At 41.7% G+C, this 72089-nt stretch overlaps 1 protein-coding gene across 5 annotated transcripts; it reads right to left on the bottom strand.

The window, feature by feature from the left end:
• Positions 1–44407: 44407 nt before the first annotated feature.
• On the bottom strand, positions 44408–50354 carry cirbpb (cold inducible RNA binding protein b). Of its 5 annotated transcripts, none has more exons than XM_060941389.1 (7): positions 50268–50354; positions 47562–47661; positions 47371–47477; positions 47183–47291; positions 46887–47088; positions 46559–46620; positions 44408–44481 (listed from the first exon to the last, which is right to left on the bottom strand). In XM_060941389.1, the coding sequence occupies exons 2-7, from the start codon at positions 47659–47661 to the stop codon at positions 44477–44479; spliced, it is 585 nt and encodes a 194-aa protein (XP_060797372.1). In that variant the 5' UTR covers positions 50268–50354; the 3' UTR covers positions 44408–44476. The 5 variants fall into 5 exon arrangements, with proteins under 5 accessions (XP_060797372.1, XP_060797374.1, XP_060797373.1 ...); XM_060941391.1 differs by having other exon boundaries at positions 44462–44481; positions 46559–46578; XM_060941390.1 differs by lacking the exon at positions 44408–44481 and adding an exon at positions 45344–46212 and having other exon boundaries at positions 46559–46578.
• Positions 50355–72089: the final 21735 nt, after the last annotated feature.

Below are 72089 nucleotides of genomic sequence, written 5' to 3' on the forward strand. Positions count from 1 at the left end.
TCGTCTCATTATCTCTAGTCACTTTATCCTGTTCTACAGGGTCGCGGGCAAGCTGGAGCCTATCCCAGCTGACTACGGGCGAAAGGCGGGGTACACCCTGGACAAGTCGCCAGGTCATCACAGGGCTGACACATAAACACAGACAACCATTCACACCTACGGTCAATTTAGAGTCACCAGTTAACCTAACCTGCATGTCTTTGGACTGTGGGGGAAACCGGAGCACCCGGAGGAAACCCACGCGGACACGGGGAGAACATGCAAACTCCACACAGAAAGGCCCTCGCCGGCCACGGGGCTCGAACCTGGACCTTCTTGCTGTGAGGCGACAGTGCTAACCACTACACCACCGTGCCGCCCACCAGATTATTATCTCAGAGTAAAAGTATCTATAGTGTCTATAACAAGACAAAATTATTTAGTGCACTAGTTTTGACTGAATAAATTTTTTTTCATGTTTTATTTATTTTCATGTCAGTTGTAATAGAGACATAAATATATAAACTATTGCTTAAAGAGGTGTAGTGGTTAGCACTGTTGCCTCACAGCAAGAAGGTCCTGGGTTTGAGCCCCGTGGCCGACGAGGGCCTTTCTGTGTGGAGCTTGCATGTTCTCCCCGTGTCCGCGTGGGTTTCCTCCGGGTGCTCCGGTTTCCCCCACAGTCCAAAGACATGCAGGTTAGGTTAACTGGTGCCTCTAAATTGACCGTAGGTGTGAATGTGAATGGTTGTCTGTGTCTATGTGTCAGCCCTGTGATGACCTGGCGACTTGTCCAGGGTGTACCCCGCCTCTCACCCGTAGTCAGCTGGGATAGGCTCCAGCTTGCCTGCGACCCTGTAGGACAGGATAAAGCAGCTAGAGATAATGAGATGAGACTAGAAAACAAACTGTACTTCTCTTTGCTTAATTAAAGAACATCTGTTTGGGCGATAATAGTGTATTTATATTCTTTACTTTAATTATATGGTTTTGAATATTTATTGTTTAATTATTCCAAACTGTAGACATATTGAGCAAAAATCTGTCTGGAGAAACCCACTTTTATTTTTGCATTTTGGGAAAATGTGGGCATTAATGAGACCTGCATTTTACTCTAGACATTCTGGCTGAGCTCATTTTTCATCCAACTGAGACTGATGTAAAACCAATCCTTTCTCTCCTACAGAGAGAGCCTCCTAAAATTTCACTGTATGTCAGGACGTCCCTGCACCTGCCACTCCATTCAGGTTAATTCTGAACGTGCATGCCATCACAGGAATGATGTGCTCAGCCCAAATTACACCACAGCATGTGTTGGGCTTCTAAAAGTGGAAGTGCAGCTGACAAATGCCTACAGTCTGTTACATTGTGGTGAGTGTAAAAGATGGATTAAGAAACAGGACAATAGGGAGCACAAAGTATACCTCATTTTAATGATTCCCACATTTCCTGCAGTTAAGTAATAATGGTGAATTTACATACAGTCTTTTTTAGTTCATCTGTTTGGTATGAGGCTTAACTGTTCCTTTTACAGCTGCAAGAAAAACATTGTGAACCCTTTGGCATTACCAGGATTTATGCACTACTTACGAATGAAATGTAGTTTTATCCTCTACTGAGTTCAATGACAAACACCTCTCACTTGACAGACACTTGTTTTTTTTTAATGAATAGACCATTTGAACATTCAAAGTCTAGGTTTTTTAAAAATGTACATGAACTTCTGGGTTAACAACTTCTCCACAAGATAGAGAGTTCATATTATTGAGATGAAACTGGAGAGAGTCGCCCAATTAAAAAAAAAAAACAGCACAAATACAAATTACTGAAACATGTCAATCATGCCCCATCAAACATTTTTCAAATGACATTATATCTTTCAAAGGACATTTAACAGTTAATAAATAAAAGGGTCAACATACTTTTTTCTGTATGTTAACTGAACTGTGAATGTTACAGTGCCTTGCAAAAATATTCATCCCCCTTGGTGTTTGTCCTGTTTTGCTGCATTACAAGCTGGAATTAAAATGGATTTTTGGGGGGTTAGCACCATTTGATTTACACAACATGCCTACCACTTTAAAGGTGCACTTTTTTTTTTAATTGTAAGACAAACAATAATTAAGATGAAAAAACAGAAATCTGGAGTGTGCATAAGTAATCCTGTATACTGTATAGCAATGTGTTTGATATCAATCATTTTTTTTTACATCTTACCTAAATTATACAAATGCTTTATACACTACCGTTCAAAAGTTTGGGGTCACTTTGAAATGTCCTTATTTTTGAAAGAAAAGCACTGTTCTTTTCAATGAAGATCACTTTAAACTAATCAGAAATCCACTCTATACATTGCTAATGTGGTAAATGACTATTCTAGCTGCAAATGTCTGGTTTCTGGTTCAATATCTCCATAGGTGTATTGAGGTATTTCACTCACGTGACCAAGTCATGTGATGCTGCCATTTTGGATGGCACGGCTCGAATCAGTTTGAATGCAAGGAAGGCGACAAACGAAAAACATAAAAGAAAAAGGAGCGAGATGCAGAAAACACCTTCACTATCCAGCGACGTAGGGCATTTACAGGGCGAGCAGAGGGAGAGGTATTTGCAAAAATTGAGGTTAGCAGGCTTAGAGAACGACGTTTACCTGCTTCCACCAGGATTGTTCACTGACGTACGGAAGTACACGAAGCCCTCGTCTTTACCTGACTTCGGCCCACATGATCTGTATACCTATGTCGTTAAAAACCCATCGCCATACACAGGTATTGATCTGAAAGCGTATGAGTTTGGATGCCTACAAATATTTTGTGTCAGGCTGGGTAACATGCCTACATCAGCGGGTCGTCCCTGGAGCCGGTGGTCGCCATCTTATTACAGCTAAGGTTTGTTCACATTTTCATTTACTTTCAGTCCTCAGGATAAACAAAATGTTATTAAATGTCATTAAAATAACTTCTTAGTCTGTTGAGACATGGCCCGTTATAAATTTGCTGTTACCAGGCAATGACTAAGAACTGTATTATTAGGGTCGGTGTAGTTGTAGCAGTGTACTAGCAGTACACTAGCTGTACTAGCTGTTAGCAGTAGCTAATGTCAACAACATCATAGCTGGTATGTTACTGTAGCAATGTTTACGTTCAATCATTTGGATGACTGTTAAAACCTTTCAGTCTCAAGTTTTTCCTTTACTGGATTTACTAGTTTACTAGGCTAGCGCGCGCGCGCGCTTGCCGGCTGGGAGCCTGGCTAGCGCGCGCGCGCTTGCCGGCCGGGAGCCTGGCTAGCGCGCGCGCTAGCTCAGTAAACTAGTAAATCCAGTAAAGGAAAAACTTGAGACCGAAAGGTTTTAACATACCAGCTACTGTTGTTGACATTAGCTAGCTTGCCGTCCAAAATGTCGGACACCGGGGTGTCACGTGACCCTGTGACGTCAGGTGAAATACCTCAATAGAGGCCCATTTCCAGCAACTCTCACTCCAGTGTTCTAATGGTACAATGTGTTTGCTCATTGCCTCAGAAGGCTAATGGATGATTAGAAAACCCTTGTACAATCATGTTAGCACAGCTGAAAACAGTTGAGCTCTTTAGAGAAGCTATAAAACTGACCTTCCTTTGAGCAGATTGAGTTTCTGGAGTATCACATTTGTGGGGTCGATTAAATGCTCAAAATGGCCAGAAAAATGTCTTGACTATATTTTCTATTCATTTTACAACTTATGGTGGTAAATAAAAGTGTGACTTTTCATGGAAAACACAAAATTGTCTGGGTGACCCCAAACTTTTGAACGGTAGTGTATAGTCCCTGTATGAAACTAATGTTAATCTTTTGCATTTCGTTTAATGATGGTGATAATACCACATTTGGGTTTTGGCTTAAAAAAAATCACATACTTCACTTCCCTTTAAGAATGTTTCAGGATGTTCTGGAAACTTCTGTCATGGTTGCAGCAATAACATTATCTGGATTTTTGCCTGGACATATGCTCCTCCTGACATTGTCAATTCACAAACAAGGCCCGAGGCCCTCTGACAATTATTGGCAACGTGCTAACATCTTAAATGGTTGTTAAACTTTAATGAAAATAATAGTTATAAGTTTTTTCTTTTATCCTGGACAAATTCTTAATCTTAGTCATGACTCCAGATTTTTAGGTGTTTTTGACCTTCAGCAGAACCCCTATGCATAATGACTTTAGCAAATGGATTTGTGAAATCTCCATTTCCTTTCTGGGTAGTTTAATTTCACTCACATTTTCTAGGCTGCTTTTACTGGACTGTGGTTGTCAAGATAAATAACACCTATCACTGCTCTCATGCAGTGAATAGGCCATTACAGTAAACTGCCACTTAACAATGCACATCATGTAAGTCAAACTCAATCTGAATTTCGTCTACACTCACTATGCTGAGTATGTGAGTAAATATTATTAACATCCACTGGTTAAATAATAATTGGACATTTTTTACATTTTCACTTTAGATTTATTTTTGGTTCTGTATTTAATCAAATACAACCCCAATTCAAAAATAAACAAACAAACTTGGGACTCTGTGTAAAACATAAATAAAAAGTGTTGCCAGGCAAAACAAACCTCACCCGGTAGCACTTATGATGAATATGAAGGAAGATATCGTGAAAAAATGATTTTGACCTTTTTGGTGGCCTTGACCTTGATTTTGACCTTGTGTGTGAACATACTTGGCCAATAAACATGGTTCTGATTCTGATTCTCATTCACACACTGTACTGCTCTCAGCCAATCAGAACACATCTGAATGAACATGAAGGAAGATATCACAAAAAAAATTATTTTGACCTTTTTGGTGACCTTGACTGGATGACCATCAAAATGTTGGAGGTTCTATTTGAGACCAATGCCCATCTATCCTGAAAGTTTCATGAAGATTGGTCCAGCCGTTTTCCCGTAACATCATTAACAAACAAACAAACAAACAAACAAACAAATAAATAAATAAATAAATAAACACCGAAAACAATACCTCGCCCCCTAGTGGACTCCATCCTAGGCGAGGTAAAAACAGAATGTGATGATTTGCAGATCATGGAACCCCGACATTTTATTGAAAATAGTACAATGACAACATATCAAATGTTGAAACTAAGAAATTTTATTGTTTTTTGAAAAATGCTAGTGCATCTCAAACAATTAGAATATCGTGAAAAAGTTCATTTTTAAATAATTTAATTCAAAAAGATAAACTTTCATATATTCTATATGAATAAAAGTGAAATATTTCAAGCCTTTTTTTATTTTGATGACTATGGCTTATAGCTCATGAAAATCAGAAATCCAGTATCTCAAATTATTAGAATATTCCCTAAGATCAATCAAAAAAGCATTTACAATACAGAAATGTCCAACTTCTGAAAAGTATGTTCATTTATACACTCAGTACTTGGTTGGGGCTCCTTTACCATGAATTACTGCATCAATGCGGTGTGGCATGGAGGTGATCAGCCTGTGGCACTGCTGAGGTGTTATTGAAGCCCATGTTGCTTTAATAATGGCCTTCAGCTCGTCTGTATTTTTGGGTCAGGCATTTCTTATCTTCTTCTTGACAATACCTCATAGATTCTCTCTGGGGTTCAGGTCAGGCTGGCCAATCAAGCACAGGAATATCATGGTCAGCAAACCATTTGGTATTAGTTTTGGCACTGTGGGCAGGTGCTAAGTCCTGCTGGAAAAGGAAATTGGCATCTCCATAAATCTTGTCAGCAGATGGAAGCATGAAGTGCTCTAAAATCTCCTGGTAGATGGTTGCGTTGACATTGGACTTGATAAAACTCAGTGGGCCAACACCAGCAGATGACATGGCACTCCAAATTATCACAGACTGCAGAAACTTCACACTGGATTTCAAATACCTTGGATTCTGTGCCTCTCCACCTCAGACTTTCAGACCTTGATTTCCAAATAAAGTGCAAAATTTACTTTAATCTGTAAAGAGGACTTTGGACCACTGAGCAACAGTCCAGTTCTTTCTCTCTTTAGCCCAGGTAAGACACTTCTGACATTGTCTCTGGTTCAGGAGTGGCTTGATATTAGGAATGTGACAGTCATAGCCCCTTTCCTGAAGAAATCTGTGTGGTAGCTCTTAATGCACTGACACCAGGCTCAGTCCACTCCTTGTGACACTCTCCCAAGTTCTTGAATCGACTTTTCTTGACAATCCTCTCAAAGTTGCAGTCATCCCTGTTGCTTGTGCACCCTTTCCAGCCAGTCTTTTCAGCAATGACCTTCTGTGGCTTACTGTCTTTGTGGAGGATGTTGATGATCGTCTTCTGGACCAGCCTTTCTCAACCGGGGTGCCGTGGCACCCTGGGGTGCCGTTTGACTTCGTTAGGGGTGGCATCAAAAAATTATATATTCTAATATTGAAATAAATAAAATGGATTAAAATTCCAAAAAATGATAGTTACACTAATGCAGATCATTGCCGCCTCATGTATCATCAAAATTTGTCTCATGGCCCCCTTTCCCATGTCACAACATCACTGCCGGGGTCAGCGTGACTGCGTATATTTTATATGGGGTGCCTTGAGAATTTGCATACTTCTGAACAGTGCCGTGACTGAAAAAGGTTGAGAAACGCTGTTCTGGACAACTGTCAAGCCAGCAGTCTTCCCTATGACTGACTGTAGCTGTATGTACTGTACTAGACCAATAAATATTTATACTGTTTTAGTCAAACTCGAAATGAAATATTCCAATATTTTGAGATGTTTTATTTTTTTAACGGTGTTGACCATAATTATCAAAATTAAAATAAAAAAACTTGAAACATTTTAGTTTACATATAATGAGTCTAGAATATATTAAATTTTCACTTTCATAAAAAATGATCAAAAATATAGAACTTTTTCATGATACTCTAATTGTTTTAATTGCCCAGGCGCAAAGTCACATGGAGGGATCTGTGGCGCCTGGAGCCCTATCGCATCTCCTTCCTCTTGCGGCCTGTTTATGACACCCTCTCCTCCCCAGTACATCTGTACACATGGGGGCTAAGAGAGGATCCGCTTTGTAAGCTGTGCGGCCAGAGGGGGACCTTGGCCCATATACTGTCTGGGTGCAAAACATCTTTAACCCAGGGGCGGTATAGGTGGCGCCACGACAAAGTACTCCTCTCATTGGCTGACACCATAGAGCGGGAGAGGGTCAAGAAGAGACCAGCCCACACAACCGCACAGAGAGCCATCACCTTCCTTAAGGAAGGAGCTAGGCCCACTAAAAGGAAAAGACCCAGCATTCTTCACACCACAAGCTCCTGGGAGATGAGGGTGGATCTTGGGAGGAGGCTGCAGTTTTCTGAGGTGGTACAAACAACCCTACGACCTGACATAGTGCTGTGGTCAACCAAGGACCAGAAGATAATCCTGGTTGAACTGACAGTCCCATGGGAGAAGGGCTGCGAGGAGGCCCATGAAAGGAAGGCTGCAAAATACCAACAGCTGGCCCAAGACTGCTGAGACAGAGGCTGGCAGGCGTGGGTTTTCCCTGTAGAGATAGGGTGCAGGGGCTTTCCAGCAAGGTCTGTATGGAGTTTCCTTTCTGCCATAGGGATGGATGAGCAGAGTAAAGGCCAATTTATGCTGACAACGCAGTCCTCGCAGATGGCGTCGCAGATGGCGTCTGCGTAGCCCCCCCCTTCGCAGACGCTCTGCGCACACCTCCCAAAAATTGTGACCACCGCAGAAGCCTCGCAGACAGCGTCGCAGACAAGAGGGCTCTGATTGGTCCACTCTACATCCGCTGTACACGCACTTCCGCGTCCCTACTTTCCCGGTTTGGTTTGTTTTCACTACCGCCATTTTTAAAACACAAGCGAAGATGGAGCAGCACGAAGAGTGGTTGATCGAGGAAGCGAGGAAGTACGTACATCTATATGACTCCAGTTCTAGTCATTATAAGTAACCGGAGGATAAACACTCCACTGACCACACCCACCAACTACTCCTAGTGATTTCGCGACTTCGCGCCCCCTTGCGTTGTGGCGGTGAATAACATCGCGCACGCCTATTACTCCCCGCTCAACAATAAATTACAACTGTCTGCGAAAAGCTATCTGCGAAAGCCTTGTCGCAAGAGCATGCAGAGGCCCTAAGAAGCAAGCAGCTTGCCGGATGGGGGAGGAGGCGGAACGTGCCTCATGCTGGATTTGGAGCAAGAGAGAGGAGGGAAGCTGGAAGCCAGGGGCAGATGGGCAGTGAGCTGGCCACTCACTGCAGGCCCACCAACTGGAGGGTGTTGTGGTTGAGGGCCGAAACACCCAGTGAAGGTTGGACACCACCTGATGACATCTGCCCCTGGCCCAAGGCTACAGCTACCTGCTAAGGTAGCTGAGGAAGGCACCCTTAAGTGTATTCAACAAGTTTGAGATGCACTAGTATATGCTCATTTTGAATTTGATGCCAGCAACACATTTAAAAAAAAGTGGGGACAGGGGTATTTTTACTATGGAAGCGTAATGCTGCCATACCAGGAAAAAAAAAATCAGCATCATCTAATAACATGAAAAGTTTATTGTTATACTGATGCATTTCTCACATTATAACAATATATTTTCACGTTATTATGTGAAATATTTCACGTTATAACGTGATAATTTGGTATCATGTTATAACAACTAAGTTTTAATGTTATAATTTCTATAGTAACTATTCATTCCCAGGGACTTGGTGGATATTCCACGTAATCTAAATATAATCTAATAATAAATAGACTTGAAAAATTGTTTCAAAAAAGAAAAACTGGATCTCCAGTTGATCCACAACTCTGTGACAAAATTATTGAAATGCTTAAAAACAAATTTCCTCAAAGAAGGATAGGAAGGGATTTGGATATTTCACCCTCTACAGTGGATAATATCTTTAAATGATTCAAGGAATCTGGAGGAATTTTGGTGCATAAAAGGCAAGGGTGCAAGCCAAAGCTGAACACTCATGATCTCCGATCCCTCAGACAGCATCAAGAACCGTCATTCATCTATAACCACATGACCTGATTAAAAAACTTGACCTTGATCCCTGTCAGCTGTCCAATTATAGGCCAATATCAAACCTCCCCTTTATCTCCAAGATCCTTGAAAAAGCTGTGGCACAGCAGTTATGCTCATATTTACATAGGAATAACATCCATGAAATGTATCAGTCAGGATGTCTGTGAAGATTCTTAGTCATCTACAGTAGGTCATAGTAAACTGTGGGTGGTAAAAGAGAGCAACTGGACTTGCTTGAAGATTCTTGAAGACGTTTCACCTCTCATCCGAAAGGCTTCTTCAGTTCTGTCTGACTCAGGCCCTGTCCACACGGCAACGGATTCAGGTGAATCTGATACAACTGTTTATCGTTTCGGCCTGGCGTCCACACGGCACCGGCGTTTTGGGTGCCCCAAAACACAATCTTTTGAGAACGGGTTCCAGAGTGGAAAGATCTGGCAACGTTGCCGTTGCGAAGTCGTCTGGATGAGTAGAACGGATTTGTTTACGATGATGTCACAACCACATGACTGTGAGTGCTTCACGCCGGGTAGAAGTGTAACGAACTCGACGCGAGTTGTCAACAAATCCTATAACTTGGTTCATGAAACGCGCTTACAAAATATTTTCACTGTGAATATTTATTGTGTAATGGTGCAAAGTGAGAGAGAGAGAGAGAGAGAGAGAGAGAGAGAGAGAGAATAGCCCTTAGGGCAGAGTCAATCCCGCCAGCAAAAATAGGGAAAAAAAGGAGCGATCTCACCTCTTCAGATGTTGGTTTAAGTCCTACAATACATTCCTCAAAAAGGGCGTAGAAGAACAAATTAATCCATCAACGTGTAGCATTCAATTTATTCCGGACCATTAAAGACGCCGCCTTCCGCGTAGAATCATACGTCATCCTCGCCGCCATATTGGATGGGTCAAAGCGGAGAATAAAGATGCCTCATTCATGTGCTGTGTTTAACTGTACCAACAGGTTTACTGTCCAAACGAGATCACATGGGATTACCTTTCACAGGTGAGACTGGAAAAATACTTTTCATTGTATTTGGTCATTATAATGTAATTTTACGAACAGATTTTCCTGACTTTGTAAGTCTTGCGCATAATAGTTTATGCGCATGCGTCCTTACTTCTTCTATTGTTCTGTCTCAGAAGGGACCGTCTTACAGCGCCCCTAGAGGTGTGGCATGTGTATTGCATCGTTTTCAGCAAGCGTTGCGTTGCCATATGGACCTGATATTTTACTGATCGTTGCCCATGTGGACACGATATTTTTTTAAATAACATCTCGTTGCCGTTGTCGTGTGGATGTAGCCTAATAGGGATTATCAGGTATTTATCCTCTCATGGATGAAAAGCTCATCTAAGGTGTCGTTGAGTCATCCTGTTGGTGTGGGTCACTGGTGGCTGGGTGTGAACGGCCTCGAGAGTCGTTAGGGTGATCAATGGATTGCCTGTTAAGGTGATCAATGGAATGCTGATTCTCTCTGTCCTGTGAGTCACTGAAAACCCAGCTGTTTTCAGTGACTCACAGGGAACTGAATGCACACCAAAACCCAGCTGTTTTCAGTGACTCACAAGAGGACAGAGAGAATCAGCATTCCATTGATTACCTTAACAGGCAATCCATTGATCACCCTAACGACTCTCGAGGCTGTTCACACCCAGCCACCAGTGACCCACACCAACAAGATGACTCAACGACACCTTAGATGAGCTTTTCATCCATGAGAGGATAAATACCTGATACTCCCTATTAGTCAGACAGAATTGAAGAAGCCTTTCGGATGAGAGGTGAAACGTCTTCAAGAATCTTCAAGCAAGTCCAGTTGCTCTCTTTTACCACCCACAGTTTATCAGTCAGGATTTAGACCTAATCATAGCACAGAGACAGCTCTGGTTAAAGTAGTAAACGATCTACTGTTGGCATCTGATCAGGGCTGTGTCTCGCTACTTGTGTTGCTTGACCTTAGTGCAGCATTTGATACCATTGATCATTTCATTCTTCTGGATAGACTAGAAAATGTTGTGGGAGTTAAGGGAACGGCCCTCTCCTGGCTCAGCTCTTATTTAGCTGATCGTTATCAGTATGTTCATAAATGGTGATATTTCTAGACGTAGTTCATGCTTTCGTTACCTCCAGATTGGATTATTGTAATGCCTTACTGTCTGGATGTTCCAATAAGTGCATAAACAAGCTCCAGTTAGTTCAAAATGCAGCAGCAAGAGTCCTTACTAGAACTAGAAAATATGACCACATCACCCCTGTCTTATCCACACTGCATTGGCTCCCAATCAAATTTCGTATTGATTATAAAATACTACTATTGACCTTTAAAGCACTAAATGGTCTCGCACCACAGTACCTGAGTGAACTTCTGCTCCTCTATGACCCGCCACGCCTACTTAGATCAAAAGGTGCAGGCTATCTGCTGGTACCTCGTATAGTGAAGGCTACATCAGGGGGCAGAGCCTTTTCTTACAAAGCCCCACAGTTATGGAACAGCCTTCCAAGTAATGTTTGGGAATCAGACACAGTCTCAGCGTTTAAGTCTCGGCTGAAAACATATCTGTTTAGTCAAGCCTTTTGTTAATGGTGTTTATGAGGTAAAGGTGTAGATCTGGAGGGTCCTCAGACATAGAGTGTTTTGGTAAACTGGTATGTATGAATGCTGTCAGTCCCCACTCGCTTGCTCACTCAAGTTTGTTGATGGTGTAGTGGCTGGCTGCTTTATGTCCTGGGGCTCCCTCATGCCTGTGTTACCTTCTGGCTCTCCCTTTTTAGTTATGCTGTCATAGTTAGTTGCCGGAGTCCCTGCTTGTACTCAGTGCAATATGTATACTGTTACTACTTATTCAGGTGACATTGGGCATACCTAACAACCCGTATTTTCTCTCCCTCTCTCTCCCTCTCTCCCCCCATCCCCCCAAATCTGTCCCTCTGAGTTACATGGAGTCAACAGGAAATCTTTTGGTGGAGAGGGTGGAGACCTCGACTGGCTCTTGTAGCCTACAGGGAATCGGCCGTCAGACATTCTGTCACATGTCCCAGACCCGGTGAAATGTAACTGAATTGTCTTGGCCAGCCCTAAGGGTCCCATCTGCATCCCATCATTGCTGAGGAGTGTGCTCCCATCACCCAATCAAGCATCCAGCCAGAGCAGGTCATGATATTTTTTAACCATATTAACATGCCATTGTTGTGTTTTATGCCTGATGTCAAGACTCTCGTCTCTGCGAGCCTACCACACAGACTTAATACTTGTGTCATTTTTAGGGCATACCTAACAACCTGTGTTTTCTCTCCCTCTCCCCCCCCAAAAAAAAAAAAATCTGTCCCTCTGAGTTACATGTCGGTCCTGGGATCGAGATGCTGACCTCTTCTGCTCCTTGGACCTGCTTGATCCATCCTGGTGCCCTGTGTCTGGTTGGAGTCTCATCACATCGCTCCTGTGGAGGATGGCCCCATGAGGACAGTTGAAAGTTACACCTGGAGGACGCTCTGGACTCTTACTGTCAAGTGTATGTGAGCATCAGGGTTTCCCACACTTGAAAGGGAAGGACTTGGACACAGGATTCCACTCTTCTTGTATTTTATTGGTTTTCAGTGGAACTGACGTTAGAATCAGAAGTAGAATCAGAGGTAGAATCAGAAGTAGAAGCTAGAAGCTTGGAGCTTGAAGCCGAAGTTAGAAGGTGAAAAACCTTTAAAAACATACAAACAAAATAAATGTATGAATAAATGCTTGTTTTTCTACAACAAAGCATGTATGAATAAATGCTTGTTTTTCTATAACAAAACCCAAGTTAATTAGGCAACAATATATAAATATTTATGTATAAGGTAAATTAGGTATATTTTAACCATTTTTAATGATTCAGGTAATATGTTGCTGAACAAATATAAATGAACAGAAAAACAGTTTTAAACTAAGAACCATTTTAACCATTAGCCCTTTCACAGGCAGTTTGTTCACTTTAACTGAAGATCTTTTACTACACGCCACTGAGAAAGGAAGTTTAAACCAATCACATTAAACCAATCACAGGTAAGGAACAAACATTTCTCATGCCCACGGATTACTGCGAGCGCAGCGTTTGCATATAAAAAAGTTCAGTGGGTTTACCGGTAGCCTTTTTTGTCCTTTTTTCCCTGATGTGCTGTAAAGTTTGTGTTAGTAGCGAAGTTCTCTTTGCAACTGCTGCGCTGCTGCTTCGTTACAAACTGAATGCCAATTCTGCCTAGCGTTCTAGAACGACCGCTGCCCTGCTATTGGCTGCCCTGCTAACTAGCGTTGTGATTGGCTGCCTGTTCAGCGCAGCGTGCGCGCGCTGGTAGCGCAGCGATTCAGCGTAGCAGGAAGTGGCGGAGGCAGCTGTCAATCATGTGAGCCTGCGTTCAGGCACTCCTTGTGGCAGGTCGCCGCAACACCTCCCACTCGATCTTGGTGTGGCGCGACACGGGAAGATCGCACCCATCAGGCGAGCTGGTCTCTGCTGACTTGTTCCTCCACTGGGAGGAGGACAATGAGGCGTCGCACATCCCGATGCAGTGTGGTACCCTGTGGGTCCCAGGACTTTTCGGTTGGCTTTGGAGTCTTCACTTGAGCACGTCCACCTAGGGGGACTTTCACATGGACATCCCGGACAATGCCTTTGGAGTCTGCGTTCACGCTGACCACTCTTGCAAGCTTGGATTGCCCCCTCAGTGCGTTTTGGTTGCAGAGCCACACTATGTCTCCGACGGCAACGTTCCTTTTTGCAGTGTGCCACTTGCTGCGGATGAACAGGTTCGGACCTGCAAGTTGGCTCCAGGACCTCCAGAAGTGGCTAACTTGTGTTTGCATTTCTCGCAGTCTCTTGAAGGGGTAGGTGGTGTAGTCTACTGTTTTGAAGTCTCCAGTTTGTGTGGCTCGGCCAAGCAACAGTGTGTTTGGGGTTACGTAGTTGATGCGGTCCTCACGGCTCTGAACTCTGGCATCGATTGGCCTTTCGTTGGCAAGGTTAGCAGCTAGCTTAAGCACTGTCAGGAACTCACTGAAGGTAAGGCCTCCTCCGCCACCGAGGCTTTGCAGAGCTCTTTTGGTGACCTTGACAGCAACTTCGGCCGCACCGTTCCGGTGGGGTGAGTCAGCTGGAAGGATTTTCCACGTCCAGCAGGTACCGTTTTTGGCAGCATACTCTTCAAGTGATTCTTTGTTCAGTTGTCTCAGGTAAGTATACATTTCTTCCAGGACAGGTTTCGCTCCAATGAAGTTTGTTCCAGGATCGGACCAGATCTTCTGCGGATGACCACGGATTGAGGTGAACCTCTGGTAAGCAAGGAGGAAGCTCTCTGTTGTTAGAGTGTTTGCCAGTTCGACATGGATGGCTCGGCTTGACATGCAGCAGAATAGTACGCCCCATACTTTCATGCTTGCTCTCCTTCTGACGTCATCCTTCACTTGATATGGTCCGAACAGGTCGACGGATGTGAACTGGAATGGCGTAGCTGGATTGACACGCTCTTCAGGTAAGTCACCCATGATTTGCTGACAGGTTCTTGCTCTTTCCTTCTTGCAGATGATGCAGTTGTCGACAACTTTTTGGGCCAGAATTCTTCCTCTGATCACCCAGGCTCTCTTTCGCATCCGCAGCAGAGTTCCTGCCACTCCGTCATGTCCCTCACTGTGTGCTTCACGGGCCAGGAGAGTGGAGACCCAGGCTTGGTATGGTAGCAGGGGAACAGCATTATGGTCCTCTTTGAAGGCCTGTATCCGCCCTCCACACATCAGGATCCTAGTTACTTGGTCTTTGTATACAACAAGCCTGTCAGTAGTTGTATTTGGGAAGTTCACACCTTCTTGCGCTGCCAGACATAGTTTCAGGAACACGTTTTTCCTTTCGTTGACAGTGATGACGCCAGATGAAGGTATTGCCTCCCACTTTGCTTCATCTCCCCTCTTGGTGTGCAAGAACTTCTTAGCCGCCCTCCAAATCCATGCAACCGTCCCGACCAGCCGTCTTAGACTGCTGAAGCGCCTTTCGTCCAATAGATTTTGGACTGCTGCTACTGTTGGTGGCGGGTTTCTGGACTTGGATTGTGCTTCGTCCTGGACTGCAATTGGGCTTTGTGTCTTCAGCTGACTTCGGGTGAGTACAGCAGTGAATGTTTTCTTCTGCATTTTTATGACGTTGTCTCTTGCCTGTGCAGCAACATCTTTCGCTGACTTTTTTGGCCACTCACTCTCAGGAAGCTGAAGGAACTGCGGACCTGACTGCCACTTGGATTTCTCGATTAGGTCATCAGGACTGGCCCCTCGGGTGATAATATCTGCAATGTTCTCGGCACCTGGAATCCACCACCAATCTCGGATGTCAGTGCTGCTCTGGATCTCACCAACTCTGTTTGCGTAGAAGGTTTGGTATCCATAACTTTCACGCTGTATGGCACCCAAGATGGTCTGGCTGTCGACTAGATGATACCACCTCTTGACCTCGATTCGGCAGTGCTTTTGGAAGTAATTCTTCAGCCGTGCTGCAAAGACTGCTCCGCACACTTCTGCTTTCACAGGGTCACCTTTATGGTCAAGGGGGGTTTGTTCTCTCACTTGTTCTTTCAACAAGTCCTGGCCGAGGTGCATTTTCTTCTTCTTCTTGGAGAAGTTCACTGCAACCATGACATGTAACTTGTCATCGTCGACGGTGTAGCCGAGGCCCAGGGCTTTGTTATCCTCTTCGGTGAGTTGGTTTGGCAGGATCATGGTGTTTGACTCGATCTTCTCACCTCTCGACTCGCTCCTCCCACTTTGATCCGAGTAGATCCAGGGCTTCATGAAGAACCCTCCTGCTCGAAGGATCTGCTCAATGTTGGATGTGAGGCATTTCAGGTGGTCGAGGTTGTTGTGGGAAGTCAATATGTCATCGACATGGGCATCCTCTTCGAGGACACGTCTCTCCTCTTTGAAGTGGTTGAATGAAGGCAGGCTGGCAGTCTCTCGCATGGCAACTTGGGCTATGCAACCAGCAGGTTTGTCTCCAATGACAGCTGCAGTGCGCATGGATCTTGCAAAGTGAGTCTTGGAGTTGTGGGCCGTTAAGGTGACTTCTTCAAAGAGGTCCGGGTGTGTGCCTCCAATGGTCTTGCCAAGCGGGCCGTCCCAGAGCACCAAGTCACCGACGGAACGAACCTTCTGGGGTACCAGCTGCCCTTCTTTGTGGCTGATGAGGAGTTGGATCTCCTTTGGTCTTGCCAGATCTTCCAGGGAGATGTCTGAGAAGATTCTCTGCAGTTTTTTCGCCGGGACATGTCTGTGGACTTCCGCTATTTTGTCAAGTCCATAGCAGATGAGTTGGTGTGCTTTGATTGTCCCTCTTGGGGTGCTGACTCGTATCTTCAGCAAATAGCGCTTGGTTGCAACAGACACCTTCATCCCTCCAACGCCATGAACCTCCAGCGTAACGTCTTCACTTCTCAGGTTCAACTTGCTTGCAGCTTTGTGCGTTATGTAGTTTGTGTCTGATGCCAGGTCGATGAGGGTCCCGACACTCTGTCCGTCATTAGCAGTGACATTGAGCAGCATTAGGATGACTGGGTACTCGGTGAGGCAGTGTTCATCTAGAAGACCTCTCTCAGCAGCGCTGGAGTTGAATGCCCTGGACGCTATGTTGCAGAAGGCATCTCGACACTGTTGTGCCAGCTCTGGTGTGAGTTTGGAGAGGAACTGCTCCTGGGTTTCAGTGAGTCTTCTGCCCTCAGCCCTCACTGGACAGAACTTGGGTGTTCTTTGGGACTGGGGTCTGGTAACTGGACAGAGGAGGAAGTGGTGTTGGTCTTTGCATTCTGGATTCCCGCACAGGTAAGTGGTTTTCTTGCAGCTTTCACCAGTGTGGACTTCGAGGCATCTTTTGCAGGCACCGAGTTGTTGTGCTGCATCCCTCTTCTCCGATGGCTTTAGGTTGGTTCTAAACTTTCTGCAGAAGTACAGTTTTCTCCTGTGCTTTGGGTCACCACAGACGATGCAGCCTGCTGCGTCGCCGTTGGATGACACTGCCGGACTGTTGGTTGCTTGTGTTCTGGCTTGCTTCAGGAACTTGGTCCTGTCCTTGGCAGGTTCAACACCATCTTTCAGTTGGTCAAGTTGCTCATATATGGCTTCCTGTGACTTTAGGTAAGCCAGCAGCTTGTCAAAGCGGTTGTGATGGTCCACAGCGTTACTCACGTCAGCAGCATAGGTGAGCCAGTCTTTCTTTAAAGTTTCTGGAAGCTTGCCCTCAATGGATTTGGTCACAATGGGGTTCTTTATGGCCTCGGCATTGTCCAGTTCATTTAAGTCGTAGAGGGCTTTTTCCACTGTTTGGATGAGCTCGATGACTCTTCTTAGCTGGCCGGCTTTGACTGCAGGAGTTGCTTGTAGATCTTCAATGATCTCGAGAGCAATGTTGGCTTGGTTCCCAAACCGGTTATCCAGGACTCTGAAGATTTCGTTTGAGGAGCTGTAGGTCGACAGGTGTAGGTTTTCGGCCACCTTTTCATCGATGCTGTCGAGCAGCTGGAATTTCTTGACCTCTCTAGACCCTGTCGGTTCACCCTGCTTCTGTAGAGCTTCCCACTCCTTCTTCCACCTGTAGTAACTTCGCTGGTTGCCAGCAAACTTTGGAAGGGCTGTGGCTTTCAGCTTTATTGCTGGCACTGGAGCTGTACGGTGGACAGTGGGCTCTTCAGATTCTGTCTTGATTTTTGCAGCTTTGATGAAGGCGGCCTTGCGCGACACCAGCTGGGGAAGTTGCACTTCGAGCTCTGTCATGCGGTGATCAAAGTCTCTTTGCTCTGCAGCGGGAGCCCAGCGGTTCCAGTCATGGTGCGCTTCTTTTGCCTTCAGCACCAACGTCTCAAAGTGCTTCAGCATGAACTCATATGCCTCCAGAGTCACGTCGAGCTGGGCAGAGGAGACATTCTTGCAGTCAGCTTCAGCGATGTATAGAGCAAGGGGCAGCTCTTTCTCCCCATACGATTCCCAGAGTGTTTGTTGAATTAGGAGCTTTGCTTCTTTAATCCTCTGCTTACAGTATGCCTCTATCTTCTCCAGGTCGGCTTTCTTCTCGGCGCCCAGGTCCTCTACAGCGGCTGCGGCTGCTTCTGCCATGTAGGCGGCCTCAATCTCTTCATTCGCCTCCATGAGTCTCGAGCTTTCTGCTGTAAGCTTGTTGAAGTTTTGCTTTAGCTCCTCCACAGTCATCTCCGAGTGTGTTCTCGCAATGCAGTTAGCAAGACGGGAGAAAAGTCTTTTGGCTGTGGTTCGCTCTGTTTTCAGTTCTTCTAATGACTTCGCCATTTCGTTTCTTTTTTCCAGATGACTTCAAGCTTTATCCTCCAGGCCCCCAGGTGAAGTGTCTTCCCTCTCTGTTGGGTTGTGGCACGAATGGAGTCTTGCTTCTTGGTCACTGGTTTCGGTTTGATGCACTGGTGCAGCGGTGATTCACTGGCAGTCGTCTGGCAGTCGTCAGTTTCCACTGGTGCAACGGTTTTTCACTGTCAAGTGTATGTGAGCATCAGGGTTTCCCACACTTGAAAGGGAAGGACTTGGACACAGGATTCCACTCTTCTTGTGTGGGAAACCCTGATGCTCACATACACTTGACAGTGAAAAACCGTTGCACCAGTGGAAACTGACGACTGCCAGACGACTGCCAGTGAATCACCGCTGCACCAGTGCATCAAACCGAAACCAGTGACCAAGAAGCAAGACTCCATTCGTGCCACAACCCAACAGAGAGGGAAGACACTTCACCTGGGAAAAAAGGACAAGAAAGGCTACCGGTTTTTCACTGTCAAGTGTATGTGAGCATCAGGGTTTCCCACACTTGAAAGGGAAGGACTTGGACACAGGATTCCACTCTTCTTGTATTTTATTGGTTTTCAGTGGAACTGACGTTAGAATCAGAAGTAGAATCAGAGGTAGAATCAGAAGTAGAAGCTAGAAGCTTGGAGCTTGAAGCCGAAGTTAGAAGGTGAAAAACCTTTAAAAACATACAAACAAAATAAATGTATGAATAAATGCTTGTTTTTCTACAACAAAGCATGTATGAATAAATGCTTGTTTTTCTATAACAAAACCCAAGTTAATTAGGCAACAATATATAAATATTTATGTATAAGGTAAATTAGGTATATTTTAACCATTTTTAATGATTCAGGTAATATGTTGCTGAACAAATATAAATGAACAGAAAAACAGTTTTAAACTAAGAACCATTTTAACCATTAGCCCTTTCACAGGCAGTTTGTTCACTTTAACTGAAGATCTTTTACTACACGCCACTGAGAAAGGAAGTTTAAACCAATCACATTAAACCAATCACAGGTAAGGAACAAACATTTCTCATGCCCACGGATTACTGCGAGCGCAGCGTTTGCATATAAAAAAGTTCAGTGGGTTTACCGGTAGCCTTTTTTGTCCTTTTTTCCCTGATGTGCTGTAAAGTTTGTGTTAGTAGCGAAGTTCTCTTTGCAACTGCTGCGCTGCTGCTTCGTTACAAACTGAATGCCAATTCTGCCTAGCGTTCTAGAACGACCGCTGCCCTGCTATTGGCTGCCCTGCTAACTAGCATTGTGATTGGCTGCCTGTTCAGCGCAGCGTGCGCGCGCTGGTAGCGCAGCGATTCAGCGTAGCAGGAAGTGGCGGAGGCAGCTGTCAATCATGTGAGCCTGCGTTCAGGCACTCCTTGTGGCAGGTCGCCGCAACACTTACAGTAATGCTTTTATGGCTAAGGACTACAGTTGACTTGCTAACTTTAGGACTGCAGTTGTCATGAACAGTTTTGCACTCAAGTTTCCATCAATGAAGAGTTACAACATCAACGAAACTGTCTTCGTGTTAAAACTGTTAATATTATAGTCATGCTGTCTGTTGTTGCCCAAATGAGGATGGGTTCCCTTTTGAGTCTGGTTCCTCTCGAGGTTTCTTCCTCATGTCGTCTGAGGGAGTTTTTCCTTGCCATCATCACCACAGGCTTGCTCATTGGGGATAGATTAGGGATAAAATTAGCTCATGTTTTAAGTCGGTCAAATTCTGTAAAGCTGCTTTGCGACAATGTTTATTGTTAAAAGCGCTATACAAATAAACTTGACTTGACTTGACCTCAGGCTTACTTTGGCAAATCTTTGTTAAGCACTACTATACAGAATTACATCCACAAATGGAAGTTAAATCTTTACTGTGCAAAAAGGAAGCCTTATGTTAACTGTGTCCAGAAGCACCGTCGGCTTCTCTGGGCTCAGAAGCATCTGGAATGGACCATCACACAGTGGAAATATGTATTGTGGTCAGACGAATCAGAATTCCAGGTCTTTTGTTGTAAGAAATGGATGCCGTATGCTCCGGATCAAGGATGAAAAGGGCCATCCAGACTGTTACCAGCAACAAATCCAAAAGTAAGAGTCTGTCATGGTATGGGGTTGTGTCAGTGCCCTTGCCAAAGGTAACTTACACTTTTGTGATGGCAGCATTCATGCTGAAAAGTACATTGAGATTTTTCAGCAACATATGCTGCCTTCAAGAGAACATCTTTTCCAGTGATATTTCAACAAGACAATGCAAAGCCACATTCTGCACACATTAAAAAGGCATGGCTACTGAAGAGAATGCCTGTCCCCAATAGAGGATGTGTGGTGAATTTCATTCATTCATTCATTCATTTTCTATACTGCTTATGCATTGCAGGCTGTGGGGAAGCTGGAGCCAAGCCCAGCTAACATCAGGCAAGAGGCGGGTACATCCTGGACAGGTCACTAATTCATCACAGGGCCAACACTGAGAGACAGACAGCCATTCACACTCACTCACACACCTATGGGCAATTTAGAGTAGCTATGGTGAATTTTAAAATGAAAAATGTGACAGTGACGACCCCATACTGTTGCACACCTTAAGACCTATTTGCAGGAAGAATGAGACAAAATAACACCTGAAACATTTAATCACTTGATGTGTTCAGTCCCTAAACATCTGTTAAGTGTTGTGAGAAGGAATGAAAATATTATTAAGTGGTAAATGCTTTACTGTCTCAACTTTTTTTGAAATGTGTGAAAAAGAATTTTGACAAAGAATCAAAATGTAAACGTTTTTGAAAGAAACATTCCACCCCTGGAGTCCTGTGCTGTGAGTGTTCACACCAGTGTTGTGACATTATATATTGGAAACTTTTCATTACACACATACCATCATTTGAATAAACAAATGAAATATGGTTCCTAATTTCTGACAGTGTTGCAGTCAGAACTCAGCAAAAATCCATTACTATACTACCAGTCCATTTTTGCTGGGACTCAGTCACTTTTAGATCACAAATGGTTCCCACATCAGGTTCTGATTTGAATTACCTCTGTCTGTGATCAGCATATCATATTTAAGAACACTGCACAATTCCAAAATATCTGCGGCATGACTCATCATGAGGAGAAAACAGTGAGAAGGTATTGTATCTTGCCAGTAACACCAATGGAATGATTGAGAATAAAACATATTCCCACTTTTTAAGGGTTTGCTTTCTTGTGGCTTAAAAAGGCTTCTACAGCCACAGGGTGGTTTCTCTCTTAAGAGCCATATAAAATAATGGATTCTCCACTGTCCATCCATTTAGATAATGATTGTTATTTTGGTCAGAGGTTTGGGGTTCTCTGGAAAGGAACCCATAAAAGAGAACCAGCTCATTGAAACAGAATACTGAGACTCTTAAGCCTGCTGACAGATTGTCGGACCAATGTCTAGCCACAACATTACCTCACTGCAGTCATCTTTCTCAAACTATACCTAACCATGAGGTTCATGTCTTCATTGCAAACCTAGGTATTATCTAAGCATTTAAATATTTGTCTGATTTGTCAGACAGGGTTGCATCTTCAACTTCCATTAAAATGGTTAGACATGGAGCCATACGAATTCACAAAGTCTGTAAAATTCCCTTTTCTTGCTCATAATTTATATATGAAACATTTTGAAGCTACCCATTAATCATAAAGTCTTTGAGAGGTCACAGAAGGTGACGCTGAGGAAATTAATTATGTAGTCATATATATACCTTTTGGAGCAAACATCTAACTGAAGTTTTGTGAGTTTGTCACCTGCTCCAGCAACCACTGTAACTACACTGTATCCCACTCTCACAACTGTTTTACCTGAGTAGCGGCCCTTATGCTTGAACATTTAAATTTTTCAATATTTAATTAGAGTTTAAAAAAAACTTGCCAATGTTAATGGCTACAATTGTTGCCCATTCATCTCATCTCATTATCTCTAGCCACTTTATCCTTCTACAGGGTCGCAGGCAAGCTGGAGCCTATCCCAGCTGACTACGGGCGAAAGGCGGGGTACACCCTGGACAAGTCGCCAGGTCATCACAGGGCTGACACATAGACACAGACAACCATTCACACTCACATTCACACCTACGGTCAATTTAGAGTCACCAGTTAACCTAACCTGCATGTCTTTGGACTGTGGGGGAAACCGGAGCACCCGGAGGAAACCCACGCGGACACGGGGAGAACATGCAAACTCCACACAGAAAGGCCCTCGCTGGCCCCGGGGCTCGAACCCAGGACCTTCTTGCTGTGAGGCGACAGCGCTAACCACTACACCACTGTGCCGCCTGTTGCCCATTCACTTCTTATTTAAATGTATGAAGGTAGTATGAAGAAGAAAGACCATAAAAGCAAGAGTACTTATAGCCAGCTTTTTCTGAAGTTTTCTGAAAGAACAAAAAGAAGCACGTAAAATACTATGTTAGAACATAGTATTCTTCCCATCACGAAACTCTACTATGACTCTCCATAAAGGTTGTTTTCACCATCTTCATCCTCTAATGACAAATACAGACTGTCTGCTCCACTGAACCCCCTAAACAGGAGCCTTCTGTAGATTCATTCTGCTTTGTTGCGCTCATTCCTTCTTCCTTAATGTCTTCTCTTTCAGCTTTGCTCACTAACAGCTGCTCACCCTCTCTAAATACTTAGAATACCTGTTCACAGATCACCTTACCAGACTTCACCAGAAGAAAATATTCTAATCTAATGCTTGCTGTAGAACACCCAAGATACCATACTACACAAGAATTATGCCTGCAGAATCATTGGAAAAACCCAGAGGTAAAAATACTGGCATTGTCAGCTGTTTGAGGCTCTAACAGTTCCTCAAACTCAGCTACATCACTAAAGTTCATAATTGGTCTCAACTATAAATTGTTCTGTTGGACTATTAAATTGTTCTGCTGGACCTGTATTATTTTCTAATGAAGTTAGTTGGTTCTATTTCCCAAAATATAAACAAATAAGTATGAATTAAACAATTGTGGCTCTGACCAGGCAGTTGCTAAGGATTGGCTGGTCTTCCTGCAAGCTTTATATTTAACTATAAAGTAGTTTACTTATATATATTTAACTATAAAGTAGTTTACTTATATATATATATATATATATATATATATATATATATATATATATATATATATATATATATATATATCTCCCCGATTCCAAAAAAGTTGGGACAAAGTACAAATTGTAAATAAAAACAGAATGCAATAATTTACAAATCTCAAAAACTGATATTGTATTCACAATAGAACATAGACAACATATCAAATGTTGAAATTGAGACATTTTGAAATTTCATGCCAAATATTGGCTCATTTGAAATTTCATGACAGCAACACATCTCAAAAAAGTTGGAACAGGGACAATAAGAAGCTGGAAAAGTTAAAGGTACAAAAAAGAAACAGCTGGAGGACCAAATTGCAACTCATTAGGTCAACTGGCAATAGGTCATTAACATGACTGGGTATAAAAAGAGCATCTTGGAGTGGCAGCGGCTCTCAGAAGTAAAGATGGGAAGATGATCACCAATCCCCCTAATTCTGCGCCGACAAATAGTGGAACAATATCAGAAAGGAGTTCGACAGTGTAAAATTGCAGAGTTTGAACATATTATCATCTACAGTGCATAATATCAAAAGATTCAGAGAATCTGGAAGAATCTCTGTGTGTAAGGGTCAAGGCCGGAAAACCACACTGGGCCCTTAGATGGCACTGCATCACATACAGGCATGCTTCTGTATTGGAAATCACAAAATGGGCTCAGGAATATTTCCAGAGAACATTATCTGTGAACACAATTCACCGTGCCATCTGCCGTTGCCAGCTAAAACTCTATAGTTCAAAGAAGAAGCCGTATCTAAACATGATCCAGAAGCGCAGACGTCTTCTCTGGGCCAAGGCTCATTTAAAATGGACTGTGGCAAAGTGGAAAACTGTTCTGTGGTCAGACGAATCAAAATTCGAAATTCTTTATGGAAATCAGGTACGCCGTGTCATTCGGACTAAAGGGGAGAAGGATGACCCAATTTGTTATCAGCGCTCAGTTCAGAAGCCTGCATCTCTGATGGTATGGGGTTGCATTAGTGCGTGTGACATGGGCAGCTTACACATCTGGAAAGACACCATCAATGCTGAAAGGTATATCCAGGTTCTAGAGCAACATATGCTCCCATCCAGACGACGTCTCTTTCAGGGAAGACCTTGCATTTTTCAACATGACAATGCCAAACCACATACTGCATCAATTACAGCATCATGGCTGCGTAGAAGAAGGGTCCAGGTACTGAACTGCAGTACTGCGGTCAGCCTGCAGTCCAGCCTGCAGTCCAGATCTTTCACCCATAGAAAACATTTGGCGCATCATAAAACAGAAGATACGACAAAAAAGACCTAAGACAGTTGAGCAACTAGAATCCTACATTAGACAAGAATGGGTTAACATTCCTATCCCTAAACTTGAGCAACTTGTCTCCTCAGTCCCCAGACGTTTACAGACTGTTGTAAAGAGAAAAGGGGATGTCTCACAGTGGTAAACATGGCTTTGTCCCAACTTTTTTGAGATGTGTTGTCATGAAATTTAAAATCACTTAATTTTTCTCTTTAAATGATGCATTTTCTCAGTTTAAACATTTGATATGTCATCTATGTTCTATTCTGAATAAAATATGGAATTTTGAAACTTCCACATCATTGCATTCCATTTTTATTTACAATTTGTACTTTGTCCCAACTTTTTTGGAATTGGGGTTGTGTGTGTATATATATATATATATATATATAAAATCCTATACTTAGTAGTTCTGACTAAGATTTTTGGTAATCCACTCAATCTAATATGTTATGGTTTCTACCAAAGCCAAAGTCCTTCCCACACATGCAGCAGTGACTATCTCCATAGCCCTTGGCCTCTCACATAGCTAGGGTTACAGTGGGGGGCTAGTCCTCTGGTAACAGTGAGAGTTTGACTCCCCACTCGCATCTGTATTGCAGCATGCCTTGCCAGACAGCAGTAGGTACCATTTTTATGATAGCCTTTGGTATGACCCGACCGTGAGTGGAACTCACGATCTCCCGATCGAGAGGCAGACACGCTAACCACTAGGCCACTCACCGGTACATGGTTTCTACACTAACAGCAAACACATGAACTTGCATGGCATACATGCCACATGAATAGATTAAAAACACATGCAATTTTTCGATGAGGATACATTTACATACAGTTTTGGAAGAACCTCCAGTGACAACACTTTGTAACATCTCATCTCATTATCTCTAGCCGCTTTATCCTTCTACAGGGTCACAGGCAAGCTGAAGCCTATCCCAGCTGACTACGGGCGAAAGGCGGGGTACACCCTGGACAAGTCGCCAGGTCATCACAGGGCCGACACATAGACACAGACAACCATTCACACTCACATTCACACCTACGGTCAATTTAGAGTCACCAGTTAACCTAACCTGCATGTCTTTGGACTGTGGGGGAAACCGGAGCACCCGGAGGAAACCCACGCGGACACGGGGAGAACATGCAAACTCCGCACAGAAAGGCCCTCGCCGGCCCCGGGGCTCGAACCCAGGACCTTCTTGCTGTGAGGCGACAGCGCTAACCACTACACCACCGTGCCGCCCCACTTTGTAACAGTCAGAGGTAAATCCATAATTTTATGTTTTCTGACACAGGAAAGTCTTCAGGACAGAGGGCTTTGCACTTTGTAACATGACAAGCTGCATTTCCTTTCTCTTTAAATTCAAGAGGAGAAAAAAGGGAGGCTAGTAAGGGAAAGCTTGTGTATAGCTGTTATAAAGTTTTCTCATATTCTGCAACATTAAGCATAACTATACACTGATTTAAAAAAAACATGATGCTGTTTAATCAGTTAGTGGCAAATCACTGTGGTATAAGCAGAATAAAACACTTTTAGATGTTGTTTTAACAAATGAATCAACTTTGGAGTAACAGAAATGACACACGTCCACTTTGTTGATTTGTATTTTCCTAAAACCACACACATTTGTAGTACCTCTGATAACTACTATGATTGACACAGCACAGTGATGAGGCTATAGCCATAATTTGCAAACCATACATTTCTTTTGTGAAAGAAAATCACAATTGCAGTGCACTGTGCAGTACCACTAGTTTTTAACGGTCATCAGATGTGTCATGCACCATAAATTTAGTCACTCGAGTGGAGATTACGTATATAAAATCTAGAACAGTGAAAAAGACATTAATCTGAATACAGGCACAAAAACACCTAGCAAAGATTTGTGGTGGCACTTCATGGCAATCTGAAATATTTATTTCTCATTCTCATTATCTCTAGCAGCTTTTTTTTTTTTTTTAAGTTTAAAACATGCCCCTCAAATGATGAATATGGCAAAAACACATCCAGATATGTTAGAGGTTTTGTAACCACTATGTTTTAAATTAGCAGTAATCTCATAAATTTTTAAAGTAACTTTCCATGACTCTCATGTATAAGAGAAGCATTTGTCAGTGTCACTGGCAGTTCCTCAATAAGTCATCCAGCCTTTTGGCCTCCACAAATCAAGCATATACCCCATTTATGACTTCTACCTATAAATCCTTTTCCAATTAAATCCATCTCGACTAGACCACATCTGCATAGGCAATTACCCTTCTTTTTCAAACAATGATGACCTAGCTGTCTAAAAATACGTTCAGTCTTACATTACCAGATAATTACTGGTGACTGCTTTTCCTTGCAGACATGCTAAAAATACTATACTTGCTTCTCATGATTCTACTTACAAGCCCAGAGCTACAGTCTGTCTGTGCTAAAAAGCCCTACATGAACCCAGTCCAAACTTCTACTTTGCTTCCACAGTGGTTTTAAGTCGAGCTGAGTCTTGATGAGACGCTTCAAAGATCTGTTGAGGTACTCTATTTCTGTTCCCTTGGGTCTATACTTGTTTGATGTGGCCTGAATTTAAAGCACACTTTACTTCTGCTTAGTGTATTTCTGTTTCAGCATGTTGTTTTGAGTGATGATGCTTCTTCTTTTTTTTTGGTAACTAGCAAAAAGTGCTGTTCTGGACAGTTTAGTAGGCCAGCTCTGTAGCTCCTTCCTCACAATGTATCTTTGTCTTCTCTCTACTCAAAACTTCATCAAGCAGAAAAACAGAAAAGTAATCTTCACATCTCTGTTTCTTCCATTTTTAAAAGTCATGCTTTGAAGCATTTCTTATTTTTGCAGAGCTTGAGATCAGAAGGATACATTATGATGTCTTTGAATCTTGCTGATTCAGCCTTGACTTGGCCTTTGAGAAATTTGCATTACAAATTTCCTACCACTATATTATTATCTCTGTCGTGATCACCAGTTGAAATCTGGGTAGCGTTTATATGAATTTCAGCCAAGGCTCTTGGCTCAGAAATTCATCGCTCTATGTATTATCCCTGCTGTTCCTAATGATGCTGTCATCTGGATACTTGCAATGTCACTGATTTCTAATGCTTCAATTGACTGTCAGAGGTTCTTTGATACAGTTCCTAGTGCTCCCACTACAACAGGTATTACCTCTGTCTCAACAATGTGCATTCTCCTTAAATGAAAAGCCAGGTCTTGGTATCTTCCCACTTTCGTATTCTCTGTTCTCTTCACACTGGAGTCCCATGGAACAGAAAGGTCACTCAGAGTCCATTGCCTTTTCAACTTATCCACAAGTATAAAGTCTGGTCTGTTGTGGGCGAGGTGGCATGGTGGTGATTATCACTGTTGCCTCACAGCAAGAAGGTTCTGAGTTCAAGTCCAGTGGCTGACAGGGGGCTTTCTGTGTGGAGTTTGCATGTTCTACTTGTGTCTGCATGGGTTTCCTCCAGGTGCTCTGGTTTCCCCCACAGTCCAAAGACATGCAGGTTATAGGCTAACTGGTGGCTCTAAATTGACTGTGAGTGTGAATTTACATGTTAGCCCTGTGATGACCTGATGACTTGTCCAGGGTGTACCCCACCTCTCGCCCATAGTCAGCTGGGATAGGCTCCAGCTTGCCTGCGACCCTGCACAGGATAAGTGGTTATGAATAATGGATGGATGTTGTGGGTGACTGTCTCTGTAGTGTTGATGGTGTGATCCCGATAGAGTTCTACTTGTTTGTTTTTGAGAACTGTTGTTGGTAGGTGTTTGTACCATTTGTCTGCACATTCTAGGCCATACTTCCTGTACAACTCTCTTCGCAACCTGATCATACCTCTTCTTGTATTGTGTCTGGGCAAGTTTGGTGCAGCTGTTTATGTGCATTATTGTCTCTGATGTTTGGAAACATAATCTACATTTGGGGGATACAGCCTTCTTGTCAATCTTTGCTTTTGTTGCATTTGTCCTCAGGGCCTGCTCCTGCGCAGCAAACAGCATCCCCTCAGTTTCCTTCTTCAAAAACCAGTTGGAAATCCATTTCCAGGACAACTCATCAGCTTTATCTGTTGTCTGCTGCACATACTCTCCCTGCAATGCTCCATTCCTCCAAGTGTGCCTTCTTTCTTCTCTCTTTCTCCTTGTGTACTCTGTCTTCGACTCCCCATCCTTGAGAACTTTCTCCCTGAAGACACCCATCAGCATTTCCTTGTCACTTCCCTTGATGTAGTCATTTAGTCCCTTACATTCAGCAGTTATGCAATCCTCTACGTTGATCAAGCCTATTCCTCCCTCTTTCCATTTCAGATACTATCTAACAACACTGCTCCTTCAGTGCAAGCACCCATTCATTTCCATAATCTTTTATTTAATTCTATTATTATCTCATCTCATCTCATCTCATTATCTCTAGCCGCTTTATCCTTCTACAGGGTCACAGGCAAGCTGGAGCCTATCCCAGCTGACTATGGGCGAAAGGCGGGGTACACCCTGGACAAGTCGCCAGGTCATCACAGGGCTGACACATAGACACAGACAACATTCACACTCACACTCACACCTACGGTCAATTTAGAGTCACCAGTTAACCTAACCTGCATGTCTTTAGACTGTGGGAGAAACCGGAGCACCCGGAGGAAACCCACGCGGACACGGGGAGAACATGCAAACTCCGCACAGAAAGGCCCTCGCCGGCCACAGGGCTCGAACCCGGACCTTCTTGCTGTGAGGCGACAGCGCTAACCACTACACCACCGTGCCGCCCTCTATTATTATTATCACCACTGTTTGAGCCACTTGAATATGAAAGCCCTGTTTGAAGTCAGCAGAGATCATGTGGTTTTTCAATCAAAAGTGGAATTCAATGGTTTAACACTGCCTAATTTATACTTCTCAAGCCTCAGACATGTCAGGAGTTTGCTGGGTTTTGTCTACAGTATGATTTTGGCAATTTTTGCCAGGTGTTTCTCTTGTTTAGCATCATTATTTCCATAGATTTGAATCTTTATGCCCTTCATCAGTTACCTTGAGCAGATCCTAGCAATTTAACATCTGCAGTATTTATCACATTTCTCCACCCAGTTTGTGACATGCCAGGAATTAGATTTCACTGCAAATACAATTCTTTTATTATAAGCATGAGAGCAGAAGCACACAGACTATAGCCCAAAGATTCGCAGTAGTATTTTGATAACTAACAGCAGTCTTTGGAGAACTAGACAAAACAGGTTCACTATTGCTGGCTTTTCTACCAAAACATGAGATCATGGGCTGCTTCTTATTCACCGGCTGCCAGCATTAATGACTCAGGCTCATGTCTTTTCAGTAACATCAGAGGTGAAACTGCTGCCACCGATGTCAGTCTGAATGAAAGGAAGTGGCTGATAGACGTTCTATATTTGATTTGATCCCTATCTTATTCTGACCATACAGTATGTCGCTAATAGGGCACATTGGATAAATCTATTTGCAAATTAAACATAAAGTGATGACAGAAACACCAATCATGTGACCATAGCAGGAAAACTTAGATAGCCAATATGGTCACAGATTAGAATCTGTAACAATTCACAAGTGAAGTTATGAATGATGAGATTGGGGTTAGGAGTGAAGCTAAAATTGATCAGGTTTCACACAACTTCCACGTGAAATTCTTCATTCAAATTCATCATGAGAGTAGCTTACAGAAAGTGCCTAAAATTCTTAGAACACCTAGGCATTTTGATAATTATTTTCCCCTTTTCTTATTTCAAGAAGAATCAAAATAAATAAGAAGCATAAATACTTACAAAACGTGAAACATCCATCCATCCATTATCTGTAGCCGCTTATCGTGTTCTATAGGGTCGCAGGCAAGCTGGAGCCTATCCCAGCTGACTATGGGCAAGAGGTGGGGTACACCCTGGACAAGTCGCCAGGTTATCACAGGGCTGACACAGAGACACACAACCATTCACACTCACATTCACACCTACGGTCAGTTTAGAGCCACCAATTAACCTAACCTTTGGACTGTCGGGGAAACTGGAGCACCTGGAGGAAATCCACGCAGACAACATGCAAACTCCACACAGAAAGGCCCTCGCCAGCTGCTGGGCTCAAACCCAGGACCTTCTTGCTGTGAGGTGACAGTGCTAACCACTACACCACCATGCCACCCAATGCAAAACATAAACAATATAATATAATATATTGTTTTATATAATATACTGCATACACTCACATCTTCTTCTTCTGGCTGCTCCTGTTCAGGGTCACCACAGCAGATCTGTTCCACATATTTGACCATATGCCCTTCCTGATGCAACCCTTACCAATCTATCCAGGCTTAGGACCGGCACTAAATATGCACTGGCTTGTGCAACCATTTTACCTAACTGCATGTCTTTGAACCGTGGGGGAAACCAGAGCACTTGGAGGAAACCCATGCAGACATGGGGAGAACATGCAAACTCCACACAGAAGGGCCCCCATTGGCTGTGGGGTTTGAACCCAGAACCTTCTTGCTGTGAGGCGACAGTGCTAACCACTGCACCGCCCTGTATACTGTATATACTATATTATATATGCTCACAAAACACTTTATTAAGCACACTGTACTAATACTGGGTAAGCCCTCCCTTTGCTTTCAAAAGAACCTCAATTTTTGTGGCATGGATTCCACAAGGTGTTGGAAATATTAGTTTGAGATTCTGGTCCATGTTGACATGATAGTTTCATGCAATTCCTACATATTTTTCAGATGCATCTTCTTGCTGTGAATCTTTCCTTCTACCACATCCCAGTGGTGTTCTATTGGATTCAGATCTGGTGACTGGGAAGCTAGTTTGAGACGACTTTTGCTTTGTGACATGGTGCATTATCATGCTTGAAGTAGCCATTAGAAGATGGTTAAATTGTGGCCATGAAGGAATGCAAATCATCATTAATCATATTCTAATAGGCTGTGATGAAGTTCAAGTGATGAATGGCATTAACGGGTGCAAAATGTGCCAAGAAAACATTCCCCAAACCATTACACCACATCCACAAGACCAGACTGTTTACACAAGGCAGGTTGGGTCTGTGGATTAATGCTGCTGTTGCTAAATTCTGACTCTACCATCTGTGTGTCTCAGCAGAAACTGAGACTCATCAGACCAGGCTACATTTTTTTTCTGTTTTCAACTGTCCGGTTTTGGTGAGCCTGTGCCCACAGCAGCCACTGTTGTGCATTCAGAGATGCTTTTCTGCTCAACACAGTTGTAAAGAGTGGTTATGAGTAACTGTAGCCTTTCTGTCAGCTCGAACCAGTCTGGCCATTCTCTGTTGAACTCTGTCATCAGTGAGGTATTTCCATCTGCAGAACTGCTGCTCACTGGATGTTTTTCCTTTATTGTACTATTTTGAGTAAACTCTAGAGAGACTGTTACAGTGTTTTGCAAAAGTATTCATCTCCCTCTGTTTGCCCTGTTTTGTTGCATTACAAGCTGAAATAATTATTTATTTATTTATTTTATTTTATTTTTTTTTTTTTGGGGGGGGGGGGTTAGCACCATTTCATTTACACAACATGCCTACCATTTAAAAGGTGAAAATTGTTGTTTTGTGACACAAACAATAATGAAGATGAAAAAAAAAACAGAAATCTGGAGTGTGCATAGGTATTCACCCCCTTTTGTATGAAACCCCTAAATAAGAGCTGGTCCAACCAATTCACTTTATAAGTCACATAATTAGTTGATTAGGATCCACCTGTGTGCAATCAAAGTGTCACATGATCAGTCACATGATGTCTGTATAAATCAACCTGTTCTGGAAGGACCCTGACTCTGCTACACAACTAAGCAAGCAACATGAGAACCAAGAAACATTCCAAACAGGTCAGAGACAAAGCTGTGAAGAAGTATGGATCAGGGTTGGGCTATAAAAATATCCCAAACTTTGAATATCCCAAAGAGCACCATTAAATCCATTATAGCAAAATGGAAAGAATATGGCATCACTACAAACCTGACAAAAGAAGGATGTCCACCAAAACTCACAGACCGGGCAAGGAGGACATTAATCAGAGATGCAACAAAGACACCAAAGATAACACTGAAGGGGCTGCAAAGATCCACAGCAGAGAAGGGAGTTTCTGTCCATAGGACCACTTTAATCTGTACACTCCATAGAGTGGGGCTTTATGGAAGAGTGGCCAGAAAAGTCATTGCTTAAGAAAACACGTTTGGAGTTCGCCCAACAGCATGTGGCAGACTCCCCAAACACATGGAAGAAGATTCTCTGGTCAAATGAGACAAAAATTTAACTTTTTGGCCATCATGGGAAACGCCATGTGTGGCACAAAACCAACACCCTGAGAACACCATTCAGTTGTGAAGCATGGTGGTGGCAGCATCATGCTGTGGGGAAGTTTTTCATCTGCAGGGACAAGAAAGCTGGTCAGGACTGAAGGAAAGATGGATGGCACTAAATACAGGGCAATTCTGGAGGAAAACCTGTTTGAGTCAGCCAGAGGTTTGAGACTGGGATGAAGGTTCACGTTCCAATGACCCTAAACATACTGCTAAAGCTACACTGGAGTGGTTTAAAGGGAAACATTTAAATGTCTTGGAATGGCCTAATCAAAGCCCAGACCTCAATTCAATTGAGAATCTGTGGCATAACTTGAAGATTGCTGTACACCAACGCAACCCATCTAACTTGAAGGAGTTGGAGCAGTTTTGCCTTGAGGAATGGGTAAAAATCCCAATGGCTAGATGTGCTAGGCTAATAGAGACATACTCCAAGAGATTTGCAGCTGTAATTGCAGCAAAAGGTGGCTCTACAAAGTATTGACTTTGGGGTTGAATACCTATGCACACTCCAGATTTCTGTTTTTTCATCTTAATTATTGTTTGAGTTACAATAAAACAACAATCTGCACCTTTAAAGTTGTAGGCATGTTGTGTAAATCAAATGGTGCTAACGCCCAAAAATCCATTTTAATTCCAGCTTGTAATGTAACAAAACAGGACAAACACAGAGGGGGATGAATACTTTTGCAAGACACTGTATGCGTGAACATTCCAGGAGCTCAGCAGTTATAGAAATACTCAAATCAGCCTGGCACTAACAATCACGCCACGATCAAAATAACTGAGAACGCATTTTTCCCCGTTCTGATGGTTGATGTGAATATTACCTAACATAATATCTGCATGATTTTATACATTGCACTGTTGCAACATAACTTGCTGATTAGGTGTTTCTAATAAAGTGTGAGTGTATATATCATTATGGTTGTGTCTAAACACAGAATGTTGTATATACACAATATATTGTTCATATTACATATACATTCACCATCCATTTTCACAGGAGCACTTATACACCCTGCTCATTTATGCAGCTGTCCAATCAGGCAATCATATGGCAGCAGTACAATGCAAACAATAATGCAAAAACAGGTCAAGAGATTCAGTTAATGTTCACATGTTCACAGAACATTGAGGTGGATGTGCTACAACAACAGAACACTACATTGAGTTCCACTCCTGTCAGCCAAGAAAAAGAATCTGAGCTACTGTAGACTTCCTGTCAGCTCAGACCTGTCTAGTCGGACAATTCAGACTCCAGAAGTTTGTGTAAAGTCATACGATCCATTTTAGATCAAATCCATTAGAGTGTCATCTGAAAGCATCCTTTCAATGGAAAGGATAAGACTCACAGAAAATCTGACCCTTTGGTCAATATCGCAAATTTGCTTCAGTTTAAATAGTGACCAAAAATTGTGCAACAACTTGAACAATGAATAGTCAAAATGTTGCACACTTCCTTTTATAGGAATTTCTAAAATTTCTCTTTATTTCCAGTTTTACATTTAAAAAAATCCCAGATTTTCAGTGTGGTCTCAGACTTCTTTAAGCTATAGGGTTGTATACATAGATGACGCAGCCTGGAAGTCTATGTGAGCACTTTTCTCTCTAGAGCATAGTTTCTACATCAAGGGAGAGAAGTGCCAGATTCACCCCCTAACTCTCTCCTTCATAGGGTATGAGCAGTCACCTGAGGTAACACATGGAGGAGTAGAAAGGTGGAGGTAGTGTGGGAATAGCCATGTCCCAAGACCATGCATTAACTTCATTCCTTCCTTAGGATTTGACTTCATTGACTCTTTATGATATTCTGTCATTTTCTTTCTCATTTCTTGTTCAAATTCATTAATTCACTTTATCTTTCTCTAGTTAAGTTGTTTATTGTTTAGCCCTAGACTTTGGTTTACTCATGAAAGTCATTGCTAATTGTGGTTTTGTCTTGTTGGTGTTTCTATTAAAGTATTGCTCATGCATCTACTGTTCATCAAAGCCATTTTGTTATAGCATTATTGAGCTCTGAGACAAGCTGTGCTCTAACAAAGCTGTCAACAGTCTTCTTCATCTGTTAAGTGTGTGGATAAAAAGGTAACTAACGCCTCGTCTCATGAATAGAATGGCATAACCTTCTTGAGCTGTGATTTTAGTTAAACAAAGATGACTTCACATGACATTCATTACACTATTTTATTTTGGAGGTTGTCATCGCCCTAGCTTTATTTTTTGTCAATAAAGATGCAATTTTCCCACTGATTTATGTCATTTTTATGGCAAGCATTACACTTCCTGTTTCTGTCATGACATCTAATCACCAAACCATCCCATAGACACCCCCCTGGTTCCTATAAAGTTGCTCATCTGCTGCTAAATGCTCTACTAGACACCCCCACTCAAATGCTGCTGGTCCATGTCTGTTCTGTTTTCTCCATTAATGTTTGCGTTGCAGCCTCTAAACTCACTGTTTCTCACAAAACTCTCTGTGGGTCCATATTCAAAATAAAGGCTTGTGGTCCAGGTATGAGAGAAACATACTTTTGTCTAGACGCTGGAAGGTAGGCTACTTAATGGACATCATTGCACTGCAGCTCAGTGTATTTACACATCAGGAGCAGATACATACCATTGCATCCCAAGGGCTAAAACAAACCCCATTACTAATTTGAGTGGTTTTGCCATATATGCAGTTTTATTACATCTACTGTAATGCTTCTCAGGCCACATAGTCATGGACGAGTAACTTTGGGCCTTGGGCCCTTGTTTGTACGTGAGCAGACGCAAGTCTGGAGTTTTAAAACTGAGGCCATTCAAAACTAATTACATATAAATCTACTACTTAAAGGTTCCACTGCAAACTGAACCAACGCATACTTGTTCTAATATCTAACACTGCTGCCTGCTTTGGACATTAAATAGTTCACAATGCATGCAAGCAAAATTCATTAAAGTTACAATATGAGAAAAGAATAAAGCCCAATTATGTAATCGGACAGGGTTACTATTTCAAACTAGCTTTACTGCCCAACCACAGGAGAATCCAAAAGAATGAAATCCTATAATCTGAGCAACAGTTAACCAAGAAATTATCGACCACAGTAATTCTCATAAATAAACAACAGCCAACATTAGTTCCCTTTCCAATATAAATAAACACTTATTCAGCTAAAACAATAAAACAATGACAACTTTGGCCTAGTAAGTTTCAATGTTGGAGTTTGCTGAACACTCGTCTGCTGAAACTCCTTGAGGCCTGTTAATGTCAAGACAACATAGTGTGCATTATGCTTATTGGAATTCATGTGTTTCAAGTATGAGTATATTCTTCCCAAACAATTATGCAAATAAAGTCACCAGTTTTTATGTCTGTGTCAAGTATGCATGAGGAAATACAATTGCTTTCATGTTTTTCTCACAAAAGTACAGAAGAAGAAAAAAAAAGGCCAATCACTCTTCTGTTGTCCCAGAAGGCACAGAACTTGCCTTTAAATAGCCTTATTCATCATATCCTTTATAACTACTATCTATTAAATGCTAGATTTAAGCACACTGGGCCTATTTTATATATGTATAGATCTGTGTTTGTGATTCAAGATTATTGCCGTTGGGATGCCATTGGTAGTTTCTCATGAAATACATCAGGTAAGCTTCATGAAAAAGATGCAACATGAATAAAAAATCCAAAACAGATAAGCTCACGTGTGAACAGTGTGACCACAAGGATGCCCCAAGTATGAGCATCACAGCTCACAAAGCCTTCTGATTCATGGTAAGCTGGAAGCAAGTGTCAAAGGCTTGCATATGATACAGAATTACTGTTTATAGCTTGAGCAAGTTAGAATTGCTGCCTCACAGTTCTAGGATCATACGTTCAGTCCTGAGTTTGGATTTCCTCTTGGTGTGGCCCGGGTATGAACATGTGTGCATATGCACTGGTGTCCCGTATCCACCACAACTGTAACCAGGATAATAGGGTTACTGAAGATGAATATATTAAAGAAAAATTAGAGAAATATTCATAATAGTAGTAGCTTCACACAATAAGAAAGGTCTGCCAGCCTAATAGCATCTAATGAGTCGTTGTCGTAGTAGTAGTAATAATAATAATAATGTATTTATAAAATTTATACTAGCTAGTTGCTCCCCCAACAACTGTTATATTCATATATGTTCTAAGCTTATCTGCTGAATACTGTCATAGTATGTTATGTTTAAGTTTACAGCATTTTTATTATTACTTTATCCACACTAGAACTGTGTACTGGTCAGCATTGCTTTGTCTTTTACTGCTGTCCTATTGTCCTGTTTTAGTAATGATCATCCTGTCTTGTGCAGTTTACACATGTGCACCTTATGTAGTCCTGTGTTGTTTTATGTAGCGTCATGGTCCTGGAGGAACATTGGTTCATTTCACTGTGTACTATACCAGCTGGAGATAGCCGAAATGACAATAACGCCCACTTGACTTGGTAGGCCCATTTCCACCAAATGTGTCTTACGCAAGCTCGACCTCATAATTTGGCAACCCAGGATATTTAATGCATGTAGTAGTGTCAATGTACAAAGGACACCACTGCCCCCTTGTGACAGCTTCCTCAATCTTGCACCTACAAGTACAGAATTAGGCTGTTTTTTTTTAAGTCCATGCTAAAACACACTACCATCAAATATGCATCAGTCTTTATCCATTCTGGTTAAGGAGAAACCCACAGTGCACATTCTGGTGGTGTACCTAATACAACTAATTAACTGACTAAAAGTCTTAACTGGATTTGACTGGGTGAGTTAGGAAAAAAAAAAATACAATACTCTAGGACCAGGCATCACAGTGGTGTAGTGGTTAGCACTGTTGCCTCACAGCAAGAAGGTTCTGGGCTTGAGCCCAGTGGCTGACAGGGGCCTTTCTGTGTGGAGTTCGCATGTTCTCTCCGTGTCTGCATGGGTTTCCCCCACAGTCCAAAGACATGCAGGTTAGGTTAATACAACCCCGATTCCAAAAAAGTTGGGACAAAGTACAAATTGTAAATAAAAACGGAATGCAGTAATTTACAAATCTCAAAAACTGATATTGTATTCACAATAGAACATAGACAACATATCAAATGTCGAAAGTGAGACATTTTGAAATTTCATGCCAAATATTGGCTCATTTGAAATTTCATGACAGCAACACATCTCAAAAAAGTTGGGACAGGGGCAATAAGAGGCTGGAAAAGTTAAAGGTACAAAAAAGGAACAGCTGGAGGACCAAATTGCAACTCATTAGGTCAACTGGCAATAGGTCATTAACATGACTGGGTATAAAAAGAGCATCTTTGAGTGGCAGCGGCTCTCAGAAGTAAAGATGGGAAGAGGATCACCAATCCCCCTAATTCTGCGCTGACAAATAGTGGAGCAATATCAGAAAGGAGTTCGACAGTGTAAAATTGCAAAGAGTTTGAACATATCATCATCTACAGTGCATAATATCATCAGAAGAGTCAGAGAATCTGGAAGAATCTCTGTGCGTAAGGGTCAAGGCCGGAAAACCATACTGGGTGCCCGTGATTTTCGGGCCCTTAGACGGCACTGCATCACATACAGGCATGCTTCTGTATTGGAAATCACAAAATGGGCTCAGGAATATTTCCAGAGAACATTATCTGTGAACACAATTCACCGTGCCATCCGCCGTTGCCAGCTAAAACTCTATAGTTCAAAGAAGAGGCCGTATCTAAACATGATCCAGAAGCGCAGACGTCTTCTCTGGGCCAAGGCTCATTTAAAATGGACTGTGGCAAAGTGGAAAACTGTTCTGTGGTCAGACGAATCAAAATTTGAAGTTCTTTATGGAAATCAGGGACGCCGTGTCATTCGGACTAAAGAGGAGAAGGATGACCCAAGTTGTTATCAGCGCTCAGTTCAGAAGCCTGCATCTCTGATGGTATGGGGTTGCATTAGTGCGTGTGGCATGGGCAGCTTACACATCTGGAAAGACACCATCAATGCTGAAAGGTATATCCAGGTTCTAGAGCAACATATGCTCCCATCCAGACGACGTCTCTTTCAGGGAAGACCTTGCATTTTCCAACATGACAATGCCAAACCACATATTGCATCAATTACAGCATCATGGCTGTGTAGAAGAAGGGTCCGGGTACTGAACTGGCCAGCCTGCAGTCCAGATCTTTCACCCATAGAAAACATTTGGCGCATCATAAAATGGAAGATACGACAAAAAAGACCTAAGACAGTTGAGCAACTAGAATCCTACATTAGACAAGAATGGGTTAACATTCCTATCCCTAAACTTGAGCAACTTGTCTCCTCAGTCCCCAGACGTTTACAGACTGTTGTAAAGAGAAAAGGGGATGTCTCACAGTGGTAAACATGGCCTTGTCCCAACTTTTTTGAGATGTGTTGTCATGAAATTTAAAATCACCTAATTTTTCTCTTTAAATGATAAATTTTCTCAGTTTAAACATTTGATATGTCATATATGTTCTATTCTGAATAAAATATGGAATTTTGAAACTTCCACATCATTGCATTCCGTTTTTATTTACAATTTGTACTTTGTCCCAAATTTTTTGGAATCGGGGTTGTAGGTGGCTCTAACTTGACCGTAGGTGTGAGTGTGAATGGTTGTTTGTCTCTACGTGTCGGCCCTGCAATGACCTGGTGACTTGTCCAGGGTGTACCCTGCCTCTCACCCATAGTCAGCTGGGATAGGCTCCAGCTTGCCTGCGACCCTACACAGTATAAGCGGTTATGGATAATGGATGGAATAACTCCAGGACTGACAAACACTAAGATAGATGCTTTTTTTTTTTAAATACATTATACAAAAACAACAGACTGTTAACCATTCTGAGCTTGCCCCATCTCTTTTTCAAACTTCCTTAAACTATTTGAGTAAGCTGACCAAATATTGATTCTATCTACTAGTTGAGGGAAACCACAGAACTTAGAATAGTACATTTTCTTTTTTTACAGCTTGTTCAAGGTATAGAGTGCAGTTTCTACTGTAACTTATTTACAGAGAATCGCATGGGAGATGGGGCGGCACGGTGGTGTAGTGGTTAGCACTGTCGCCTCACAGCAAGAAGGTCCTGGGATCGAGCCCAGTGGCCGGCAAGGGCCTTTCTGTGTGGAGTTTGCATGTTCTCCCCGTGTCTGTGTGGGTTTCCTCCGGGTGCTCCGGTTTCCCCCACAGTCCAAAGACATGCAGGTTAGATTAATTGGTGGCTCTAAATTGACCATAGGTGTGAATGGTTATTTGTCTCTGTGTCAGCCCTGCAATAATCTGGTGACTTGTCCAGGGTGTACCCCGCCTCTCACCCATAGTCAGCTGGGATAGGCTCCAGATTGCCTGTGACCCTGTAGAACAGGATAAGCAGCTACAGATGACAGATGGATGTACGGGAGATGCTCCACATAATCCAAGTGCGTTTTCACACTTGGCCCCTTTCAGCCCTCAAAACGAACTCTGAGTGATTAGTCAGCATTTTTATACATGTGCAAATACTTCCAACAAACTCCATCCCCTTTGAAATGAACCAAATGGAGACCACCTCAGAAGGTGATCTCAGTTTGGTTCACTTCAAGTCCACTTAACCTGCGCACTGTGAACACAAAGTGAAGGTAAGCCAACTGTGTTGGACCAGGTTCGTTTGGCCTTTTGCTATTGTATTTTAGCTATAACCAGATCGCATGCTATTGCACTGTGACACCCCCCCCCCAAAAAAAAAAAAAAATTGTCAGAGCTCCAGAGTAATTATAGCATGAACAGAAAAAGGACTGAGGCCCCATCAGAGCTGAAGTGGACCAGAAAGACAACAGTGCACGCTTTCAAATTAATTCAATGTGAACGCAAGAACAGAGTCCCTCCTTTTCTGTTGGTCCATTTTAAGAGGATGAGGTTTGGTTTGTTTTAAAAGGACGTTGAGAGTTGCACATATAACCAGGCAATGCAAAATGTATAAAATTTATACAAAACACACAGTACCATTGGCTGCATAATAGCAGCTATTCTGAGTTTTTCCCATATTTACCAGCTTCTCATGAAGCATTTCAGTAAGCAGGCCAAATGTTGACTACATCTACAAGTCAAGGAAAACAGGATGGTACACCACCTTACCACAGCTTTTTAAATACACTATTGTTACTATAGAAACAACTTGCTGACGGGACTTAAAGTTTAACAAAGAACATGTTACGATTATGGTTTCTGAAAGCAGACTTGTTCAAATAGAAAAGTTGTTTACAGAAGAGGTCCCCAGTATCAGTACTTTAACAGTAGGTTTCTCCAGCATGGGAAAGTCCTCAGGACAGAGGACTGTTTTCTTGGCAACATAAGATTTTTCTTTATCTTTTTCTACACTTCATAACGGGTGGCACGGTGGTGTAGTGGTTAGCGCTGTCGCCTCACAGCAAGAAGGTCTGGGTTCGAGCCCTGTGGCCAGCGAGGGCCTTTCTGTGTGGAGTTTGCATGTTCTCCCCGTGTCCGCGTGGGTTTCCCCCACAGTCCAAAGACATGCAGGTTAGGTTAACTGGTGACTCTAAATTGACCGTAGGTGTGAATGTGAGTATGAATGGTTGTCTGTGTGTCAGCCCTGTGATGACCTGGCGACTTGTCCAGGGTGTACCCCGCCTTTCGCCCGTAGTCAGCTGGGATAGGCTCCAGCTTGCCTGCGACCCTGTAGAACAGGATAAAGCGGCTAGAGATAATGAGATGAGATGAGACACTTCATAACGTACTGCCTGATCCATCCTGACACCCTATGTCTGGCTGGAGTCTCATCACATCGCCCCTGTGGAGGACAGCCCCATATGGACAGATGAAAGTCACACTTGGAAGATGGCTCTGGGCACTTCCAGTTTTATAAATGAGGACTACAATTGCAGTCATAACTTTAGAATGGCAGTTTTCATGAAAGTTTTGCACTCAAGGCTCCATTGATGAAGCTGATAACACCAGAGCATCAGCAATGCAGTAGCTCACATGAACGTTACCATGAGAAACCAGACTCATTTATAATTAGCCCAGTTGTTCATGAGAACAATTAGATCTTCCAAACAAATCAATCAAAATCCACTGAAAACTGAGAGAGGAGTAGCAATTTCTCAAAGTTCATTAACTGGCTTAATTAGCAATTTGCTAATGAGAACTCAACCAGGGAGTAACTTTTGTGCAAACTGATTAGATCTTCCAAAAACAATCAAAATCCATTGAAAACTCTGGGAACATTAGCAATTTTTGTGAATCGTGGATGGAGGAACAGATGCCACATTATAGCAATAGCTCATCACCCTACAGCCAGCAAGCTTAAAAAACAAATTTTCAGGTCATCTGAGGGAGTTTTTCCCCCTTGCCGTCGTCACCCAAGGCTTGCTCATCAGGGATAAAATTAGTTCATGTTTTGAAAAGTCTTTAATTTTCTGTAAAAGCTGCTTTGTGACAATGTCTGTTAAAAGCACTATACAAATAAACTTCACTTATGTGTAGAGTTATACCACCCCACAATGTTGTGGATTTCCTTGGAAGGGCACACCTTGTTTTACTCCTTACTTTATTCCATCATGTAGCCTCGAGCATATAGGTAAATTTACAGCAAAATGTCCCATGCACTGCACATTTCAACAAAACACCTTAAACAAAGATTAAGCCAAGTAAGAATGAAATCAAATTTAAAAAGTGCTGCAAGTTTACATTTGCTATCAATTTCTGCTCGACTAGGACCAGGACACTTCGTCCAATAGTTGAGACATTTCATCGAAAGCCTTTCATACATGCACCATCAGTTATTTTATCTTATCCTGTTCTACAGGGTTGCAGGCAAGCTGGAGCCTCCCCCAGCTAACTATGGGCAAAAGGCGGGGTACACCCTGGACAAGTCGCCAGGTCATCACAGGGCTGACACATACACCCATTCACATCTACAGTCAATTTAGAGTCATCAGTTAACCTAACCTGCATGTCTTTGAACTGTGGGGGAAACCGGAGCACCCGGAGGACAACATGCAAACTCCACACAGGAAGGCCCTCACCGGCCATGGGGCTCGAACCCGGACCTTCTTGCTGCAAGGCAACAGCACTAACCACTACACCACTGTGCCGCCCAGTTATTTTATATTTCAGGTATTCATTTGTTAGAAAGAGATTCTCAATAGAAAAAGAATGCAATAGAATTTGACCGAAGCAGAAAACATTTTTGTAAAGCAAATGCTGCAAGATTTAACATGATCCAGACTGCTTCAAAAATTAACTCCGCCAACAGAGCTCATAGTGAAGCAAAATTTTACAGGCACCTTCCTCCAAGCTTCCCACTTCGAAAGAGCACAATCTCAGGTTGGTAGGACCGTTCACCAACAAAGCTCCCACAAGAGCACTGCTCTGCACCTGAAGATTTAACATGATCCAGCTGGAAACAGACAGACATGCAAGTGAGCAGCCTGCAACAAGGGAGTTAACTCATCCCAGGGTCAGCAAGTGGCACAGGCCTACATGGTTACCCCCACTTAGTACGCTCGAGTGTTGAAATGCATGCACTACGGCACGCTTTCGCTTTACAAAAACATGTCTTACTTCAAATTCCATTGAGAATTCCTCCTTTTTTCAAACAAATACCTGAAATCTAAAATAATTGATGGTACATATGAAATGACCTGTACTCACTTGACTTTGTCAAGACAAGGTTTGTAAAATAAACTTGTAAACATTTTATGTAGTTATGTAACTGATATTCAGAGCTGGATGTCAGCTGATCCACATTAAGCAAAGGTATACCCTTGTGCTCATAGAATTTCCATACTTAAAGCTTAACAAATTTAAGCTAAATTGAAGTTACATTTCAATGACTTGTGACCATCATATCCAGGCTCATAGCTAACAGAACAGGACACAAGTCAACAATATTTTAACTCCTTTTTATTTGGATCATTTCTGCTCAATTTCACTCACTGCCACATTAAACAACCTGATCTACCAGAAAAGCACAGACATCTCCCAGATTCTGAGATCATGGCTCAAGCTTGGATGGCTCGTTTGCTTCTCCATGCTGTTTAATCTGTGCACTTCTCATGGTGTGCTGACCAGGACTGCAGAGAATTCACGCCCATCCAGACACTGAAACAATATTACAAAGAAGCTTTATGGTTAAAGTCCTGTATCTACAGGGTCACCACTTAACTGCCAATTAATTGTTCAGTAGGAGCTTGACTACGTTCAACTTTAAAATTATGTACCAGTTACCAGATTCAGCATTTTATTTTTCCCCAACTAAACTTAGCAAACTACAAGTTTCACAACAGCAATTTTTGACCCAGAAATAAAGTCTCATGTAATTGAACCAGTACTTGCCTCTGAGAACTAACAGCATCCAAAATAGTCCCAGACACTAATCTGGTAAACACTGGCTTAGCTTGACCACATCCTGTGCGCTTCAACCTGAAACACAAGACTGATGTTAACACACACAAAAACACAGCAGTAGCAAATTAACATCATGCATTAGCAATGGTGTTAGAACAGACTAGATAAAGGAGCAATATAATGGGCCAAGAAAGGAGCCACTGAAAACAGTGACTAAGAGAGTAAGTACTTTAGGCTGCTTTTCCAAGGCAAGCATCAGTGCCTTAAAAGGCAGTGAGGCAACATTTTTCATAGTGCTATTGGGAGACTGCATTTACAAATATGGAACTGTTAAAACAAAAAGCAGCAAGTTGACTGTTCCAAATGGGACAAAACTGCATTCCCTTCAATTTAGCATAAAAGCACACATCTGGTAAAGTGGCACAATATTGAATTACACAGCTCCTAAGAGCTTGGCTTTAGTAGAAAGACTGGGCTTATTTTTGTAGAAAAGGTGATGGACAATATAACTGTTGGAAGGATGCGTACAGGAGATCAAAAGTGGTTACCTCACATTACAGGACTATTTCCACAATTGCCCTAGTCAAGAGAGCAGCTTTCATCTCAGAGGACTCTTGAGTTGGTAGGCACAACACTTCATTCTCCAAGGACATTGTCGATTTTCCAAAATTGCTAGCAGAGAACGCTTGGATGCAATGAAGCATTACACAGTACTGGCTAGCAGAACTACCCATCCCAAATACTTAAACCCTGATCATTCTTAAAATTTAGGTTTCTAGCTTTGAGCACCAAAAACCCATCAATGCATTAAAATTACTTCCCAGATTAACTTAAACTCATCCACCTAAACACTTCAGCCTTTGCCAGTTCCCCCATAACAGTCAGTGTGTAGTTAATAATTTTTTTTTTTTTAAAGGGTCAATGAACTCCAAGCATGTTCAGAAATTCGTTTAATGGGCTTCATGAAGCCAATTTAACAAAAGGAAAATAGGTATTGGTACACAAAACAGCACATTTCTCTCCCCGAAAGAACAAAATCTTGACATGGATATAAAACTTCTCCAACCATTACTTTTTTTTTTTAAATTATTCAAAAGTCACAAAGAGCAAAGTACCTTGGGCCACCTTGAGCTCAATCAACTTCTAATCTCAGGCAGCACTGATCAGAGTAGTTCACTCTTTGGGAACTGAATGCTTTACAAATCTTTAGCAACACCAAGGTGGCTTGCTTGAGCCAGGAGCTCAAAATTAGCATGCTACCCTGCTTTACTAAAGGAATGCATTACACAAGGACTTCGAGCCACTAAAAGCACATCACAGCGTGGCGAGCTTCTTTTGAAAATCTGATCAATTTTTAGAAGCAGGCAATTCAAAGTAAGACTCTGCTTCTTCTATAGCAACTGTCTTTCAGAGCAATCTAGTGATTACTGCATGTTGGTCCAAAGTTTCACTTCAAATCGGTTTTAGAAGCTATCAGGCTGTGCTGAACTGGTTAGAGAACTCACGCATGGTTCAAAAAAAACAAACTTCAATAGAGAAACAAGAGGTAACTGAAGGTACAAGCAATCTAAAAACGGGCTCAAATGTTTACAGCAAATGCCCAAAATAATGACACCATCTCAGGACAGCTTGAACACGAAAAATAATTGTTTAAAAAACTGATAGCATCTTATTTTATGTAGGAGAGTATTACAACTAGTAAAACTGAAATTAAACAAAGTGAAAAATCAAGGTCTTCGAAGAGCACATCTAACACAGCCAGCGAAGGGATGATCTTGGAATCAGGACTTTTTTACTCGTGTGTAGCTGAGGACAAGAAGCAGGCAAGAGTAAAGGCACTGGTGCATTTTGACATCCTTCCCAAATAAAGAACTGATACCACTAAGCAACGAGTCACTCAATGTCAAGCATCTTCAGGATAAACTACTGGCCATCTGCACATTTAGTCCACTGTTGGTAGATTTTGGAAAAGGAAAAAAGGTTCTTCTGGAATGCTGTATTAAACAAGCATTTATACTATATTAACAAATCCAAAGTCTCAAAATGACTGCTCGTCAGTGGATAGGTATATTGACCAGGACAGGACAGGCTCTTCAGTTTTACAAGTCCGTTACAAATTTGTGTTGAACAATTCAGAGGTTCTTATACATACCATAGCTGTCATAGCTGTCTCTGTAAGAGCCAAAAGAAGAACGTTCATAACCACCCTGGCTCCTGTAACAGGAATATTACAAATGTATTTGCAATCAGTAAGACAAGGTGAGTTGACAGTAGGCGGATGAGAAATTCTAGGTATTAAATACACAGTCAGGAAAGGGCCCATGTACAAGCAAATTTAGGAGTACCAGGGGGTTAAAATCTGCATTTTATAATTTCTCTCCAACATAAGCTGCACCAATTTGGTAAGAGCCAATACAGACACTTCTGAACAAATGTGGCTACTATGCTGTCTTACAATACACAACAGAAACCTGACCAACCTGTTGTCTCTGTATCCTCCTCCACCACCTGAGTAGCCTCCACTCCTGTTGGAGTAACCGCCGCCACCACCATAGCTCCTTTCACCGCCACCATAGCTCCTATCTCTGCCTCCGTAACCACGGTCACCACCATAACCACCACTGCCACGGCCATAACTTCTCTCACCACCATAACTTCTGTCACCTCCATATCCACCACCCCCTGTAGTTTAAAAAAAAAAAAAGTTTAAAGGACTATACAAATAACACTTAAATAAAAGAAAAAGCCCACCCCACAAACTACTAACAATACTCACCTCTTCCTCTGCCACCTCTGAAAAATCCCCTGCCACCAGAACCTCTGAAACCAGATCTTCCACCAGACTTCCCAGCTTCATCCACACGAATTGTTCTGCCATCAACAGTCTAAAGGAAGAAAGTCATGTATACACATGCACAAAAAGACAGTATGGGATAAGCACACACTGTCATACAAGTAGATTACCTTTCCATTCATTGCAGCCATTGCATCCTTTGCATCATCTGGATTTTCAAATGTAACAAATCCAAAGCCTCTTGATCGGTCAGTCTCACGATCCCTGATGACATCGACTAAAGGGGATTCAATAGAAAACATTAATTGCAGACCTACAATTACTTAGTAATCATTCAAATACAAAAAGCACACAAATATACCTTTGGCAATGGTGCCATATTTGGAAAACGCCTCTTCCAGAGAATGCTCCGTGGTCTCATAGCTGAGTCCACCAATAAAGAGTTTCCCTTCGTCAGACATCTGTAAGGACCAGGAGGGGAGAGATCATATGGCACATGTCAGATTTTACACAAAGCAACCCCATACAGTCTTAAGTAGGAGACAATATGATGCATTCACTAATCTAAATTAGGAAGCAACATTCAAACTATGACTTTCTTCATGACTACATTTAAGGAGTTTAAACTGGTTGCCATTTCCTGACTACTCACTGCTACTTTTTTTTGTCTTTGTTCTTGGTACAAAGTATAAGCATATATACTGAAACTTTTCTATATGGAAAAAAAAAAAAAAAAAAAGTTAAAGCATCTACATTAGACAGTCCATAATTAGACACCTTTTCAGATTTACCAATAATTTTATACACAAAGGCAAGTTTCAGTTACAACAGTTATTTCTGGTCAATCAACCAACCAGGAGGACACTGCAGACACCCCAAAAAACAAACTACTTGAGACCGAATTTATTTTATTTTTGTTTTAAATCATGAACAGCAATTTGAGGAAAACCCAGACATCACAGGTAAGCATGGTGGAAAGATCATGGACATGTTTTTACTTCTCAAATTCACCCATATTTCATGATAGCCTACTTTTTCTTACCCTTTCATTTGACAGTCGCCATTTTGTATCTAAACACGTGTCAATAATAGCGATCACTTTCACCGTGTCCACCATTGACACCCTATGGAATTAAGTGGCATTTACAACTGTTACATATCCATCTTTGTGCAACATTGCTGAAGTCAAGAAGTACTTTTTTTTTTTTTTAAAGTGCTGCTCCCCCCACCTTCTGATTCATAAAAGAATGGAATGCTTATAGAGCATTTGGAATTCTGCTGCAATCAACAGAACTCGACCAGAATTAAGTTCCCAGCATATTAAAAAAAAAAAAGCTTAAAATATTCAGACTTTTCTATTCAGATTTTTTTTTTGCAGTTTCTTGTAAATATCTACCACGTATTCCAATATCAGCAGACTATCTTCAGGTTTAAATTTAAAACCTCAAAAAAAGACACTTGCTTGAAAATACTTAAGCTTCACCAATCTGAATCTAATCACAAATTACAGCATTGTTTGAATCATTGGTAAACTACAAAACTAGAAATTAATACAAACAACGAATGACTAACAAAATGTGATCTACAAAAATATAGAAAGTGGAACAAAGATTTGACACAGGTTAAACATTCAGTTCATTTATTCACAAACAATTACTTCCATATTTATGTAAGCACCGACATATTTATATAAAGATACTCTGTACTAAACAAGCCTATGTAAAACAATTTAAATAAACTGTTTTGTTAACTTAATTCTACATACCGATTATTATTTTAATCAATCAATTATCTGGATGTCTAATTGTGGGACGATGTCACGTGATCTGATAAGCTAAGCAACCTATAAATCAATTCTTTCCCCCCCAGTGGAAGTCTGAGTATTTATGAACAATTTACGTACTGAAAAGTCTCCACTTTTGAAAATGGCCAAAAGATCGTTAAGGTGTCGATAATTGTAGCCACCGCTTTAGGCCATTTTCTATTCAGATAAAGCTAATCCTCACGAAGGGTCTTCATAAAACCCTTATCCCGCATGGTTTAAAGTGCAGTGACGCTATCCGGCGAGCTTCATGTGTGCAATGGCTACTAATCCTTGGGGGAGGGGAAAGGTTTCTGGTTACATCATATTCAAACAACTCTATTACTACAACGCGTATGGCGTGTGGAAACAGTTTAAAAAAACAAACAAACATTTTAAAGAAAAAAAAAAGTCACAAAGACTTGTTTCTCAAAAAACTAGCGCTAACTCTACAGAGGTCATAAAAAACCCGCCATGTAGCCTGTTAGCATTGCAGAAAATGGCTGCGCGCCTTCGCTTCTGACAGAAATGGAGTCGGACAGGAAATAATTTTACACAAAAAGGAAACTAAATTATGATGGTAGATATGAGACAAGCTACAGAAAAGAAAGATGTTCTGTTTATAGAAGCATACCAGTGCAGCAGCCAAGCCGGTAAAACAGCCAGGCCTCGTTAGCTAATCAGGCGTTTCATTTCCTCATTGTAGAACAAAGCGAGGCTAACAAAGCTAACTAGCCTAGCCGCTAATATGATACAGTATAACCGCGCTGCTAGCGGCCTTGCTACCGTTTCTTTCTCCGTTTTAAACAGACTGGCTATAAAGTTTATATAGGTTATACAACAAAATAAAAAAAAAATGCCTTAAACATACCATTTCTCCATCAATTAAGCTAAATATCGAGGTTTTCCGTTTTGGATAAACAGCACTTTTCTTTGCTATAAGTAGAAACCTATCTGCGTCACATCAGCTAACGGTCTACTTTAAATAGGACATGAAAAGTGATATGCACAACAACAGTATTTCCCACAGTCGTTTCCCCCTAATGTAACAAGAGAGTTTCTGGGATAATATAATTAACTTTGCTTTAATAAAGTCCTGGATTGATGTGGATTGTTTTAAGTCGAGGAAGACGCTAAAACCGCGACAGCTTAACATAAAACCAACCTACAACCTTTACACAAACACATACAGAAAGGATTAAAAAAAAAACCCTTTTAAAAAAATAAATACGTAAATACTTCACAAAGCATTTGTGAACCAATTACCTTTTAGAAACTCCTCGAAGTAAAGAACAGAACCTGCTGCCGAGTGCACAAGGAATAAGAACGTGCTTAAAATGGCGCCGCTATATGAACAACTGGGCCTCATGATTATTAATGAGGACCTCATTAATATGTATAAGGAAGAGTCAGTGCCACGCCTTCTTTATACCGCCATCTATCGCATAGCCACGCATTGTACATGCAGTGGACAGGAGAGGAGATCAGTATTGATCTCATATGTCTGCGGAGTAACATATCTTTTTATTTTAATTTGCTTTTATTTCCTTTTGCCCTATTTTGACATGTGAGTCAAAAACATGTGACATTGCGAATACAGGAAAAAACGTCAGTGTGTCTACGTGAATGTTTAATAGCTTTAGAGAAACATGAATGAATCAGATATGGTTCATTATTCCCTATGTAATTCCCTATGTAAGTGCACCAAACAGTGGTTAAAATACATTTTCCAGAACATCATGTGTGATGGGGGACATAACATTTGCCCAAGATAATCAATGGTTGTTTACAACAATAGGGCAGCATGGTGGTGTAGTGGTTAGCACTGTCGCCTCACAGCAAGAAGGTCCTGGGTTTGAGCCCAGTGGCCGGTAAGGGTCTTTCTGTGTGGAGTTTGCATGTTCTCCCCGTGTCTGCATGGGTTTCTTCCTGGTGCTCCGGTTTTCCTCAAAGACATGCAGGTTAGGTTAATTGGTGGCTCTCACTCTAGGACCCAAATCACTTTAGCAAAAAGTGCTAAAGACTCAAATATTTCACTTAGCAAGAAATGCTAAAAGAACAATTTTCTTTTTAGCAAAGTAATTTTTTTAGCAAGATATGTTATACTTCTAAATGTTTCTTGCACTGACATAATATTGAAAAACTAGAGCATATTTAAGAGCTGATATACAGCTTTATATTAGCTGATCACACAAACTTGAACTCGGGCGGCACGGTGGTGTAGTGGTTAGCGCTGTTGCCTCACAGCAAGAAGGTCCGGGTTCGAGCCCCGTGGCCGGCGAGGGCCTTTCTGTGTGGAGTTTGCATGGTGTCCGCGTGGGTTTCCTCCGGTTTCACCCACAGTCCAAAGACATGCAGGTTAGGTTAACTGGTGACTCTAAATTGACTGTGAGTGTGAATGGTTGTCTATGTGTCAGCCCTGTGATGACCTGGCGACTTGTCCAGGGTGTACCCCGCCTTTCGCCTGTAGTCAGCTGGGATAGGCTCCAGCTTGCCTGCGACCCTGTAGAACAGGATAAAGCAGCTACAGATAATGAGATGAGACAAACTTGAACTCTGTCTGCCATGGTTTAGGGACTATACAATATTCAAGGTTGAGCAACCTTACAGAGTCATATAAACTATGTTCAATGGAAAGGTGATATATCACTTTATATTAGTGGCCTATACAAATTTGAGCTCTATCTGCCATGGTTTGGGAGTTATAGGCAATTCAAGTTGAGTGACCTCGAGTCTGACCTTTCAAGGTCCCCCGAGGTCATGTATGCTATGTTCAGGAAAATGCTGATTTCATATTAACTGCTCATACAAACCTAAGCTTCATCTGCCATGGTTTGGGAGTTAGAGGCCATTTAGAGGTCCATGGTAACCCAAAGTCATGTATAAATTTGAACTGGCCAAGTTGGCCTGGCCAACATCAGTGTCTGGCCTGGCCAACATCAGTGTCTGGCCTGGCCAACATCAGTGTCTGACTTGACCAATATCAGTGGCTGGCCTTGCTAATATATTAATTTTATTTTTTATTTATTTATTTTTTCAAAATTCTATTTTAACATCTCAACCACTGGTATTGCCTAGTGTGTGTGTTTTCATTATTGAGATGTGTGTATGTGTGTGTGTATAATTGGGATTTTTTTTGTGTGTGTGTGTGTGTATGTGTGTGTTCATGATTGAGATGTGTGTATGTGTGTGATTGGGATTGTGTGGGTATGTGTGTGTGTATAATTGGGATCCGTGTGTGTGTTTAGGGAGAGGGGGGTGTCTTTATGGGTAGGATGAAGGGAGCTCAGGGAGTTAAAATCAATGGTTGTTTCTTATAAATTAATCTCATAACCCAACATAATGATATTCACCATTAATTTCTCAAATGAAACACTTGCAGTCAAAATTTTGAACCATGTGCGTCAAAACGCTCTGAAAACAAGGTACACTTGGTCGATATATCCTGGTTCATCTGTGAGTTCTTCCAAAGTTCTGTCAGGGTTGATATAGAAATCTTGCATGTGACATCACAGCTGATCCAGATTGTAACAGACGCCATCTTATCGGTCAAACGCTTTCCGCCTTCTACTTCTGGTTCTACTTCTGCTTCTACTTCTACCTTTTCTTCTGGAAAACCCTACTATATACAATTCTACTACAATGGCTGCAGCTACAAGCTCTCCCTACCTGTGCACATTTTTAATGTTTTTTGTGTGTATTTTTGTGTGTTGTTCGTCTGTACCGGACTTCAATATCCACTACAACCGTATGGACTTACTGGACATTGGTTTCCAGCAGAAAATGACAGTTTGTAGCGATTTCCATCGCATGCACAACATTCCGTACAAGATAGCAAGACCAGCGGGGTCTCCGTGGATTGTTATCGGGTATGGCAGGCGAAGGAGGCGGCGTCGGGAGTGGAAGCAAAAGCGAGGCTGCAGGCAGAGCCGGTCTGTTGACTAAGCTCAGAAAACAGCCACTCAAATCTCCACTGCCAAGCCTCTACCTCTCCAACGCCAGATCCATGGTAAACAAGACGGAGGATTTGGAATTACAGCTGGAATTACCTTATTCTATTCTATTCTATTCTATTCTATTCTATTCTATTCTATTCTATAATCGGCTGGTCAGTGCTATACTAGATACTACTGATATATCTAGTATCAGTACTAGTAATACTTAAGTGACTTACCCGTCCAATGAGGATTGTTATTTTCTTGTTTACAAGACGCCACATCTGAGGGCGGCTGACAAATCCTGAATTTCTGTAAAGATAACTGTCCAGAGATTTATAAGCACGCAGTGCTTCACCACTGAATAGCGAGGGAAAGTTAATGAGGTAATTATACACATCTGGATATTCCACCTCTGGCAGTTCAATATCCACTGACACGGTCATGAAAACTACGTCCGGTAAGCGATAAGGGTCACTAATCTGTAGGTCGTTTATTTTAGACATATATCTAATTATCTGTTCATTAGAAAAATGAGCCGTGTAGTCCGTCGGTTGAAATTGATCCATTTTGTACACGAGTGCAACAGTATTCAGCTGTGTTTTTTATCGACAAGATGGCGGCTGTTTACATTCCGGTCACATGACTGCAAGATTTCTATTATGTAGAAAATACGTCTTTAGAATGGTTATATCGTGTTTTTATCCCTAACTGAGAAAGCTAATAGAATATTCTAATATGTTATCTCACTTTTTAGATAAGTTTTTGTCATACGTAAAGTCGGATAGTTTATCTTAAACAAACCTCGCTATAATCTTGTTCACTAATGAGCGAGAATTGCCGACATTATCAGTGCAACTCGGAAATTGATCATTTTATATGTAAGGTCCGATGCTATTGGAAGACGTAATTTGCGGTCAACCAATAAGAAGCTTCGAAACTCGGGGGCGTTGGTTATAAATCAAAACATCGAAGATGGACACGAAAGGTACTGTTCTTCACCTACGACTGCACCCCCACCCAGAGCAACACTTCCATCATCAAGTTCGCTGATGACACCACTGTCATTGGGCTGATCACCGGTGGAGATGAGAGCGCCTACAGGGAGGAGGTGGCTCAGCTGGTCTCTTGGTGCCAGGAAAATAACCTCTCCTTGAATGCTGAGAAGACCAAGGAGATGATTATTGACCCAAGGAAGAGGAGGAGAGACCAGCACGCCTCGCTGCACATCAACGGGACACAGGTGGAGAGGGTGAAAACATTTAAATTCCTCGGAACTCACATCAGTGAGGATCTCACCTGGACACACAACACACAACAGACCATCAAGAAGGCTCAACAGAGACTCTTCTTCCTGAGGAAGCTGAGGAAATTTGGACTGTCCACCAAACTCCTCAGCAACTTCTACAGGTGCACAGTGGAGAGCGTCCTGACAAATTCCATCACTGTGTGGTACGGGAACTGCACAACTCAGGACAGAAAGGCTCTCCAGCGTGTCATTAGAATGGCACAGTTCACCTGTGGAGCTGTCCTCCCCCCCCACTACAGGACATTTACAACACCCGGGTCACAAAAATGGCACAGAGCATCATCAGGGACCAAACACACCCACAACACAGACTATTCATGCTCCTACCATCTGGCAGACGCTACAGGAGTGTGAAAGCAAGGACTACTCGACTGACAAACAGTTTTTACCCTCAGGCCATCAGGCTTTTGAACCACGGATTATAATCACCATCTACCTCTATATTTCCATCAGGCTTTGAACCACGGATCTCATCTCATCTCATTATCTCTAGCCGCTTTATCCTGTCCTACAGGGTCACAGGCAAGCTGGAGCCTATCCCAGCTGACTACGGGCGAAAGGCGGGGTACACCCTGGACAAGTCGCCAGGTCATCACAGGGCTGACACATAGACACAGACAACCATTCACACCTACGGTCAATTTAGAGTCACTAGTTAACCTAACCTGCATGTCTTTGGACTGTGGGGGAAACCGGATGAACCATGGCTTATATTAGCATTTTTGCACAAGACATTGCACAGTATATCTACCTCTATGTTTGCACATTGTTTGTTTGCCTCTCCTTTTTTTTTAAAAGACATTGCACAGTATATCTACCTCTATATTTGCACTGTTTGTTTGCCTCTCCTTTTTTTATGTTATCTTCTTTTTTCACTCCACCTTTATATTTTGCATTCCATATGCACTTTATATTTCATATTATATATATATATATATATATATATATATATATATATATATATATATATATATATATATATATATATATATATACTGGGTGCGATTTGCTGGGGGGGGATGGTGGGGATCATCCCCCCCTCTGGTTTTTATCTCTGCTGAAAAAAAAATCCTCGGGGACAACCCCGTCAATAAAACAAACAAACCAAAAAAAAAAGTTGACATGACAGGCATGTTGTGACACAGTTTTCTATGGTCTACATTGCACTCACTTTCAAAATGACCCGAAGTGGCAGCTTTGATGTTCACGAACGTCTAGGGTTGCCAACCGTCCCGTATTGGGCGGGACATCCCGTTTTTTGGGTAATTTTAATTTGTCCCGTCAGGGACAGATCCTGCCCCTCACTCCAATGCTGTGGTGTAAATCGCGTAATTGCCGTGAGAAGCGCTATTACCGCGAGTCGCGGTCATCTGCGATTTAAAACCATTCACTGTTGCCATATCCTGAATTTTTAAGCTATACTGACAAAATAGGCATCAAATTAAACTAGAGCAGATGGTGCAGCCAGTGGCTACAGCCTAACTGTTCGATAAGGATAGCAGATAGCTTAAAAAAAACCTTCCGAAACAGGATAGACCTCAGCCTATAGAAGGGGAGCTTTTCTGCCTCACTCCTGCCTTTGTGATGTCTTTCTCTCTTCTTCTTCTGCTATGAAGCATTGCAGAAGGTTCTTAGGGTTTTCAAATGGACAATTAAGCAAATATCAGGGTTTTACAGCTACAGCAAATCATTTTTCAGTTTATGACATTGCCTTCATAAATATGGCCTGATGAATTATTTGGCCAAAGTATAAAAGAGAAAAATGAGACAATAATATTAGAATTGTTTGTTATTTTGCATTAAGTTACTTAAAAATATCCATTAATTGGTCTATTAATTTTTAAAAGCTCTATTTTAGAAATGAATTTGTAGTGGCCTACATTTGAAACACTCACCTAAAGGCGATTCGGTACTGTAACTATTTTGGGGCGCTGGGGTGCGTGTACAGGGCCTGTACCGGTATTTGTCCGCACCCGGAACAAAGTGTCCCTCATTTGGATATGAGAAAGTTGGCAACCCTACGAACATCCCCAGCAAATAGATACATTGTAGATAATCAGAGTGTGAACGTGGATTTAGCGCCATGAATCACATCCTTACTGATGAGCGCAACAGAATGAATATATCCACACTGACAGCCTTCTTTTCCTCGCTGTCAATGGGCCAGACGTGCGTTCCTTCCCTGCTGAGAAATTCGCAGAAATGTGGATTAAAGAAGGGCGAAACGCGGCGGATAGCGCATCAACGGGAAAGCAGAAAAGGCCACATGAACTGCGCCATCAGAGCAAACTGTTCATTTAGTATTCATGTATTTCAGTGATTTTCGGGTCACTGTCCATTTAATCCGGAGGGAGAGAAACATCACAGCAACGCGACAAGCAATGCGAACTTTGTTGTGTGTTAGTGTTCGTGTATTTAGTCAGAGAGATAGGAAGATGAATTTACTATCTCTGGTTTAGTGTTCGTTTTCATTTAGTGTTATTCATTTGATATCATCGGATGTTATTGAGCTGTTAGCCTATTGTTACCTTAATTTTGTGACGTTTCATGATTAAAAAAAAAACCATCCCCCCTTCTGGTTTTTTGACAAATCGCACCCTATATATATATAGGTAAGCGTAGTTTGGTCGGGCAGTTGCAAAATAAGAATTTCATTACCCAATAATAAACCGCTGTGTCTGTTATTGTGTATATGACAAATAAAAATCTTGAATCTTGGATCTTGAAATCGCAATTATTTGATGGATTTTGCTTAAAATTTAAATGACTTTCGCATAAAATGCGAATACAGATGATTTTCTTTTCGCAAATTGGAATAAAACTTCGCAATTTGGGGACATGCGAGCGGTTAGCGTGAGCCCAGTCTGCCTCTATGTGTTAGCCCTGTGATGACCTGGCGACTTGCCCAGGGTGTACCCCGCCTCTCGCCCATAGTCAGCTGGGATAGACTCCAGCTTATCGGTGACCCACCATGAGTTGGCCTAGTGGTTAGCATGTCCACCTCTTGCTCAGGAGATCGCAAGTTCTATTCATGGTTGGGACATACCAAAGCTCATCATAAAAATGGTACCTACTGCTGTCTGGCAAGGCACATTGTAATACAGATGCAAGTGGGGAGTCAAATTCTTGCAGTTACCAGAGGACTAGCCCCCACTGTAACCCTAGCTATGTCATAGGCGAGAGGCCAAGGGAAATGAAGATTAGCGCCATATGGTGTGGGAAGGGACTTTTTGCCTGCGACCCTGTAGAACAGGATAAACGGCTATAGATAATGGATGGATGTTTACGACAATATGAATGAATGTCTGACAACATGGAAAGGATCCATTTTGTAAACATCAGAAAACAGCCCCCTTGCGATAACCAACTACAGTCACTGAATGGGGTGCTATACGAGAGACAGGAAAAAGAGAAGGGTAAAACAATGTCTGTAGAAACAGTCATTTTCTACAGTCTCTTTACAGATATTGAGCTAAACAGACACAGGTGTGTCTCTGTAGGGATCCTTTCCATGTTTTCAGACATTTATAAATGACATAACCCTGTGGGTGGCACGGTGGTGCAGCAAGAAGGTTCCAGGTTCAAACCTCATGACCGACTGTTGCCTTTCTGTGTAGAGTTTGCACCAGTTTCCTCTGGGTGCCCCAGTTTCCCTTACAGTTCACAAACATGCAGATTAGGTAAAATACCCAGCCACTGGGGTTGCACAAGACAGTGTATACTTAGTGCTGCTCCCAAGCCCAGATAGATTAGGTAGAGTTGTATCAGGAAGGGCATCCAGTGTTTTAAACAAAAACTATGCCAAATCAAATATGTGGAACAGTTCCCTGATGGGAGCAGCCAGAAGAAGATAACCCTGTCAGTGGCCAAAACAAGCAGTTTATTTTGATGTGATTGCCCGGTAGAATTATATTGTATAGCCATTTTGTGGTTGCTGGTGTTCTAACCCAGTACTGGACCGATTTCAATTGTTTTTGTCCATAGTAAATACTCAGACCCAAAGAGATGGGAAAATAAGGCCCAGATTTTTAAAAATCCTGGAATCTTCCTTTAACTACACAGTGCTGGAATAATTGGTGCAAGAATTAACTTTAACAAAGTCGACATCAAATTATTTCCACTTTTACTCAAATGAGGAATGTAAATATTGTATATATTCCATTTTCTTGTGAACCAAAAATTTTAACACAATCAAATGTTGCTTAGAATCTATCTATCTATCTATCTATCTATCTATCTATCTATCTATCTATCTATCTATCTATCTATCTATCTATCTATCTATCTATCTATCTATCTATAGTACTGTGCAAAAGTCTTAGGCACCCGTAGGCACCCTGTTTTTTTTTTTGTACAAATTTGTTATAGATTTCTATTTTATGACTTCTATGTTATCGAGTCAGTACAAAAATATTTTAGAGTTCCAAACATTTGTTTTCCAGCACAAAATTAAATGTGACAGAAAAAAAGTTTGTATCTGAGCAGCATATTACATAAGAAACGACTTTTCAGATTAAAAAAGAAAACATAATGAAGGCTGCTGGGTTTTACTACAAAATGAAGATGCGAGTGTGACAATCAAAGTGTCCAGAAGAACTGTGGATGGTCCTACAAGATGCTCAGTAAAACCTACCGGTACAGCTCATTTCCTTATAAAACTGCACTCATTGTACCTGAGGTGACTATTTTTTTTTAGCAAAGGGTCATCTCACACCAAATATTGACTTTGTTTAATTTATTATGGCTTACTGCTGTTTATAGTATTTTTTTTTATGTCGAAACATTTCATTTCATTATTTTAAGCCATTTTTGTCTACAGTATTTCTTTACATGTGCCTAAGACTTTTGCACAATACTGTATATAAATTATTGATGAAATCTAGATAATTACTATCCCAACAAGTGTTGCCAGGCAAAACAAACCTTGCCTGGTAGCACTTATTTTAGTGTTCTAACAACTGATTCAATTTCACAAGTGTGGTCTCTGTTCTTTCAAGGCCACCATCCATCCATCCATCCATCCATCTATTATCTGTAGCCGCTTTATCCTGTTCTACAGGGTCGCAGGCAAGCTGGAGCCTATCCCAGCTGACTACGGGCGAGAGGCGGGGTACACCCTGGACAAGTCGCCAGGTCATCACAGGGCTGACACATAGACACAGACAACCATTCACACTCACATTCACACCTACGGTCAATTTAGAGTCACCAGTTAACCTAACCTGCACGTCTCTGGACTGTGGGGGAAACCGGAGCACCCGGAGGAAACCCACGCGGACACGGGGAGAACATGCAAACTCCACACAGAAAGGCCCTCACCGGCCGTTGGGCTCGAACCCAGGACTCAAGGTCACTAATACTAATAAGAAGATTTTGTTTCATAAGTGTAGTGTAAAGACTCTAAGTATCTGCCAAAAAGCTAAAAAAACCCTTATAAAACTTTTTATTTGACTTTTCAGAAGGACCAAACAAAAGCTGTTATAATCAAAAGGTAAATTTTCTTAAAATAAACACCACTTACTTGATATCGAATCAGTAGCCTTGGTGAACTACGAGGTGAATTTCTTTTATTTTTTTTATCTGTTGATTATCTTCCCATACTACGAAGTTATAACAAGGTTTCTCTTATTTAGTTTCTAGTTCTGATTAGTTATGAAGTTTATCAAGATATAGAACGGGTAATTGAACTTAATCAGGAAAAGTGCTGATTGGTTACAAACACTGTGTCCTAAATCACTCACTCGTTCACTATGCCCTACTCACTATATAGGGAATTACTATATAGAGGACTACATAGTGAGCTCATTGATTAAATGATAAAACTTCTTCTTTGCCACGGCCTTTTTTTTTTCTCCTTTGCCACGGCACTACTTTTCATAATGCATTGTGAGATACTTTGAGTGCACTATATAGGGTGTAATAATGCTCACTATACATTCGGACAGCACTACAAAATGGCCACCTGACTATATAGTCCTCTATGTAGTGAGTAGGGAGTGATTTGGGACACATTTGGGACATTGGGACACCATTTGCACCAAAAACGATTTTGACCTTTTTGGTGACCTTGACCTTGACCGGATGACTCTCAAAATGTTGGAGGTTCTATTTGAGACCAATGTCCATCTATCCTGAAAGTTTCATGAAAATTGGTCCAGCCGTTTCCCTGCAATGTTGCTAACAAAAAAACAAAGAAACCCCACCGAAAACAATAACTTGCCCCCTGGTGGACTCCGTCCCAGGCGAGGTAATAATTTATTGATGTGTACATCATAATCAATTTCATTATGTTTGCATATAGGTTTATTTCATTTCTTTATTTTGTGTATTTCCATCATGTACTTTCAATTACCCTGCTAATGTCAGAAGAACGGGCGGCACGGTGGTGAAGTGGTTAGCACTGCCGCTTCACAGCAAGAAGGTCCTGGGTTCAAGCCCAGCGGCCAGCAAGGGCCTTTCTGTGTGGAGTTTGCATGTTCTCCCTGTGTCTGTGTGTGTTTCCTCCGGGTGCTCCGGTTTCTCCCACAGTCCAAAGACATGCAGGTTAGGCTAATTGGTGGCTCTAAATTGACCGTAGGTGTGAATGTGAGTGGGAATGGTTGTTTGTCTCTGTGTCGGCCTTGCGACTTGTCCAGGGTGTACCCCGCCTCTCGCCCATAGTCAGCTGGGATAGGCTCCAGCTTGCCTGCGACCCTGTAGAACAGGATAAGCGGCTACAGATAATGGATTGATAGATGTCAGAAGAACAATATGAGAGATGTTTGGAGTGGTATGATAAAGATAACAGGCTTCAGAAAAACGAGTCACAGAGCAGAGAAAAACTTGAATATGGGCAACAAGTTCAACCAGTTTGTATTTTAATAGGTTTGAATCAGCGCCATCATCCATTCAACATTCACAGCTGACATCCCCTTACAACTCCCCACTGCCTCATTGCCCTTACAGCTACTGCTTTATAATATCTCCCTCATTAGCACAGTAGTGATGGTTGTGAACAACTCTGTGAATGCCTTCTTTATTATAGATATTCATGTAAGAAGAGAGATGAAGAGACTGGGCAAGACTGTAGGACCTTACTGTATCAGTTCCAGATCAAGATTTGAACTGACTAGTTAACCTGCTTTTCCTAAACCAAAAAAAAGTTGACACACTCGCTTTAATGACAAACACATCTCATTATGAAACCATTTGAGACATTCACAGTGTTTAGTGTGGCCGCTATAACAAAGAAATTTCTTTGCAAATGTAAAAAATAATAAAGGGTGGTACAGTGGTTAAAGTTGAAGCCTCAGAGATAGGGTTGATGTCTGCAAACCTGGCCAGGATAAAATGGTTACTGGAGATGAATGAATAAAAAGTTATAAAGTACTTAGATGATCTTAGACACTTATTCCAAAAAAAGGGCCATAACCCATGACTTGGCATCCCATCATCAAGCACATTCCTCTTTTGTTCAAATTGAAACAGTGAAGACTCTTCAGTGCAGTTCAGATTCTCATCATAAGCAGTTGCTTTTTTCCCTCTGCACTCCTCTGTATCACACCTTTTATCACAGATTTATTTTAATGTGGTATGTCTATTGTCTGTCTGTCTATATGTCTTTGGTATGTTTTGAGGAGATGTGCAATATGGACCACTTGAGTTTCCCTTTGGGGGATAATAAAGTTTACCTTGACCTTGTTCTCTTTCCATCATGCTAGTATGGACTTATCTTCATTTGATCTATATATAAGACTTTGAGTTGTTACACTACAGGCCTTTTATACATGTTTAACCAACCATAATGGGGCCTTTCTGGGCTTGTGGTGAATATGGTATTTTCTTTATGATTATATTTGCAGATGTGACAAAGACATACACTTTAATAGGAACTTGTTCTTGGCTGGCAGGAGTGGAACCCAGTGTGGTTTTCTGCTGTTGCATGCTGAGATGCTTTTCTGCTCACCACGGTTGTAAAGAGTGATTATATGAGTTACTGTATCCTTCCTGGCAGCTCGAACCAATCTGGCCATTTTCCTCTGACCTCTCTTATCAACAAAGCATTTGTTTCCACCCACAGAACTGTCACTCACTCAGTGTTTTTTGTTTTTCGCACCATTCTGTGTAAACCCTAGAGACTGTTGTGTGTGAAAACCCCCAGGAGATCAGCAGTTTCTGAAATACTCAAACCAGTCCATCTGGCTCAAACCAACACCCATGCCACAGTGAAAGTCACAGAGATCACAATTTTTCCCATTCTGAGGTTTGAAGTGAACATTAATAAACTGAAGCTCTTGAATTGTATCTGCATGATTTTATGCATTGTGCTGCTGTCAAGGGATCGGCTGATTAGATAACTGCATCAAACAGCAGGTGGATGGGTGTTCCTAATAAAGTGGCCAGTGAGTGTAATTTTTTTTTTTTTTACAGCTGAAAGTATGATTTAGACATTTACTGTTATGGTCTAGCAATCACTGTGCCATACTGCCTACTTTTACTACACATTGTTTAGACAGTGTTTCATTTGTGATTTACTGTATTTGGATTTTCAGCCTCATGGTGATTTTCTTAGCTGGCACTGGCACTTCTTCAGAAGATGGTATCATCTAAGATCAGATTTATTCCTTTTGGTAGCTCTTTTATGCATGAACAAGGGGCCAAAGAACAGCTAAGCAAGCAATTGCATGAAAGAGCTATGCATAAAAAGAGGTGGAGATACTTTCAAATGAAAACCAGATATTCTGAACTTTGTGTCGTGACATTTCAAATGTAATATGTTAGAGTAAAATGTGTTGCAGTGCAGCTGATATATAATGCACTTAATGTCAGAAATATATCTGCTTAAGACCATTTTAATTGCATTACTGATTTTTCAGAACTGCATATGTTTGCTAATAATTCACAATTAGGATAGCTAATCCTCTTTTTAAAAAACACATTCTTGTGCACCATGCACTGACCTAGATTATGATGTTGCTTCTTATGCAAGACAAGATAAAATACACCAGGGATGAGGTGAAGCAGACGGCAGATTATAAATAACTTAACCTCAGGACTAACTTGGGTTCTGTCCTCTGCATTAACCTCCCACACACACACACTCAGCAGCTTCCTGTACATTACCACAGTTTTCCATTTAGCCTCTCTCTGACTCCTCGACTGTGTCTGTGTCTTTTTTGTTGTTCTCATGTGGGTCAAACCTTGATGAATCAAATTTCAGTACAAGAAAATTTACACAAATAATAATAATCATAATAATAAAATATGACATTATCCATTATACATTATTCAAATATATGACTGAATTGCTGAGTATTTGTGTGCTACTGTAATAGCACCTGCTTGGACAGTAGAGGACGGTATTTGATTGCCTCAGGAGGCAAGAGTAAGAGTGAAATATTTTCAGTTCTGAGATTTGCTTTGCAGTGAGATAGAATGAAAGTTCATTGTTTTGCAATTTTGTTACAACTTTTTTTTTTTTTTTTTAAATGTAGTAAGTATTGTACAGTGTGCAGACAGGGGAACTATCAGGTGCTGAACTCCAGAAACTGAATGCTGTCTGGAATGGGTTCCTTCGAAAAATGATCGCTGGGGGCTATGCAAGGAAAAACGCACCACCCAAAGGCCAATGTAAGAAGGGAACTGACCCTGCATCCCTAGTTGACGTGGACTTGGATTGGGCCTTCAAGATCTCTAATACGAAGCTCCATCAAATTACCCAGTCACGACCTATTGATAATTTTTGCCACATTCAGTATCTGAAGTATATAGCACACGTGTGCAGAATGGCTAATGATGCCATCGAGAAAGTTGTCCTGTTCGACAAGAGAAGGAACTGGAAGCAGGTTGAGGAACTGCTTGGGCTCGACAAACATCAGGCCCTAAAAACTATGATGAGCAAACAAGACTTCGAGCGGATGTTGGAGATGAGGTTCTCTTGCTCCAAGCAGCCGCACCCCTAGGCCGATCTTGTGCCAAGAGGGAAATGATGATGATGAAGTAAAAAGTCAAAAGTATCAGGTGAAATTAAAACTCAGGTAAAGTTTGGATACTTAAATTCAGACCTAAGTACAGTAAGAAAGTAAACTAGTATTTGAAGTGTTAATGCCCAGGTCAGATGGCAGAAAGACGCATGCTGCGACCTGCGATCGGTCGGGTGGTGACCGATCACAGGTGGACGCAGGCATTTTGCGTCAAATCCTTCGTTGTGGTCAGATGTATTACAAGACGCAGAGTTTTTAAGCTGTTACGACAGGACGCAACCAGCTGAAAGCAGACGCAGCTAGACGCAGGTTGATGCAGCGCACAAAAAAACTTTAAAAAATATAAGGCCATAAGACGGGCGGCACGGTGGTGTAGTGGTTAGCGCTGTTGCCTCACAGCAAGAAGGTCCGGGTTCAAGCCCAGTGGCCGGCGAGGGCCTTTCTGTGCAGAGTTTGCCTGTTGTCCGTGTGGGTTTCCTCCGGGTGCTCCGATTTCCCCCACACTCCAAAGACATGCAGGTTAGGTTAACTGGTGACTCTAAATTGACCATAGGTGTGAATGGTTGTCTGTGTCTATGTGTCAGCCCTGTGATGACCTGGCGACTTGTCCAGGGTGTACCCCGCCTTTTGCCCGTAGTCAGCTGGGATAGGCTCCAGCTTGCCTGAGACCCTGTAGAACAGGATAAAGCGGCTACAGATAATGAGATGAGGAAAGGAATGTAGTTAAAAAGTGAGAAATGCAAGTTTGATCCTGGAACTTTAAGGGGTTTAGAAAATAATGTGCTCTCAGGTTGTGGCTTGTGTTAGACTTTTTATTGTCTTATATCTCTAGCATGTGAACTCCATGGTGTTAGATATTTGACCAATTGTATATTTTCTCATATTTAGGCTGCTGTGATTAATATGTCACCATTTTTCGGCCATGACCCTTGTCATATTATGAAGAAACACCATCATCAGTAACTGTTTTATCCTGGTCGGTGGTTGATCCAGAGCTGATCCAGGGAACACTGGGTACAAGGAGGGAACATATCCTGGAAGGGATGCAAATATATCTCAGGACACCATTCACACACTCATTTACCCTAAGCATGGTTTTGGGAAATGCACACAGGAAGAACCTGACAGTAAGTAACTCAATCTCAGGGCAGAACCAGGAACCTTGGAGCTTTGAGGCAGAAATGCTACCCACTGCACCACTGTCCTGCTTTGACAAACTATCAAATAGGATTATATTGTATCAGATCCGGATAAATATTCTTGTGTACTTCAAAATTCTTCTACTGCAACTACCAGAATTATCACTGAAACTGTGATTTTTGAATTTTATCTCCATCCACTTAGTTTCATATTTCCAACCCTAAAATGCCTCCAAACTACTCTGCCAATTTTCTTAAATAAATTATTTATATCACCAGCTCCAACACGAAAGTTGTGCACCCCTGCCTTAAACCATTTCCTGGTCTGTTCCTGAGGCTTCACTGTGATTTGTATATTGTGGCATCCCTTCTTACATACCACATGTGTCATTTTCTTTATGAGGCGCTCTGTACTGTACTTATATACTGTACTGTATCTATCTGTGTTTGTTTGTACAGCCATGACAGCTTCAGATTCAGTTGAAGCTGATATTGTCACAAAGGTGGCATGGTGGTTAGCACTGTCGCCTCACAGCAAGATGATTCTGGGTTCAAACCCCATGGCTGATGGGGGGATTTTGCATGATCTGTTCAGGTTTCCTCAGGGTGCTTCAGTTTCCTCCACAGTTCAAAGACATACAGATTAAGTAATAATACTGAGCCACTGGTGGCACAGTAATGTAGTGGTTAGCACTGTTGCCTCACAGCAAGAAGGTTCAAACCCAGTGGCCAACGAGGGCCTTTCTATGTGGAGTTTGCATGTTCTCCTCGTGTCTGTGTGGGTTTCCCCCACAGTCCAAAGATATGCAGGTTAGGTTAATTGGTAGATCTAAATTGACCATGAATGGTTGTCTGTGTCTCTGTGTGTATGTCAGCCCTGTGATGAGCTGGTGACTTGTCCAGGGTGTATCCTGCCTCTCGTCCATGGTCAGCTGGGATAGGTTCCAGCTTGCCTACGACCCTGTAGAAAATTATTGAAATGTTTAATAACAATGTTGCTCAAAAAAGCTAGAAAGGGATTTGGATATTTCACCCTAATATCATTAGACAATTCAAGGAATCTAGAGGAATTTTGGTGAGTAAAGGGCAAGGGCGCAAGCCTAAGCTGAATATCCGTGATCTCTGACCCCCCAGACAGCATCAAGAACCGTCATTCATCTATAGCTGATATAACCACATGGGCTCAGGATCACTTTGGCAAACCTTTGTCAAGCACTACAATATGGAGTTACATCCACAAATGCCACTTAAACAGTTTTACTGTCCAAAAAGGAAGCCTTATGTTAACTGTGTCCAGAAGTGCTGTTGACTTCTCTGGGCTCTGAGGCATCTGGGATGGACCATCACACAGTGGAAACATGTATTGTGGTCAGCATTTCAGGCCTTTTTTTTTTTAATAAGAAATGGACGCCATGAGCTCCGGCCCAAAGACAAAAAGGACCACCCAGACTGTTACCAGCAAAAAATCCAAAAGTAAAGGTCTGTCATGGTATGGGGTTGTGTCAGTGCCCTTGCCAAAGGTAACTTACACTTCTGTGATGGCAGCATTAATGCAGAAAAGTACAGTGACATTTTGGAGCAACATATGCTGCCTTCAAGACGATATCTTTTTCAGGGATATTTCAACAAGACAATGCAAAACCACATTCTGCACACATTACAAAGGCATGGCTGTGGAAGAAGAGGGTGTCTGTCCCTTCAGTCCCCAGTAGAGAACGTGTAGTGAATTTTGAAACAAAAAATATGACAACGACAACCCGTACTGTTGCACACCTTAAGACCTGTTTGTCCGAAGAATGGGACAAAATAACACCTGAAACGTTTCATCACTTGGTGTTTACAGTCCCTAAATATCTTTTCACTGTTGTGAGAAGGAATGGCAACATTACAACGTGGTAAATGCTTTACCATCACAACTTTTTTTTAAACGTGTTGCAAGAATCAAAATTGGAATAATTATTTATTTCAGAAATAAAATAAAATTTATGAGGTAAAACATCAAATGGGGTGCTGTTGTATTGTTTTGAGTGCAGAATGGTCAAATGTTATCTACAAATCATTGTTTTCAATTTCAACACACCCTCCCAACTTTTCTGATTTGGGGTTGTAGATCTAGGTAGCTAATGAGCAAGCCAGAATGACAGTGGAAAGAAAAAGACCCTGAGACAACATAAAGAACAATTTTTAAGGGGAACAAAAAGTGCTCAAAATGGAACCTATCCTCTTTTGGGTGACACCAGATAGTGGGGTTATAAATTAAGATGTTCAGTATGAGCAGACTATGAATAAAATCTTTAAGGTATCCATATGGGACCATCCATATCAACAGAATGTGAGCCAGATTTGCAGAAATCTATTGAGTTCATTGAAAACTTTTACTCAATATGATTTTTTTTCTCTGATACTTCTAACAAAGCTGCTGTTTCTGTGTGTCTTCATAATTACATCTGAATCCCTCAAGTAAAACCTTAAAACTCCCAAAAGCTGTCACATTATTCACTCTCTGAACAACATATCTACATATATTTTGCTGCTTTGCTGTAGTTTTTGAATAATACATATGTAATTTCCTATTGTCACACTCATCAGTTAGCCTCATTGCTGTATTTGTATCCAGTGAATGTAATCAGTCAGATGTAGCATTGCCAATAGTCTTCATGTTAGTCTTGGTTTAGAAAGTAGGTCAGTAAACTTTGTCAAAACAACGATCATCATTTTAAGGCGTTTGCATGCTGAGGCCCTGTAATGCAGCATGTCCACACTGTGATCTATTCAAAGACCACAATGAAGACCTACACATGAAATGCACAGTCTTATTCAATTCTTATGGGATTCAAAAGAACAAAGTAAATAAATGATGCAATCGCAGTGATAGGGCTCACAATATCCTGCAACTAGTAAAAGCTTCAAATCTCCCTCTTTTACTCCCAATGCCTATTATAAAATTATTACAATTGCATTATTGACATACGTGGAATATTTTAACAGTATCATACCTTGTCTGTACATTCTCACCTTACAAGAAAATTTACATGAATCCAATAATTAGATATCAACCAAATAATGAAACAACCCAATTAGGGTGACATAATTCCGCAACACTAACTGCCTCATTAAGTCTGGACATCTAGGCTCCAGCTTGCCTGCGACCCTGTAGAACAGGATAAAGCGGCTAGAGATAATGAGATGAGATGAGATCTTTCATCCATCCATCCATTATCTATAGCCGCTTATCCTGTTCTACAGGGTCACAGGCAAGCTGGAGCCTATCCCAGCTGACTACAGGCAAGAGGCAGGGTACACCCTGGACAAGTCACCAGGTCGTCACAGGGCTGACACATAGACAAACAACCATTCACACTCACATTCACACCTACGGTCAGTTTAGAGCCACCAATTAGCCTAACCTGCATGTCTTTGGACTGTAGGGGAAACCGGAGCAAACCCACACAGACACGGGCAGAACATGCAAACTCCACACAGAAAGGCCCTCGCCAGCCACGGGGCTCGAACCCAGGACCTTCTTGCTGTGAGGCGATAGCACTAACCACTACACCACCGTGCCAGCCCAGGCATCTTTCCCCCCCTTTTTTTTAAAAGGATCTTCACCCAAGGGCGGCATGGTGGTGTAGTGGTTAGCACTGTCGCCTCACAGCAAGAAGGTTCTGGGTTCGAGCCCAGGGGTTGATGGGGGCCTTTCTGTGTGGAGTTTGCATGCTCTCTCCGTGTCTGTGTGGGTTTCCTCCGGATGCTCCAGTTTCCCTGACAGCCCAAAGACATGCAGGTTAACTAACTGGTGGCTCTAACTTGACCCTAGGTGTCTCTATGTGTCAGCCCTGTGATGATTTGGTGCCTTATCCAGGGCGTACCCCGCCTCTTGCCCATAGTCAGCTGGGATAGGCTCCAGCTTGCCCACAACCCTGTACAGAATAAGTGGTTACAGATAATGGATGGATCTTCCCCTATTAACAAGTACTTATTTTGGATAGGATGAATGACATGATTTCATACCACATGAAAATGAAATGCCTGCTTGGCAATATGGATCTGCTGCCTGGCCTATTTGTATACGTATGAGGGCAGCAAAGATTCCAGAGAATGGAATCTAGTGTCACAAATGCAGAAGGTAAGCAGATGCAGTTGCAACAAGAAGGTTTTTTTTTCTTTTTTTTTTTTTAACCCAGACAGACAGGTCCAAAAGGTGAGTCAAAGAAACAGGCAAAGGTCAGGCAATACACAAACAACATAAAACAAGCAAAATCCAGGAAGCAAAACAATATTTAAAAAGCCAGAACATAAATCACAAAATATAAAGGCTGTCAGTCAAGACACACTGAGTGCTACTTCACAAGGAGCCTTTGTCTGGAGTCTGCTTATAAAAGGTGTGAGCATAATTGTAAGCAGGTGTGTGTAATCAATCAAGAGGTGACTGTGGTGCATGTGTGTGTGTGTGTGTGTGTGTGGGAAGTCCATGGCAGCCATGTTGGAAGACTGTGGTGTATTCTGAAAAGTAGAGTTCCGGGTGGATTCCAGTCAATGCTTGACATCTAGCATGAAGTATACGCGTCTTACATTACAAAAATCGACTTAATCATAACTTTTATAAATGAATAATGTCCTACAACATACTTATAATGATGAATAATTTAATTTATTTTTTTCAGAGTCCGGTTTCCATCAAATCCTGTGCTCTGATTGGCTGGCGAGCGGGTCCGTATCCTATGATACAGACCCCAGTTACGGACCCCGGTTATGGACCTCTGGCGACTTGCTCATTCACAACAACAACAAACATAGTAGCAATTTTTGTCAACATTTATTTTAACATTTCTCAGGAGAATACCATTAATTTTACATCATGGATAGTGATAACGACAGTGTTCACAGCGAAAGCTAGTTTTACTACCCTAAGGAAGAAGAAATTAAAGAAAACATTTCAGGAGAAAGCTAAAAACCTGTAACTGTTGCTAACGCCAAGCAAAAACATGGCTGAATCCTGAATGACTCAATTTTATATAAATAGGGGACTACATAGGCGGCAAAATGTAGTTTTTTTTTTCCTGCCATGGAAGTGCACTTGTATACCATGGAGGAAGCCATTTGCATTACAGCCGTGAATGAGGATTCAAAATGGTGGCTCGACTCGGTTTTCCCTTTTGGGCACTCTCGTTTTCTGTTAGAATTTGATAAAGAAAAAATATATATATTATTTGCCAGCTTAAGGTCGGTCCGTATGGTGAAATACCGTGACCTCGGCCTTGAATACTGACCTTGGCCCAGGGGGCCTCGCTCAGTACTTTCAAGACCTCGGTCACGTTATTTAACGATACAGACCTCCCAGCTGGTAAATAACATATATATCTCATATCCCTTACCTGAAACATTCAATGATGGTACTGATAAAGGTTTACATATGTTATTATACAGATCATTGTTATTTATAATGGTTGAGTACATTTCAACATGATTTCAAGTTATTATAAGTAAACCTATAATGATTTATGACTCCATAGAAAGTGTTAATGATTTTGTCTCTTTTTTCCTGTACTGAGAGAACAGATAACCTGTTTACGCTTTTATAATGGAAATCTAAATAATTATTGGCAAAAAATGTTAATATAGAATACATAACTTCATCCTCCAGGGTGTACCCCGCCTTTCGCCCGTAGTCAGCTGGGATAGGCTCCAGCTTGCCTGCGACCCTGTAGAACAGGATAAAGCGGCTAGAGATAATGAGATGAGAGAACTTCACCATTCACTTTAATAGGAACATTTATGCACCTGCTAATTTATGCAGTTGTCCAATCAGCCAATCATGTGGCAGCAGCACAATGCATAAAATCATGCAGATACAGGTCATGAGCTTCAGTTAAAGGAGAACTGAAGACAATTTTTTTATTATCAAAATTCTATTGATTTCATTTTATTAAATATAGGAATGCATTTCTGACAGCTATTTTGTCGCTGCTATAGCAAATTGAGTGTTTGAAATATGCTATGTAATATATCAGTCCATATGTCAAAGCAATGGCCGTAAATGAGATTCGCTGAGACCTGTGCGAGACATCATAGGATGGAAGTAAAACGTACAGTGGAAATCAAAGTGACCAACATGTGCCAATGTTGTCAAAAGACGCACACCCTCTTTCGAATGCTGATGTAATCAAGCCAGAAGTTTTGTTTGTTTTGATAGCAATCAGGAAAGTTTGAAAAAAGTACATAGAAATCGTCATTTAAACTCATTTTTGTGCAATATTTTGTTTGGTAAACAGTTTTCAAAATAGTGGCACTGACACCTGGCTGACACTTCACGTTTTGGAGTCTTGCACAAGTCTTGTGAAGATCGCGTGGATAAGTGACGCCTGCCGTGGACCAAATGAACTAAATTCAACATAGCTAAAAACCGAATAGGCTGATAAGTATAATATTTAATTGCGATTAGTTGCCAATACGAGTCATGATATAAGGTTACTAAAACCGAAAACGTAACTGAATAACAGGTTAATTAAGAAATAAAGCAAGTTTAAAAATGACTTCAGTTCTCCTTTAATGTTTACATCAAGCATCAGAATGGGAAAAATGTGATCTCTATGATTTTCACTGTGGTATGGGTGTTGGTGCCAGATGGACTGGTTTGAATATTTCAGAAACTGCTGATCTCCTGGGGTTGTCACACACAACAGTCTCTAGAGTTTACACAGAATGGTGTGAAAAACAAACAAACAAACAAACAAACAAACAAA

Source organism: Neoarius graeffei, chromosome 15 (genome assembly GCF_027579695.1).
Source record: "Neoarius graeffei isolate fNeoGra1 chromosome 15, fNeoGra1.pri, whole genome shotgun sequence".
Taxonomy (NCBI): domain Eukaryota; kingdom Metazoa; phylum Chordata; class Actinopteri; order Siluriformes; family Ariidae; genus Neoarius; species Neoarius graeffei.

Coding starts and splice junctions, on each gene's coding strand:
- cirbpb (XM_060941387.1), bottom strand. CDS start 47,661: ATGTCTGACGAAGGGAAACTCTTTATTGGTGGACTCAGCTATGAGACC. Junction 47,089..47,182: donor CAGAGGTGGCAGAGGAAGAG/GTGAGTATTGTT, acceptor TTTAAACTACAG/GGGGTGGTGGATATGGAGGT. Junction 46,621..46,886: donor GGAGGATACAGAGACAACAG/GTTGGTCAGGTT, acceptor TTCCTGTTACAG/GAGCCAGGGTGGTTATGAAC.